General features: G+C 38.0%; 3 protein-coding genes and 1 long non-coding RNA gene across 6 annotated transcripts; 2 read left to right on the top strand and 2 right to left on the bottom strand.

Moving 5' to 3' along the window:
• The first annotated feature begins 5,563 nt into the window (after window positions 1-5,563).
• LOC109147896 lies at window positions 5,564-16,155 on the top strand. Its single transcript, XR_002048722.1, has 3 exons — window positions 5,564-5,576; window positions 7,119-7,123; window positions 15,859-16,155. It is a non-coding gene; the product is annotated as an uncharacterized LOC109147896 (long non-coding RNA).
• A 4,047-nt stretch (window positions 16,156-20,202) lies between these two features.
• Window positions 20,203-21,006, top strand: LOC109147812. Its single transcript, XM_019295469.1, has one exon. The coding sequence runs from the start codon at window positions 20,203-20,205 to the stop codon at window positions 21,004-21,006; it is 804 nt and encodes a 267-aa protein (XP_019151014.1).
• Window positions 21,007-29,444: 8,438 nt separating this feature from the next.
• On the bottom strand, window positions 29,445-33,345 carry LOC109147811 (uncharacterized mitochondrial protein AtMg00810-like). The gene is made up of 2 exons (XM_019295468.1): window positions 33,046-33,345; window positions 29,445-30,434 (listed from the first exon to the last, which is right to left on the bottom strand). Exons 1-2 carry the CDS (start codon window positions 33,343-33,345, stop codon window positions 29,445-29,447), a joined length of 1,290 nt encoding a protein of 429 aa, XP_019151013.1.
• Window positions 33,346-47,070: 13,725 nt separating this feature from the next.
• On the bottom strand, window positions 47,071-53,694 carry LOC109148204 (aspartate--tRNA ligase 2, cytoplasmic-like). 3 transcript variants are annotated; one of them, XM_019296062.1, is made up of 12 exons: window positions 53,327-53,694; window positions 52,230-52,370; window positions 50,655-51,162; window positions 50,357-50,467; window positions 50,073-50,186; window positions 49,350-49,640; window positions 48,983-49,093; window positions 48,698-48,751; window positions 48,293-48,372; window positions 48,058-48,173; window positions 47,854-47,968; window positions 47,071-47,719 (listed from the first exon to the last, which is right to left on the bottom strand). In XM_019296062.1, the coding sequence occupies exons 3-12, from the start codon at window positions 51,150-51,152 to the stop codon at window positions 47,593-47,595; spliced, it is 1,617 nt and encodes a 538-aa protein (XP_019151607.1). In that variant the 5' UTR covers window positions 51,153-51,162; window positions 52,230-52,370; window positions 53,327-53,694; the 3' UTR covers window positions 47,071-47,592. The 3 variants fall into 3 exon arrangements, with proteins under 3 accessions (XP_019151607.1, XP_019151606.1, XP_019151604.1); XM_019296061.1 differs by having other exon boundaries at window positions 52,230-52,339; window positions 53,327-53,678; XM_019296059.1 differs by lacking the exons at window positions 52,230-52,370; window positions 53,327-53,694 and having other exon boundaries at window positions 50,655-51,221.
• Between the last annotated feature and the right edge of the window lie 7,254 nt (window positions 53,695-60,948).

Raw genomic sequence — 60,948 nt, 5'->3', positions numbered from 1 at the left:
ATAGCCGGTCTCGGTCGGTACTCGATCGCGTACTGGGTCAACATTAACGCCCATTTGACTAGGCGGCCGGACGATGAAGCAGTTCGGAGGACTGGCCCGATCGGCTGATCGGTCAACACGCGAATCGCTCGACCTTGGAAGTAGGGAGCCAACTTCTTTGCGGCAATGTATAAGGCATAGACGACCTTCTCTAGCCGGGAATACCGGAGCTCGGGACCATGTAGCGCGTGGCTTACATAGTACACCGGTCGCTGGACCCCTTCCGGATCGGTTCGGCACAACACTGCGCTTACTGCGCGATCGGACACGGCGAGGTACACGTCTAGCTCTTCCCCGAGCTCAGGCTTTGAGAGCACGATCGGTGACATGAGGTATTCCTTCAGCTCATCAAAAGCCGCTCGGCATTCTTCGTCCCAGACGAATCCATTAGCCTTTCGCAATACCTTGAAGAAAGGTAAAGCGCGCTCGGCTAGCTTGGAGAGGAACCGGCTGAGGGCTGCCAACCGACCGGTCAATTGCTGGACTTCCCGAACGGTGGAAGGTGGCTGCATGTCCAGAATCGCTCTTACTTTGGCCGGGTTAGGCTCGATTCCTCTCTTGGTCATCATATAGCCGAGGAACTTGCCGGTCTGAACCGCGAATGTGCACTTGGTCGGGTTCAGCCGCAACTGGTACTTCCTCATGATCTGGAAGCACTCCCGAAGGTCCCGAGTGTGGTCGGATCGGTCCCGACTCTTGACCAACATATCGTCGATGTAAGCTTCCATCGTTCGGCCCAGTAGATCAGCAAAGAGCATGTTGACCATCCTTTGGTAGGTCGCTCCTGCATTCCGGAGGCCGAACGGCATCACTCGGTAACAATACAGCCCATCCGGGGTCACGAAGGCTGTCTTACTTTCGTCTTCATGGTGCATCATGATCTGATGGTACCCCTTGAAGGCATCCATGAAGCTCATTAACTCGGCCCCAGCCGTCTCGTCGACCATCTGATGAATGCTCGGTAGAGGATACGGGTCGAGCGGACAGGCTTTGTTGAGGTCCGTGAAGTCGATACACATCCTCCAGGCTGGGGGCTTAGGAACTAAAACGATATTTGCCACCCACTCGGGGTAGACTACCGGACGGATGTGTTCGATCGCCGCCATCTTTTTGACTTCTTCTCTTACAAACTCGCGGCGATCGGAGGAAAGGTGCCGGGTTTTTTGGACGACCGGCCTAGCTACCGGATCGACGGCCAATTTGTGACAGATGACCGACCGATCGATCCCGGGCATGTCTTCAGGCCCCCATGCAAAGATATCAGCATACTCCCGGAGCACGGTCAGAACTTCCGCTCGAATCTCGGGGGTGAGGGCTCGTCCAATCTTTATCTTCCTGTCCGGGCGGTCCTCGGACAGGGGAACTTCTTCAATTTCTTCGGAAGGTTCAGGCTGCTCCTTCCGTTCCTTAGCCTCCTCTTTGGCTATGGTGTTCACCCGGGAAGATGGACCGGAGTCACGTCTATTGACCGCTCGGGTGTAACACTTCCGGGCGGACTGGACATCGCCACGGACCACGCCGACCCCGCTGGGGGTGGGGAATTTCATGCACAGGTGGGGCATAGAAATTATCCCACCGATCTTCATAATGGCGGGTCGGCCCAAGATAATGTTGTGGACGCAATGGAGGTTGACCACAACAAATTCCAGCTCCGTTTGGATCGACTTTGGAGGCGTGCCGATCTCGACCGGGAGCGTTATTTTTCCCTCGGGGTAGATAAGAGCCCCGGTAAACCCTGACAGTGGTACACCGACCGGAGTCAGCTCCTTCCTGTCGAGGCCAAGCTTTTCAAACACGTCCAAGTATAGGACATTCACACTGCTGCCCGTGTCGACCATAACCCTCTGGACGTCTGTCCCCTTAACGTCAATCGTGACCACGAGCGCCTCCATGCCGTGATCGCTGCTGGTAGGTTGGTCCTCAAGGGTGAAGGTTATGGGTTCCATCTTCTGCCTCTTCCCGGTTCCGTGGGAATCTACTATTGCGACCGGGCAATTAGCCCGCGGTCGGGAAGCATCTTCCAGCCCACCGAAAATGACGTGGATGGTAGGCTTTCCGGACGGGCGGCTGCCGGACGGAGGGTCGGGGTCCCGTCGGTCGTCATGACGATCATCCCTTTTGTCTTGCCCAGATCGATCAGAGCGGTGATGGGAACGTCTATGATCCCTCCGATCGGTGTTCCTTTTGTTTTCCTCTCTCTTCCCCACACACTTGTCCAATTTTCCCCTGTTAAGCAGATCTTCCAACAATTGACGCAAGTGGGTACACTCCTCCGTGTCATGCCCAGCGCATCGATGGTAAGCACAGTGCTTACTCTTGTCAGGGCCGTCTCGATCGGGATGGGGGAGTTTGATGAGATTACAGGACTGGGCGTATTGCATGGCCTCCGTCGCGGATCGGTTCAAGGCCGTAAATTCTCCAGGCCTGGTGCGGGATCGGGGGTTGTCATCTCCCGACCTATGTTCCGCCCGGCCGGCCGGTTTACGGGACGAAGAGCCGACCTCCTGCAAGCGCTTGACGGCATTCGCCTCGCCGGCGTTGGCATAGTCTGTGACCCTCCGAAGGGCCTCCTCGTAAGTGGTCGGGGGGTGTAGGATGAAGTCCTGGTACAAATGTCCCGCCCGGAGAGATATGTGAAGCATGTGGGTGGCGGTCGCATCGTCCATAGGCTCGACCTCCCCGACCGCCGCTTTCCATTTGATGAGGAAATCGGTCAAGCTCTCCCCTTCCAGCTGCTTGGCCTTCTCGAGATACATGTAGGACTTCCTCACCACTTTGGAAGTGATGAACTTCCTCACAAATTTGATCGCCAGGGTCTCAAATTTATCGATCGACCCCGGTGGCAGGGTACGGAACCACTCTACTGCCCGACCGGTGAGGGTCGAGTAAAAGGCTCTGCACATCACGGCGTCCGAAACGCCCTTCAGCATCATGTTGCTGAAAAAATCATTCACGTGGGCCTCAGGATCTGCCCGTCCGTCATAACTCTTCTCTCCAGAGACCTTTAAGTCGAGCGGGTAAGGCTGGGCCATTACCGCTGCTGTGAAAGGCGTCTGGTGCAAGGTTGATTGGTTGACCGGGGGTGTTCCAGGGTACGCGTTCCTGAGCTGCGCAACTTCCGCCTGGAGGTTATAGAGTAGTCCCCGGGTTTCGTTGAGCTCGGCGGCTTGAGCGGCTTGGGCTGTATCCCGAGCGCGTCGCCGCCGGTGAGATCTCGACCCGCTATACCCGGATGAAGCCTCGTGGCTAGCTTCCTGCATTTGTATGTCTTCGTGCCGCGGTCCGGGTCTTGGGGTCCCAAACGTTGGCGCATCTCCGGTCGAAGACGGTCAAAAGCTACCGCTCGGGCAACTTCTTCAGGGTCCTCCGCTTGAACGGCCTGAGCTGGTGCCTCCATCGCATCAGCACCCCCCGACCCCAACCGCGAATGAGCCGAGCGTCGAGCCCGGGACACGGACTGACGCTGCGGCTCTACTTGGGCGGCCGGTTGTACTGGAGGGGCGGCGGCTGGAGCTGTATAAGCTGGCGTATACGGTGGATAACCGATCGGGGAAGTGTAGCACATTGGTTGGCCTGGCCAGTACCCATACGGTGGAGGTGGGACCGGGTACGGATACTGGGCGGGATACATCATCGGCTGCTGCTGGTATGGCAGACCGGGTGTTGGGTATCCTGGTTGTATGTAATTCACCGGCTGCTGGGCGGCCGGGTATGTATTTGACGGATGCGGTGGCGAGAGGTTGAGGTTGAGGTCCATCGTCTGACCCTGTTGTTGGGTAGCATAGTGGTCGGAGGAGCTCGCCGCATCCGCCTGGTCGTCAGCAAAGTTGTTGTGTGCCCACGGATACATGTCGATATGGTGATCGGGTGCTCGTCAAGACGTTGGTTTCTTGCACGGTTCCCCACAGACGGCGCCAAAATGATACTGCTAATTACACGTAAGCAATATATAACAATACGAGACCAATTAAAGCAAGTAAATATCTTTATTGATCACGGTAAAGGCCCTAAGTACAATCTACTTGGTTGCTCTGAGTACCGACTGACTGCGGTCGGGATTCTCTAACAACAACCTAACGATCGTCCAAAAGTCCCTTCCACTGTAGCTACTGTGGGTATTTATAGCCACTATGCCGGGGACAAGATTCCAGCCGTTCGGCATGCCCTCCACGTAGCTACCACGTGTCATCCTCCCGGGTGCCCTGCCTGTCGATGTAGAGAGCCGCCACGTGTCCTTCGTCAGCTCTTTCGCCAAAGGGCTATCGCTCGGTGGTCGACACCGTCGCTCGGGCAACTCCCGGTCGATCTACGACCGGGTTCTTCTCGTGGAGCCCGACCTGTTACCTGCAAAGACAAGGAGAAAGAGACAAAGGCTCCTCGGTCGTGGTGGAGCTATGTCGGTCGGGATATTCCCTACCATATATATATATATATATATATATATATATATATATATATATATATATATATATATATATATATATATTATAAAATCAGTTTTGATTTTTATTTTTCCTCCCCTCCCATATTATTATCTTTCCTACTCACTCTTACATTCTCCCCCTAATATCCCCAAGTGATAAGGATGCTCTAACATGTGTGACCACACAGGGCCCTCAATTTTTGGGGGCCCCATATTTAAAAAAAATTATATGTATGTATAGTATACATGATTTCAGGTTAAGTGCAAAAAGATTGAGCCAATTTGTGATAGGGTGAAATTGAGCTTAATTGGAAATTATTTTAAAAACCAAAAAAAAAAAAAAAAGAGTACATATATGTGTGTGTGTGTGTGTGTTTTCTAATCTCTTGATTCCCTTCCCTACTTTTGGCGGTTCCGATCCGAATTCCTAAATCTCGATTGACAAGTACCATTGTTAATCAAGAATGACAATTTTCAATTCAAAATCTCAAATAACAATTAGCATCTTCGATCGGGACCTTCTGCTAATTAGCAATTACCATTATTTGTATTTTTTAATTCAATTCCCAAATCTCAATGAGCAGTGTGATGATATTGATAAAAATGATGAGATTACGAATGATGTAAGGACATCGAACGACCGGCCAGGGCTAGATCTTCGACGATCAACTGTGCCCTCCCGAGGTATTCGGCCGGCGTACTGTCACCTTGGCGTAAGCTCTGAAACTGAGCGATGAGATTCAGGCACCGCGCTCTTGTGGATGATCCTAGTGCCGCTGTGACAGAGAGCCACACTTCACGCGACGTGTTGCGCCCCACCGCCAGGTACATCACCTCGTCTGCAAGGGAAGAGACGAGGAGCGACAAGATCGCTTGATCTTGCTGGATCCAGAACGCGTACGCCGGATTGGGGATGGTGGTGGAGACCGTGGCGTCGGAGGCTTCATCGCCGGCGGTAGTTGAAGGGAGGACGACCGGAGGACAAGGCAGCTCGCCATCCACATAACCAAGTAAACCTTGGCCACGGAGGAAGGGGATCATTTGTGTTCTCCAAAATAGAAAGTTTCTTGTGGTTAGTTTTAACGACACAAAGTGGTGTGCCGATGATAGGGAGGTGGGGGTTGCCGGCGAATTGGAGGTGACAGCGGCAGTAACGGTACGCTAGCTTGAATTCGTCGACATTTTGGGGAGAGAGAGTAACCCAGTCTGCTGATACCAGATGAGATTACGAATGATTGATTCAAACTGTTGAGACAGGATTACAACGAGGATTAGAACTCTAACTACTCCTATACATCAGGATAACAGTTGGAGACTAATTCCTGTTTACAGATAATAATAATAATAATAAACATTATTACTCACAAAAATAAATTGTATATTGAGCTAAAATTGCTTATAGAGATTTTATCGAAACAAAAGATAGGGGCAATGAGTATATCGAATTCATTAAAACAGATTGATTGTTTTCCAAATGCTACTATTGCCTCTGCAGAAAGAAGTTTTTCAAAGTTGAAATTGTTTAAATTTTACTTACGGTCAAGTATGTTACGTTGTAAGAGAGACTCAATAGAATAGTTTAATGTCCATTGAAAATGAGCTTTTGGAAGAAGTTGATATCAAAAGTTTGGTGGATGATTTTGCGTCTAAATGTGCACGCGCATGTCGCTTTTTAAATAAAATTTTAGATATATTTTTATATAATATTTATATTTTGATACAACTTTTTGAACAACTATTATTTATATATAGAAATTACTTTTTTTTTTTTTAAAAAAAAAGACCTCAAATTAAGTTATTGCACAGGACCCCAATTTTTATTGGAAAGGCCCCGACTTAAGAGTGGGACACTTGAGATGGGGCTACTCCTCAATAAATAAATAAATAAATAAATAAAGGAAAAATCACACTTTTTGTCCCTCAATTGTTTCCAAATATATAATGCAGTCCCTCGTTGTTAATTTTGTCAAATTGATCCCTCAAATGTTTTAATTGTAGCCAATATAATCCTGCAACCAAATTTATCACTAACTAATGTTAAAACCATGGACAATTTGATAATTTTACACCCCACTAAATTTTACCCTCAATTTTCTCCATCCCCCGCATTGGCTAAACTCCAACAAGAGTCCAGAACTACTGAATCCGCATTTACCAAACAAATTAGTGAAATTACTGGTATAGAATCAACAACACATATACATGATAAGCACAATCACCACAGAATCAAGGGTGAAAATCACGAACAACATAAAACCCAAAAATGGAAACTGCCAACTTTAGCTACCTCAAATTCCATATCTCAACTGAAACATCTGAAAGTAGAACTACGGAGAAACCACCAAATACAAATTAATCAGATAAAGATCACAAAAAAGTACAAAAAGAAACAAAATATCAGCAAAGCATCCACCTTTCCCCGCTTTACCCCCAATTTGATGTTGGAATTTTGGAGTAAAAATGGTGGTAATGCTGAGGAAGTTAATACTGATATGATCCAGAGACTTCAATCATCTTTTGGGAAATCATCATTTCCAGTCCTTCCTAAACAACAACCTGGTTCAATGAACCAACTTGACATACCCCAGCTGAATACTTCGCAATTTCAGAGTCAAATGCGACAGTTCTCTCTAAATTTTAGTTCCGGAAACACAAGCAAAGGTGGTGGCTTGACTGGGTTTTTCTGGTGAAGATTGCTTGGTTGGTGGCTCGACTGGGTTTTCTATGCTTATCACTTCTGGCGATGATTTTTTCTGGCGCTGCGGTTACCATGGATTCTGGTGTGAGTGACAGATCTGAAAAAGCTAATGCAGGAGGAAGGAGAAAATTGAGGTAAAACTTAGTAATTTGTGAAATTATCAAATTGTCCATGATTTTAACACTAGTTAGTGACAAATTTGACCATAGGGCTACATTGACTACAATTGAAACATTTGAGGGACTAATTTGACAAAATTGACAACAAGCGACTACAATGCATATCTGGAAACAATTGAAGGACTAAAAATGTAATTTTTCGTAAATAAATAAATAAATGCTATGATTTTTATTGTGAGAATGAGATAGATCATGAACTTCTAAATTAAAAAGTTAAAAGTTAAAACATCACTTTGGGGTTGGAATCCATATGAAGACAATCATGGGATAAAAGAACATATAATATGTTGAAAAAAAAAAGCTTAAAATGGCATAAAATGGTTGTTAAGTGGCTATGTTGTGGTACAATTATCAGTGGGATCTATTTCCGATTTGGGTCGGGTCAAAGTGGATTCGGATTCTTCGAGTGAGACGAAGAGATTGATATATTGTATGCTCAAAACGGATAATGGGTGAATGAGATATTGATTCTCAAAGTAGACCCACTAAGTTTGAAAAATGAAGGGAAAAAGTGAACTTTTGTCCCACATTGGTTTGAAAAGAGGATTTGCCCCCCCTTTTTATACAAGAGCTCTTTTTGAGCTTGTAGAATTGTATAGCATAGAGGCTCTCACATGCGCGTGCGCGGGGGGAGGGGGGGGGGGGTGCAAATCAAATTCCAACTAGAAATGAGATTGAGCTCGTGTGCGTCGGCATGGCACGAATAAGTGAGAGTTTCCTAATTCTATTACGAAAGTAGGGAAGCCTATGCCACTTTTGGGAGGTGGCAAATAATGTTTTAAGGAAATAGTGATCGCTTAACTCTTGCTAAAAACCCAACACCAAACACTAGCCAAATTCTCCATCCTTCCTTCCCTTCTTTTTCCAGAAAAAATAATAATCTTATTTTAATTGGATTATTATTTGTTTTTCACCAGCGGATATCTAACATAATAGTTTTGAAAAAAAAAAAAATTAAAACACATAATAGACAAACACAATATATAATTATAAGAGAATTTATATGATGTCAAATAGTACAAGTATGATAATGATAGAGATAGAATAATAATTTTCCTTCTTACCAAAAAAAAAAAGAATAATAATTTTCCTAATTCAGTTACGAAAGTAGGGAAGCCTAGGCCACTTTTGGGAGGTGGCAAATAATGTTTTAAGGAAATAGTGATTGCTTAACTCTTGCTAAAAACCCAACACCAAACACTAGCCAAATTCTCCATCCTTCCTTCCCTTCTTTTTCCAGAAAAAATAATAATCTTATTTTAATTGGATTATTATTTGTTTTTCACCAGCGGATATCTAACATAATAGTTTTGAAAAAAAAAAAAATTAAAACACATAATAGACAAACACAATATATAATTATAAGAGAATTTATATGATGTCAAATAGTACAAGTATGATAATGATAGAGATAGAATAATAATTTTGCTTCACTATTTTTAAATGTCAATATATTTTTTTAAATATCTAATAACCATGATACCTAACCATTTTATCTTATATTCTAATTAACTTTGATTAAAAATAGAGAATATTTCTACTATTTCAAATAACACTAATGTCATATTTTATATGTGATACAATCACAAAGGTGTAGCATTGGATATGTATGGTTAGTATCAATGTTAACAGTATCCAATATAATTTACTACGTACACTTGTGTGCTTATATATCATATAGCATGACAAAAGTATTGATTTACATCTTATAAATTTTTTAGACATATATTATACGGAGTATATAATATAAAAATATTCAAGATTCTTGTTCAATTCAAACTTCATTGCATTATATTCCGGCATGTTAGAATCCTCATACCTAACAACCAAAAAACTTTAATAAAAATGGAAAGATTATTGAGTGGGAATATATATATATATATATATATATATATATATATATATATATATATATATATATATATATATATATAGATGAGATGTTGGTCCCCTATGCAAGGCTGAATAGTACATATCCAGCATGTGATCATGTTTTGATCTTCAATTCACTAAATGCCTTCCTATCCAAAACACAGATTCCTCTGCTAATCACAAACCTCATTTTTTGTAATGATTAATGAAGCTGTCCTGGCCCTTCCTATATGCCCCATCATATCATACTTAACATCCACTCAGCCTCCATTTTCTTTGTGAGTTATAAAAAAAAAAAAAAAAAAAAAAAAAAAAAAAAACGATGCCGCCACATATTATTTAAAAATGCATTTTAAGTGAAAGTCACTTTGTGCATGATCTTAACCAACAAAAAATCATAAAAAATAAAAATCATCCTAAGTTGTCTATAATTCAATCGAGAAGGCCAAGCCAACTCCTAACCGAGTGGGGTTGTCCAAACATTTTTTTTTTTTCATGAATAGGGGTAATGTTTAATAGTTTAATTTGAGTTTTTTTTTTTAAAAAAAAAAAAAACAAATTATTATATAAATGCAAATATAAATTAAAAATGTAATATTTATTTTTAAAAATTTTGTCAAAATATAATGCATAAAATATTCAACAAATAAAAATATAATTCAAAATTTAACATAAAAGTGACATTCATTATACATATTTAATTTATATATAAAATCATTTATCAAATTTTTGATATCAAATTTTTCCAAAATTTTAATTTCAATGGCAATTAAAACTAATACATGAACTCTAGAAACATAGTTACCCAGTATAAAAAATATTAATGCTTAACAGGGAAGGCCTATTGTCTTTTTTATGTATCCCGAAAGAGAAGAGTAAAAAGACTATGGCCCTGTTTGGTAGGTTGTTAGTTGATTGAGTTAATTAGAGTGTATAACTAGTTGATAACATTAACTGATTGTAGAAATGTGTTTGATCACTTAACTGTTAGCTAATAGCTGTTTGATATGATTTCTTTTCTCAAAAAGCTAATTGAAAATTTTTTTTTGAGCAGTTTTTGAATTTTAGCATTTTAGAGTTACAAAAAGCTAATTAACCAAACATTTATATTGATTTTTTAACCAAGTCAAACAGTTAATAATAGTGATCAAATAAGTCAAAATTAATCTATAAGCTAACTATTTTACCTATCAGGGCCTATATATACACACATAACTAACTTAATTATTTCCTGTGAAGATCCATGTGTGATCCAATTTTGAAAATTTTTCATATCTTCCCTTTTTGGCCATGGCAGAATTGAAAGGGACACCTTCAATCACATTTTTAGTCATATATATATATATATATATATATATATATATATATATATATATATGACCTCACCTCAATTTGCATGCCTATGATCCCTTGAGTCAGGTCAAAAAGGCTCCACTTCAAATTCGAAAGTTTCACTTGTTACTCACTGTGAATATCTACAAGAGTAAATATCCAAAATAGTCCATCGATTATAGCTAAATTTACAAATTGCTCCTGGACTATTGATTTCAACCAATTAAGTCCTCAACTTTTCAATTTTGACCCAATTTCGTCCTCCGTAGAAATGGCCATCTACTTACTGTGATATTCGAGGACAGAGAGGTAAATTCACAGATGTAATTGAGGCCAACCAGAAGCTCGGTAATGGCGGCTTCGGTTTTCTCCTGGTTGGCAAAAAATAAGGTTTGGAGCAAGAGAACGTTGGTCTTGGGAAACAGGTTTTGGTGCTCGAAGATCCTCTCGCTCTGCCATTTGATCATGTTGTGTGCCAATGGCGATAGCCATCCCAATATCTTCTGCAGCGCCTCTCGCCACTATCCGGCCAGCGCCGAATCGGTTGCTGAGAATTCCACCCCTTTTAGCCTCGTCAGGAGCGACGACCGGATACTATTGGGTAACATTGTCTATAAATCGTCCCTGGCGTCAACTTCGACGAGTTGGGGCGATCGGATCATCTTTTCCATGACGATTATAAGATTGGCGTAGTGTAGAGCAAGAGCCAGCGTCGCCGCGCCTAGTGTGCTCGCCGGAGGCTTTAGCATGTCGGAATTCGACTGGAAGAATTTATTCGGCGGCGGGCAGTCGGGTTCTTGGACTAGCGGGCCTGAGATGAAGGGTGGTGGTGGGGGATTTTTCGACGGGTGGACCGTCGCGAAAGCAGAGAGGCTCCAGGGAGCGTGGATGGGTAAGGGAGGGTGGAATTGTTGATTTCGAACACGATCGTGACGAGCTTTCCGGCGTTGGGATATTTGATTTGTTGTTTCTGTCATTGAAGCTTTTGGTAGAGATCGATGAGCCTTTTTTCTCTAACGGAGCTCTCGATGTCCTTGGCCTGCGCCGACGTCGCTGCCGCCTTCTTGAGGCTATTCTAGACGCCGGAAAGCTCGTCGCAGTAAGTATTTATGAATTTACCTCTTTGTCCTCGGATATCACAGTAAGTGGACGGCCATTTCAATGGAGGACGAAATTAGGTCAAAATTGAAAAGTTAAAGACTTAATTGGTTGAAATCAATAGTCGAAGACCAATCTGTGAATTTAGCTATAGTCGAGGGACCATTTTAGGTATTTATTCTATCTACAATTCAATGACCTCAAACTTTTCAAAATGCTTGTACATTAATGTTTAACGAAACAAATTGATACGACTCCTCACGGTAAGATTCAAACTCACATATTGCACCTGCCAGCGAAACAAGTTTCATGTATGTGGAGGATTCATCTACCACACAAAAATGAAGGCACCATCCAGCTCAGAAATGCTTGGACTAATTGAGCTGGTACGGAAAAGTTCGTTGAAAGATGAGATGGAGTAAAGGTTTATATATATATATATATATATATATATATATATATATATATATATATATATAGAATAAAGTTCAAATGCGGCGGGGTCTTGCCGTGATGCGGAATTTCAGAATACACCAACAGTGTTAACAATATGCACCAACAGTGTAACAAAAACACACCACAATGAAATGTAATAAAACATCACAAAATACACAACAGATTCAAAAAAAATACACCATATAACTCACCACCCCCAATGGTGTATTTCTGAACAGTGTATGTGTTTTTACTCACACCTAATGGTGTGTGTTAGGTGATGCAGGGCTCTGTTTACTCTGCTTTTTGTGGTGTATTTTCCTAACGTGGTGCATATTTGTTGAACTATTAGTGTTGCCGCACCGTAAGAAATCGCCGCACCGTAAGACACTGCCGCACCTGAACTCGCATATATATATATATATAGTTTTGTGCAATGTTTGGGAGATTAGTAAAGCAGTGGAAGTCAAAAACCATGTTGCAATCCTATGATTGGTGGACCAAAAAACTCACCCATCCATCATCACTTTTAGTGCGCAAATTAGTTCAATGGGGCATGCACTAATTCCTCTGATCTTCCATTAAAGACACCACTTGGACGATCTGATAGATATGATCAATAATCTTGTGCTTTTGTGTTTATCTCCCATCCATCCATCTATATATCAACATATTGTGATTGGTGATCTGATATATATGCATGTCTCTATTATATGTTTTTTTTTTTTTTAAAAAAAATTTAATACATACATATATATATATATATATATATATATATATATATATATATATATATATATATATATATATATATATATGCAGTGGTCAATTGTCAATTTGTATACTATATTATAGTTGTAAAAGCCTTTCAATGTTGTGAACTTGAAAGGAGATGATGAGACTCGGCGCATCAGAATCTGAACAGATCGAGGAGAGAATTAATACCCTCAAGATATGGTCATATGGTACGTTCTCCATATTAGCTTATTAGATAGCAATCTTGTGACCTGAGTCTATACCAATTATAGGATCAAGTACTTACCGTTAGCACTATGTCAAAAGTTGTACTCCGTAATTACTAATTAGCAACGAATGTGCAACTGTATTTCTTTATATTTGCGTAGCAGTCGGTGTCACGATCCGATGATGCGATGTAGAATTTGACTCTTGAGATTCCATATTAGGGAGTGGAAATTAACAAGTGATTTCAATACTATTATATATATATATATATATATATATATATATATATATATATATATATATATATATATGGTAGAGTTCCAGTGAGAACATGTGCTTAGGTGAGAACATGAGACCAAACATCATGTGCATCCATCTAATATTTTTTAATGGTCTAGATAAGATTAAGTGTGTGCGAAGTGCGAAAGCGCATTAAATGTGTGCAAACGCGATTTAGTGTGTTTGCACACATTTAATGCGCTTTTGCACACACTTAATCTAATCTAGACCATTAAAAAATATTAGATGGATGCACATGATGTGTTCTCACGTTCTCACCTAAGTACATGTTCTTATATGATCATATATATATATATATATATATATATATATATATATATATATATATATATATATATATATATATATATATATATATATATATATATATATGGTGCGGTTAGGGTGCCCAGGTGCGGTTGTGCGGTTTAATCTGGGCCATTCATCTCGCTTAAATCAACGTCCAGGATTGTCAAAATTTTTTAAAAAAATGCGGTGGTAATTTTGTAATTTTTGCATCTAGGTCAAAATTAAGGTGAGCGGATCTGTGATTAATGTGCATGAGTTTTGTATATAAGATGCGTGAGGTTTGTGCGTAAGGTGCGTGAGGTTTGTGCTTAATGTGCGTGGGGTTGTGTGCTTAACGTGAATAGTTGTTAAAACTTAAAGTGTGGACTTTTGTGCTTAAGGTGCGTGAGATTTGTTCTTAATGTGAGTGGAGTTTGTGCTTAATGTGCGTAGAGTTTGTGCTTAATGTGTGTGAGGTTAGTGATTAATGTCAGTAGTTGAAACTTAAGGTCTGTGAGTTAATACTTAAAGTGCATGTGGTTTGTGCTTAATGTGCGTGATGTTGTGTTTAATGTGCGTGAATTTGTGCTTAATGTCAGTAGTTGTTGAAACTTAAAGTCTGTGAGTTAATATTTAAAGTGCGTGTGTTTTGTGCTTAATGTGCGTGATGTTGTGCTTAATGTGTGTGAGTGTTGTACTTAATGTGCGTGAGTTTGTGTTTAAGATCTAACACTTAAGGTGCGTGTTTCTATCCCTTAAGGTGCGCCATTTTTAGCTTACACTTCTTTCTTCCAGACACGCGGGCGTCTTTTTTTTTTTTTTTTTTTTTTTTTTTTTTTTTTTTTTTTTAATTTTCATTGATTTGAGCCGTTGATCTAAATTTGATCAACGGCTCAAATCTAACCGCACAATCGCACGGGAAGCTATACCCGCACCTGAACTCTTCCTATATATATATATATATATATATATATATATATATATATATATATATATATATATATATATATATATATATAAATTGTATATGCTGCATTATTACCTTTTTCATAATCACATAGGTTTGTGTGGGAGACCATCTTATTGCATGAGATAAATTTAAAATATGTAATACTTTTCGTATAAAATCTAATTTTTATTTTTTGGGTCAACAAAGCATTATATTTTTACTAAAAACTATTACTTGTTGACCCATATTATAAAAGTATTACAATTTTGTCAAAAAAAAAAATTTACACATTTAAAATTTGTCTCATGTAGGATGATTTCACATAACACTAACCGATACATAATAGTATAATAATTTTAGATGACGAGGGAAGCTCATAACTACAACTCAAAAGTGTGCACTAAATAAATCGCACTTTATGACCCTAACTGGAAAAAGACCAACTGTAATATAATATTTGATACTAGCCTATATTCTATTAAGGAAATTCGGTGGAAAAAGGATGTGATTTTGTGGGGGACTTGTATTGGCAAGATGCCAACACAGATTTACATTATATAACACAATAATTTGGAATTTCATTACTATTGCTTATGCAACTTTTGTTTGTAAACAAGTATTTGACTGTCATTTTGTTGATAAACTAAGGTGGATTTTGTCACATGCCACATCACCATACCACCAGCCTATATATTTCGACACCCATATGAATTTAATTTGTTTTGTTAGAAAATTAAGTATAAATTCACATCCATCATTTTGAGGTATTAATTTGAGTGAACTTCACTTTCAATTTGGATCACTAGATTCAGATTATTCTAAGTTAAAATGATAAATTTGATATATTACACGCTTAAAATGAATAATAAGTGAATAAGATCAGAACTTATTAATATTCGAAATGTATCCATTGAGTAGGGAAAAAAGAAATTTGGGAAGTCTTTTAAGTAGTTTTTGACCCACGTTGGAAATGTTTGCATGTTTGCATGCACTAATATAACTACAATTCAACTTTTTAAAGAGTTTGAATGGTGTAGCATATAGATTTTAATTTGTGTGCGAGTAAATTTCAATTTTGGTCCACTGACTATTTTGGTATTGTTAATTGCAATCCACGACTTTCAAAACTGTTAATTTAGTACCTTAACTATTCAATTTTATTTTATCAATTTTGGTCACGCCGGTCAAATGCGACCGAAAAATTTTAACTCACCAATTAATCTTAAATGGAAGGGGTAAAAGCGTCTTTAATGTATGGTCCGATCTGAACACCTCCGACGAGTGAAACACGTCCGGATGCAAGCCGACGACCGTCTCCCACCCGCCCAGCGGCGCAACTACAAGAGCGTCGTGGACGCCATAACCCAAATGACCAAGAACGAGAGCGTCACCGTACCAGCCTATGGCGCGACTCCTCTATCACCGTCAATCGGGCCATGCTAGTCATGGCCAACCATTTGACATCTTACGACCAGTTCAAGGAAACGATCCTGGAAAAAGGAATCATGAAGGACGGGCTCGGGACCCAAGTGACGGTGAGCTTCACTGCCGGGTTCGTGGCGGCGGTGGCATCGAATCTGGTGGACGTGCTGAAGACGAGGGAGGTAGGTGAAGGAGACTAGGGTAAAAGACGCTTTTGCCCTTATCATTTAAGATTAATTGGTGAGTTAAAAATTTTCGGTCACATTTGACCAGCGTTCCCAAAATTGATAAAAATTAAATAGTTAAGGTATTAAATTAACAGTTTTAAAAGTGTTAATTCCATAATAATTCGAAGTGTTTGAGAAATACGAAATTTATAAAAAAAAAAAAATGTGTTCGTCACATGCTTTGAATTGATTTTGTGAATAACGTAACTAAATTTTTGGAAATATTTCATATTAAAAATTCCCTACCGACCTACATGTTAAAGGTGTATATATATATATATATATATATATATATATATATATATATATATATATATATATTGTGAATAATGTATAGAAGCATGATCATTTGAGAATGTAATTCACTTTTATATCATGATTAAATTGTATTATTTGATCCAAGAGAATAGAAGTCTATTTGTTGAAGTGAAATGTATAGAAGTTGCCTATATGCAAATCGAGCATGACATTATATTTTGAATACTTCATGATATTTTTATACATGATTTAGAAGCATGTTATAGAGCATTTTGGCATTTCACATATGTCATATTTCAAAAATGCATAAGGGGCCAACGTGAGCCCGAGTATTATTTTCAAAGACCATGAGCATGTGTATAGCATTCTTTGATGCATTTGAGAAGTAGTAAAGTTGTTGCATGCATAAGATTGATGCATGAGAGATATAGTTATGTATTATCTATATCGGTGAGGTTTTGGAGGACTCGTTTGGACTATGTCCTCTCAGATGATTGTTATGGACATTGCGGTCCCAGTACATGTAACGCGGCGTATTCCCACGTTACGAGGTTCAAAACTACCCGCCAAGCTTGGAATCCTGGTAGGGGGTGTGCACACTGAAAGTTCGATACCTGATTCCACAGCGCGTGAACCACGAGATTGGTTCGGTAGATGGTAGGAGATATTGAGTCGGACTTACGCTGTTCCCGATGGGGCAATTCACGCTACGGTGAAATCCTGAGCCGTCTACGAGTGAAAAGAGAAAGAAATCGAGTCAATAGAGACTCAAGAGAAAGAAAGCGAGTGAAGAGAGAATCAAGAGAAAGAAAGCGAGTGAAGAGAGACTCAAGAGAAAGAAAGCGAGTCAAGAGAGACTCAATAGACCTCCACAGAAAGTACTCTATTTTTACGACGAGTGTACATGAGTATATATATATATATATATATATATATATATATATATATATATTATGGCACGAGATTGCATATAAGTATGATTATATTGTTGCATGAGATTGCTTATAAGTATGACTATAGTATTGCACGAGATTGCATATGAGTATGATTATAGTATTGCACGAGATTGCATATGAGTATGATTTATAGTGTCGCACAAGATTGCATTTGAATAGAGTATCGCATGAGATTTCATAATGAGAATGTTGATTTAAGATTGTCCATCGACAGGGGCGGAGCCAGGATTGAACAGTGCGGGGGCCAACTATTATAGTTAAAGTACTAAATTAAATATATTGATACCCAGTTAACATATTTCAAAATAATCATTACATTACAAATTAAATAAAGTTTAGAATAAATCATTTATAATTGAATCTATATTAAATTATTTTGTAATATGTTTTTCAATGTACATTACTTTGTATGGTTGAAATAATGAAAACATTCGGGAATGTTTTAAAAGACTATTGATTATTTCTTGAAAATTACCCTACTCACAACATAACATAATAGCAAATTATTTTCTCAAATACATATACTATTCAATTTTTACATTATAATAAATGTTAAATTAAATACAAAATTTATCACATAACTACAAATTTGCATAATTAACCAAACATATTCACCCTGACATCCATTATTTAGAATCAAACAAAACAACTATTTAAAATAAACAATAGAATATGAAACAAAAATTAACCAAACAAGTAGTTAAAAACAAAATAATAATAATAATAATAATAATAATAATAATAATAATAATAATAATAATAATAATAATAATAATAATAATAATAATAACTTGAAAAATATGCATAGATTTTAATAACAAATTATCTTGTTATAGTATATATGCCGCATATATGTATGGTTCTAGAGAGAGAAACTAGTAGGTAAGTTAAATGAGGTTTAATTTGAATGTGAGTTGTGAGCATATATCCGTTAATGTGTATCCAACTATCAGCTTAAGCTTTTAGTTGAGATGGAGCACATGCTTCAATTTGGTATCAGAGCCAGACCAAAGGTCATGGGTTCGAATCTCAACGCTACTCGTAAGCGATTACGGTTTATCGATCCACGTGTTGGTTGGAATCCACCGTACACGTGAGGGGGCGTGTGAGCATATATCCGTTAATGTGTTGGGAGGGGAGTGGGGTGGGGTGGGGGGGGGGGGGGGGCAAGGCTTGCCCCCCCTTAACCCACACTTGCATCCGCCCCTGTCCATCGAGCATGATTATTTTTGTTATATTTGAAGCCTTGTTATTTTTGTTATATTTGAAGCCTTGTATATCAAGCTTATGTGATGAGAATGTGAGAACATGAGAATATTTGTTATATGGTTTATCAGTATGATCCTACCTACAAGTATGAGTTGTTTGTTAAGTTAATTGAAGTGTTTATATGTTAAAGTATCTAAGTGTTTAGCCTTATATATATGCATGCCTGTTGATATTATAGGTTGCAAGCATCTAGAAAGTATGTAATAGATCTAAAGATGATTTGAGATGAGTTTATTGTTTACAAAAGAAATCAAATGTTTTCAAAGTATACTCTATAGTACTTTACAGGGTTGAGTGTGGTTATACTTAGCTTCGTTCTAACGAGTGTTTTCCTATTTGTATATGTGTTGCTTGCAAAACCCCTTTCAGGTGGACCCAGCAGTGTGAAGAAGTCGAGTTAGATTAGTCTCGTAGATAGAGATATCTAAACTCTAGTTTGATTGAAGTTTAAGTTATGGATTTAGACTTATTAACTTTATGGTTTTGAGGATGTTGTAGACTTTCGGGGTGACGTTATTTCCCCCTTATGTTTTCAGTTTTTATGATGGATGCCAGACTTTTACTTTATTTCTAGTTTTACCCCTTTGCCTGTGCAATCACCACGGAGTGGTGGTTGTGGCGGTGACACTCCCACTATTTATTTATTAATTATTTCCGCTGCTTAGTGATGTTAATGACTGTTTAGAGTTATAATTAAGAGTTAGAAAAGTGGGGTGTTACAAATTGGTATCAGAGCAGTACGAACCGCGGGAGACTTAGGAAGTTGACCCTTAAGATTGAGTATAAAAACTCTAAGTAAAAGTCCTAGGAAGGATGAGTTAAAGAAAGACCTCTAAGTTGAAGTCTTAAGAAACACAAGATAAGAAGGGAACTTTAAGTGGAAATCCTAAGAAGGATAAGATTAGGGAAAGAACCCTAAGTTATGAAGATTTAGATAAGAAAGACTCTAAGTCCAGTGATTAAGTATGAGAATCAGAGTTAAGAGAAACTCTAAGTATCAGTTAGGAACACGGTGAGGTCGTGAGTTCATTTGTGTTTGCTTATATGTTTTGTGCTTTATCAATGTGTTAAAGTGCTTTTATATATCTTTTGAAAGTGAAGCAGAGAAGTTTTCAGTGAAAAGTTAAAGTGAAAGTTAAAAGTTGAGATATTTGAAAGTTAAAGTTTGAAAGTGGAAGCTTTGTAAAAGTGCTAAAGTAAAAGTATAAGAGTTTATACTTGTGCCTTGCTTATGTGATTTATCAATGTGCTTGTTATGCCTTGTTATCTGTTTCGAGTAAAGTAGAGAAGTCAAGAGAGAAGTTGAAAGAGAAAAACCAAGAGTTTGAGAGTTAAAGTTTAGAAGAGAATTTGTTCTTGATAAGTTGTTAAAGTAGATGAGAAGAGATGCCTTTGTTGCTTTGCGTGATTTTCTTGTTGCAAGTTTGTCTTAAGAATCGAGAAGCTAGAATCAGTTAACTTACTAGTCATGCTAACAAGAATGATCTGTTCTGGTCACGTACGAAGGGTTTCGCGATGCCGCCGCGAAGAGTCAGAGAGGAATCTCCTCGCTCCTCAGGACCTGGAGCGTTGTCATCTACAAATTTGACTGAGAGCCTGCGCCAGCTCACCCAGTTGACTCAGACCATAGGAGCTGCCGTACTCAATGGGAATAACAGTGGTTGTGATGTGTCTAGGAAGATCACGGGACGTAATCCACCGTGTTACTTGGGTCAGGAGGACCCGGAAGTTCTCGAGAGTTGGATCCGCATGTTTGATAAGCTGTTTGATGTGGTAGGATGCCTAGAGAATCAGCGAGTAGAGGTTACTGTGTACTATCTACAGGGAGAGGCCGATCACTGGTGGATCATGGAGGGACCGACTGTTCGGGCAAGAGAAGGGTTTGACTGGGAGATGTTCAAGATGGTATTGAGGGAGAGGTTCTACCCGGAGCATGTCAAGGCTGCTAAGTATGAGGAGTTCGTACATCTCGAGCAGGGAAGCTCGACTGTTCCGGAGTATCATGCCCGCTTTGTGGCACTAGCTCGATTCGCTCCTACCTTGGCACCTGATGAGGCGAGTAGGGCTCGCAAGTTTATCCGGGGTTTGCATTATGATGCTCAGAAGTCTTTCTCAACGGTGAGATTTGCTACTTTGACTGAAGCCTACGATGCAGCTGCTGGGTACTCTAGGCTCCAACCGTTGCAGCGAGATGCCACACAGGGAATGAAGAAAAGGAATGAGGGTGTGGATTCGCAGTCGAACAAGGGGAACAGGTTCAATCCGATGAGCAGGTTTGACAATCGAGGCGGGGAAAGGAGAAACATGACTATGAGATAGGGAGTTGGATCTGGAGGACCACCAAGAGAGGGGACTTCGGTATGTCTGAGATGTGGCAAGGATAATCCTAAGACCACTTGTGGAGGATCGCCTATAGTTTACTTTCGGTGTAGGAAGCCGGGTCATAGAGCCGCTATTTGTCGTTCCCCAAGGATGGAGGGATACCATGGTACGATCCCGAGCCAGCCACCCAGATGTCCGATCAACCAGGCGCCAAATCAAGCTATGGGACATGGCTATCCACCGAGAGGAGGCCCGCACATAAATGGGAATCACGGACGGGGCGAAGCGCAGCAAGGACGTACCGGAGGAGCTGGACCAGGAAGGATTATGGTCATGGGACAGACTCAGGCCGGAGATCGCAATCTCGAGAAAGGTAACAATCTAACTTGGAATGAGTGTGTTGATTTTGCTTGAATGCTTAATTATATGTGCATGCTTGAGAAGTTGTTACAAGTTGTTGCAAGATGTTAAAAGATGTGTCAATCTAGGAATTTTGGGAATTTAGAAGTTAAATGAGTTAGTTTTGGGGAAAAGCTTAGATTTGAATGCTATGAATTAACGAACAAGAGAATTAGAAGAATGAAAGTAGATATGAGTAAGAATGAGAAATCGTTAGGAAACGATTGAGGTTTAAATAAGAGAAATGTTTACCGAACTAGAAGTGAAAACGAGAAAAGAAGGAAATGACGGGGAAAGAAAGTGGATAAGAATTTAAGCAATTCCTGGAAGGAATTTGAAAGTCAAAGGATTGACAACGAAATCGGGATTTATTAAAGTTGAGGATTACGTTCAATTTTGACCCGATTTGAAGATTTGACAAAGTTGGAGGACCGATTTCAATTTGGGGTCGAACCGGATCCGACCCGGTTACCCGACCCAGTGGCGGGTCTAGGCCACGGGTCGGAACGGATTCCGTTCCATGAGATGGAAAGTGGTCACGGACCACGTAAGGGTACGTGACCTGGGGGCCGTGTCAGCTACGCTGATAACGGACCATGGCACGACCCATTGGGAGGGCCGCTGCCAAGCCCCACCCCCCTAAAACCCTTGTGCTGATTCTTCCAAGGCAGAGACCAAATTCACATCATCTTTTTCTTCTCTTCATCGCTACACACTGCCTCAACGTCAACCAAAAATCTATCTCTTCCAAATCAACATCTTTCATCAAGAAAACTTCAATAGTGTCTTCCCCAAGTCATTTTGAGTACGAGAAAAATGCTAGTTGGATCATCCACTGCTATTTTAACGAGATCAAGACAACAATTTTGAACAAAATGGTGAAGGGAAAACAACAAGTAGAAGGAACAAGTCAGGAAACACCTACCTACTCAGTAATAGGAGGTAAAACCTATTTTCCCGAATTCTTTTATGAAGATTTTAATGGCATATAGGAAAATCAAGGTTTGTTGAGGAAATTCCTAAGAATTCAAGAAGAAATTTATCCTGATTTAGTGATTGAATTTTATGAGAATTTGTCCATGAAACATAAGGGAGTGACTTCGATTGTCTCTAACGTGAGAGGTATGAAAGTAGAATTGACACCACAAAAATTGTCAAATTGGTTTGACTTGCCGTTAGATGGATTGGATATGTATGACAGGGATGATTGGGTTGCCCACGCGTGGTTGACACATCAAGAGTATTTGAGATACATGACCGGGAGTATGGAAGAATTCCCTAAGGAATATCGTCCCGAGAGACCTACCTTGACTGGAGAGAAGAAATTGTTAGTTCTGTTGATAGAAGAGTGTTTGTTTCCGTGTAGGAACAACTCTACAGAGATTGGTAGTTGGATGTGTACCATTGCCTTTATGTTGAGATTTGGTCATGCTATTAATTTTCTAGTTTTGATCCTTAAGCACATGGCTTACTTTAAGGCAAAGAATAGGAAGAATCTGCCCTATGGCATGATGTTAAGTTGGGTTTTCAAAAAGATGAATTTACCTGAGTTGGGAGAAAGAAACTGTAACACCCCCCCAAAACACTTGCTATAAAAAGCCTTAACACATGTAGATAACACAACTAAACAACTAGCATGGCGGAAGATTAAAAGATAACTGGATAAACATAAATCCAAGTCATGGGGTGTTATGCCACGTCCATCAACAAAGATGAACGCTACGGCCAAATCTGCATGGTATACAACTATCCCAAATCTCACAAGTCTACAACTAGATAGGCACACAGGCCATAAAACAAACGGAAGGAGCTATGCTATCGGGTACTAGATTGCGCTCTCGTCTAGACATCACCTGAAAGATCACAAATAAACATGGGACGACGCCCGATCAGCGAATAATGCTGGTAACCCACCAATACATGTGAAATAACATACATAAGTAAGGTATAAGTTGTAAAACCATTTTTGAAACGGAATACATATATATAAATGTAAAACCAAGAGTAAAAGCCAACGCAAGACTCAACACTCTCAACAACCACACACGGGAACACATCCCAAGACCACAAGAGCAACACGACTCATAAAAGAGTCAAGGCATGGTCTATCATCACTCAATAGATCAAAACCCGACAAGCACAACGCCAAGGAAATAAGTCTCACACAACCGGCAACACATGCCTTTGTGACTACACACGTCACAAGAGAAGAACTCACCACAGTGGCTACAATAGTCCTCGTGACATCACCCATCACGAGTTGATATGCCTGCCTTATACCCGGTTCCAACCTTATGGCTACCCCCAACCTTGTATCTTCTTCCAACCATTACCTCCAGGACCCCTGTACTTCTTAGTCCAACCTTTTCATTCCTGGGACCGTCGTCCTGCACCAACAAACCACCAACAAATCCACCAATTTCATAGTACACAAGGTACCGTACACACACACACGGCGACACACGCCTTCCCAAGAAAATACGTGAACCTGACACACAGGTCACAACTCCATAATCACATCACGGCCACCACGAGGACCGCTGCAATACCTTGGTGACTAGTGTCCCATACCACTAATCGTGCAATCCAGGTAAAGCCACACACACATCACACCTCAACAGGAATCAATCAACGGATCACAACAAAGGTATGAAACATACCCAATCAAGGAATGGGTCACAGCCTAACAACACAACGATGAATAACACAAGTTATCATCAACCCATCGGAAGGTACAAATAACACACACACGCTAGCATTTAGACACCAAACTAGCATGCTTATCAAACGAATAAACCAAAGGTAGTTCCGAGGAACACACAAGACACATCACGGTTCAACGAAACACAATGTTAAACACTTAGCACGATTCAAGACACCAAAGACCTACATGGATACCTACCACATAGTTGTAGACATACGAAACATCAAGAAGACACTCAAATAGTTCCACAAAAGAATATCGGGAAGTCCAAAGACCAAATACCGAGTCAAAAGAATCACGGGGAACAAATCCCCGCCATCACCACAATACGTACCCGCGGGTAGGCCCCTACCCGCGGTTCCGCCCGCGGGTACAGGCCTCCCACCTTGTGTACCCCGCGGGTGGGCCTCCTACCCGTCGTTCCGCCCGCAGGTATAACCTGTACCACAACATCACACTTCGCGAAATTCATCTCCAAACACAAATTCAAGTCCAAAACATGTCAAATCTCACCCAATACAACAAAATGACTTGAATCATAGGAAATGCCAAGCAATGGCACAAATGAACCCTAAACACAAGCTCTAGATATGCATTTTCACAAGATCATGCATCAACACTCACATTTCATAGCAAAACACATGTAGAATCCAAGAAATCACATATAGGTAAGCAAAATAGGTTTTGTAGAGCATGGGTTACCTCTTGTAGACTAAAAGACTTCACTTTACACCTTAACAAGCTCTTCTCAAGGCTCACCTTCCAAACCCACTTCAAACACAAACCAAAAAGATCATAAAGATCCTACTTTTAAGAAAAGACACCTAAGATGGAACCAAAAACACAAGATGGACTTAGATCTTACCCTCCTAGATGCCCAAATATAAGAAAGGTTGAATCTTGGAAGAAATTCTTGAAGTCTTGGCAAGGTCTCAACTTGGCTTGGAAGAAAAGCTACTCACCTTTTTAGAGAGAAGGTAGAGCTTAATTTTTAGAAAGTGTAAGGGATAGAATGAAGATGTCTACTAGGTTAGGTTACAATACTAACACTAGGTGAAAGGTCAAGAATGCCCTTACTAACATTAGGAAATGTAAGGAACAAGGGAACTCCCTTCAAAGCTCAAGGTACAACTTTGACTTTGGAATTGACTAGTCAAATACTAGTCCTCAAGTATTAAATTTCAGGATTTTAGGAATTAATTCCTCAATTGAAATAGGATTAATTACTCAATTAACCCATTAACTGAATTTGGATTTTGGGGTGTCACAGAATCCAAAGAACCACTAGGTCGGCTTTGAATGCCGCAAATCTGAAATATTATGAACTGTATTAGGTTGTTGAGAACAAGTATCTGTCCCTAGCTAACATTGCTAAGAAGCCCTTGGATGAGAGAACTACTTTGGTGATTAGTTTGACTATACCCCAAAGGAAGTGGTCGAATGTTGGAATTGAAGCCGGACACATAGCTGAGGCTAGTAGAGAAGGGGTTGCAATGGGAACTGATCTAGGAGTTGGTATGAGTCATGAGGGAGCACCAGTTACGGCTACTCAGCCGAGAGTATCACAGGGTTACATGAGTGGGCCTCAAGGACCTACTTATGAGGATTTATATGCTATGATCAACAACCGTTTTGACAATTTGAGTGCCCGAGTGAGCTACGGGTTTTCCAACTTTGACCAACGGGCATCGGTCATAGAGCGAAGGATGGGGATCGAGAATGTGCAAAGATGGACTCCCTATGGTTGGGAACCGAGCTACATGCCACCAGGTGTTTCATCAGGAGGTTTTGATCAAGGTAACTAGTTAAGCTTTTGAGTTCAGTTAGTAGTTTTGTTTGAGTAGTTGTTTAGAGGTTTGTAGAACTAGATAAGAACTCAAAGATTCCTAAATCTTTCCCAAGTGTTCCAACAGAAAATTTCAACCTTTTGATTATATCACCCTTTCTTTTTGAGAACTTGATTCACCCGTTTTTTATAAGTTTCGGGACGAAACTTTTTTTAAGGGGGATAGAGTGTAACAACCCAAAATTTCATTTTATAAATCCGATATTTAGAAATCCCAAAATAGCCTTTTTCACTCCATTAAAAATTTTTTGCGATCAATTGGTGTTTGAATAAAATATTTTCGTTACATTTTAAATTAATTCGACACCAAAACTGATTCTATTTCGAAAATTCCTAAATTTTCGGGTACTTCGCGTACCAAGATTTTAATCGAGAAATTTATTTGAGTGAGACCGGGAGTGTCCAAAAAGATTTTAAACAAGGATTCATCTAAATAGCTTTTTGAGAAAATTCATTTTCAACCCCAAAATATTTAAAATAGCATTTCTAGTCTATGATTCATGTTGCAAGGTGGACCACAAAGAACTTTATCCTTGTCTGATCTTTGCTAAAACCACTCCAAATTACCATTTTGCCCTCAACCAATCATGGCCTTCTACCTAGGGTTTTGAACCCTATATAAACTCCATTATTCCATCTTGATTCCATGATCTCTTTCTTTGCCTCTCCACACAAATTGTCTGCCAAGAGAAAGGGAGAAAACAACATCATAGTAAGCTCTTTTCCCTCTTCAAACCTAGCCTTCATTTCTCTTCTAGTTTCTTATAATCTTTGAGGTTCTAGGCTAAGGTTGTAGGGTGTTTGGGATGTATAGGTGGTGAAGGAGGCACAAGCTAGATAGAGAAGAAGAAGAGATCCAAGCTAGAAGAAGGTCTACAAGAGGTATAACCCCATGGATTCCTCTTTAAAATTTGGCTCTGTGAAGCCTTAGCTTTAAGTAGAAATGAGTAGAAACTATGAGATTTTGTTGTGTTTATGCTTAGAAGTGATTTAGTATTTGTTTGTGAGTTGTTGATATTGTTTTGGACTTGTTTGGATTGGATTTTGCAGATGAAAAACCTTCTGGTGCACAACATAGTGTGCACCAGATCAGAGTCACGGCCCTAGCCACGACCTATCAGGAGTGCCGCCGGCTAGAGCCGTGCTTGCACGGGACTAGGGTACGGCCCTAGAGGAGGGCCGCCGCCTAGTCCCGGTGAAGTGACGGGATATAAGGGGCGGACCATGAGGAGTCCCGCCCCAGGTCTTTGACTTTGATTCTGAGAAGAATTTGTGCAGTGGCCGGGCCCTTGTGGCTCAGCTACGTGCCGTTTCGGGCCGTGTGTTACGGTCCCTTGTGGATCGGCTCTTCGGTACCGTCTCGACGCACGTTTTGGCTTTGATTTTGTTGAATTTGGATTTAAAATGAGTATGTTATGAAGGAAATTGTGATGAAATACTACACAGAGTATATATTTTGCTATGCACTGTATATGAGGAATTGTTATCTTTGTGTACTGTTTGATGATTTTATTTAAGTATAGAAGCATGATCATTTGAGAATGTGATTCACTTTTATAGCGTGATTAAATTGTATTATTTGATCCAAGAGAATAGAAGTCTATTTGTTGAAGTGAAATGTATAGAAGTTGCCTGTTTGCAAATCGAGAATGGCATTATATTTTGAGTACTTCATGATATTTTTATACATGATTTAGAAGCATGTTATAGAGCATTATGGCATTTCACATATGTCATATTTCAAAAATGCATAAGGGGCCAACGTGAGCCCGAGTATTATTTTCAAAGACCATGACCATGTGTATAGCATTCTTTGATGCATTTGAGAAGTAGTAAAGTTGTTGCATGCATAAGATTGATGAATGAGAGATATAGTTATGTATTATCTATATCGGTGAGGTTTTGGAGGACTCGCTTGGACTATGTCCTCTCAGATGATTGTTATGGACATTGCGGTCCCAGTACATGTAACGCGGCGTATTCCCACGTTACGAGGTTCAAAACTACCCGCCAAGCTTGGAATCCTGGTAGGGGGTGTGCACACTGAAAGTTCGATACCTGATTCCACAGCGTGTGAACCACGAGATTGGTTCGGTAGACGGTAGGAGATATTGAGTCGGACTTACGCTGTTCCCGATGGGGCAATTCCCGCTACAGTGAAACCCTGAGCCGTCTACGAGCGAAAAGAGAAAGAAATCGAGTCAATAGAGACTCAAGAGAAAGAAAGCGAGTCAAGAGAGGCTCAAGAGAAAGAAAGCGAGTGAAGAGAGACTCAAGAGAAGGAAAGCGAGTCAAGAGAGACTCAATAGACCTCCACAGAAAGTACTCTATTTTTACGACGAGTGTACATGAGTGTATATATATATATATATATATATATATATATATATATATATATATATATATATATATATATATATATATATATATATATATATATATATATATATATATATATATATATATATTATGGCACGAGATTGCATATAAGTATGAGTATATTGTTGCATGAGATTGCATATAAGTATGCCTATAGTATTGCACAAGATTGCATATGAGTATGATTGTAGTATTGCACGAGATTGCATATGAGTATGATGTATAGTGTCGCATAAGATTGCATTTGAATACAGTATCGCATGAGATTTCATAATGAGAATGTTGATTTAAGGTTGTCCATCGAGCATGATTATTTTTGTTATATTTGAAGCCTTGTATATCAAGCTTATGTGATGAGAGTGTGAGAACATGAGAATATTTGTTATATGGTTTATCAGTATGATCCTACCTACAAGTATGAGTTGTTTTTTAAGTTAATTGAAGTGTTTATATGTTAAAGTATCTAAGTGTTTAGCCTTATATATATGCATGCCAGTTGATATTATATGTTGCAAGCATCTAGAAAGTACGTAATAGATCTAAAGATGATTTGAGATGAGTTTATTGTTTACAAAAGAAATCAAATGTTTTCAAAGTATACTCTATAGTACTTTACAGGGTTGAGTGTAGTTATACTTAGCTTCGTGCTAACGGGTGTTTTCATATTTGTCTATGTGTTTCTTGCAAAACCTCTTTCAGGTGGACCCAGCAGTGTGAAGAAGTCGAGTTAGATTAGTCTCGTAGTTAGAGATATCTAAACTCTAGTTTGATTGATGTTTATGTTATGGATTTAGATTTATTAACTTTATGGTTTTGAGGATGTTGTAGACTATCGGGGTGACGTTATTTCCCCCTTATGTTTTCAATTTTTATGATGGATGCCAGGCTTTTACTTTATTTCTAGTTTTACCCCTTTGCCTGTGCAATCACCACGGAGTGGTGGTTGTGGCGGTGACACTCCCACTATTTATTTATTAGTTATTTCCGCTGCTTAGTGATGTTAATGACTGTTTAGAGTTATAATTAAGAGTTAGAAAAGTGGGGTGTTACAGAAGGGATAGTCGATTTCAACATGTTTAGTGCGAGCTTGGAAAACCGGATTAGCAGCTAAATAAGTAGCCCCGAGGTTGTCAAACCAGAGTGTAGACCAAGTTCCCGAAGCAATGATACAACCCAAGTAACCTCTGCAGAAACATCGGCAAGACCCTTGTACTCTGCCTCAATCGAAGAGTGAGCCACTGTACGCTGCTTGCGGGATAACCAGGATACAAGGTTGGTTCCCAGAAACACTGCGTAACCACTAGTTGACTTCCTGTCAATAGGGCAACCAGCCCAGTCGGAATCGGAAAAGGCATGGATGTCGGAGGAGGCCGAGGCTGTCAGGCGTAACCCATAGTCCTGTGTGCCCTTTATGTACCGCAACACCTGCTTGAGGATGCACCAATGCTCTTCGGTCGGAGAGTGCATGAACCTGTTTACAGCATACGACATATCAAGCCGAGTGATAGTCAAGTACTGAAGAGCCCCAACGATGCGACGATACTGTGTCGGATTGTCCATAGGATCCATGGATGGTGTAGCAGGCTGAGTCACCGCAGCCGGGGTTGCCAGTGGTTTGCAGTCAGACATACCTGCTCGGGTTAAGATATCTTTCATATACCGCTGTTGAGATAGAACAAGACCACTACCAGTGTGCAGCGTTTCAATACCCAGGAAAAAACTTGGTGTGCCAAGATCCCAAATCTTGAATGTGGTATATAGCTTGTGTAGCAGCGTGGTTACCAAAGACGAGTCATTGCCCATCATAAGGATGTCGTCGACGTAGACCAGGAGAAATACATGGGAGTTCCCAATAGTGTAGTGAAAAAGTGAGACATCCGTTTTCGAGGCAACGAACCCAGCTGATAGTAAGAACTCATGCAGCCGTTTGAACCAAGCCCTGGGTGCTTGTTTGAGCCTGTAGAGCGACCGTTGTAGGTGACAGACATGATCTGGGCGGGTTGGATCTTCGTACCCAGGTGGTTGTTTCATATAAACTGTTTCAGACAAGTGCCCATTGAGAAATGCATTGTTAACATCTAGCTGGCATAGAGCCCACTGTTTGGATACTGCAAGAGAAAATAGGATTCGAACTGTAGTCGGCTTGACAACGGGGCTGAAAGTGTAGAAAAAGTCCTCCCCGGCAACCTGGTTAAACCCCCTTTGCAACTAGGCGGGCCTTGTGGCGTTCAATTGAACCATCTGCTTTGCGCTTGGTGCAGTAAACCCATTTGCAGCCAATTACATTCATATTAGGTGTTGCAAACTGGCTGAAACAGTTTATATGAAGCAACCCTTTGGTTATATTGATGCTAACTTCCCGAATCACGTTTGTTTGTTAAAAAGATCTCTGTATGTGTTAAAACAAGCTTCTAGAGCTTGGTTTAATCGGCTACATACGTTCTTACTATCAGTGGGCTTTCAAGCATCCAAGATAGATGTCTCTCTGTTCTATTACTCTAAAGACTCTACTTTGATTTATCTATTGGTGTACGTGGATGATATTCTTGTAATGGGAAGTGATAAGGGTATTATGTCTCAGCTCTTGTCCAAACTGTCTGCTACATTCAAAATCAGAGATCTTGGTGAACCAAATTTATTTTTGGGTATTGAAACAGTCAAGAGTGACAATGAGATTATTTTATCTCAACAACGGTATATGAATGACATTTTAAAACGGGCTGGAATGTCTGAATGCAAACCCCTTTCTACACCCATATCTGTCTCGAAAACTGTCCCGTTTAATGCAGATCTATATGATGATCCCACACAGTACATGAGTTTAGTTGGAGCACTGCAATATCTCACTGTCACACGACCTGACCTATCATTTGCAGTTAATTAGTTATGCCAGCACATGCATGCTCCCACCATGTCACACTGGGAGCAGCTCAAACGGGTCCTCAGGTATGTCAAGGGAACAGTTGATCGTGGTTTACGCATACGACGGTGCTCATCAAGATACATTCATGCATTCTCTGATTCTGATTGGGCTGGTTGTTCTGAAAATCGAAAATCCACGAGTGGTTTCGCTATTTTCTTGGGGAGTAATCTTATATCCTGAGTTTGCAAGAAACAGAGAACTATTGCCAGGTCATCCACTGAGGCTGAATACAAAGCTCTTGCAGATGTTTGTGCTGAGGTTCTATGGATTATGTCATTACTGCGTGAGATACAGATTCCGGGCATTTCCATTCCAAAATTATAGTATGATAATCTATGAGCTACATATATGAGTGTCAACCCAATCTTTCATGCACGCACCAAGCATGTGGAGATTGATTATCATTTTGTTCGTGATCGAGTAGCTTCGGGCGATATCCAAGTCAACTTCATCTCCACGAAAGATCAACTTGCTGATATCTTCACCAAAGCTCTGCCTGGACCTAGATTTTCTTCCCTAAGGGACAAGCTACAGGTTACTAGTATACGTTGTGCTTGAGGGGGAGTATTAGGACTCTATGTATCTGAGTCTGTTTAGAACTTCTTATCCCTGTCACATTGTGACTCTCTAATGTATATATTCACATCATCTGATCTCATTGTAATTAAGTTCAGTAAATACAATACAATAAGTTCTCATCGTTTACACTGTTGTGTAATGTGTAGGGGCTGTGTAGTAATTTCGCATTGTAATTAATTTATTACCAATTTGAATAGAGATATTTTAGTCTTCCGTATGCATGTAATCTTCAGCGTATCAAGAACTGCATCAGCAACGTAATTCTTCATGCACGCCCTCTCTGTCGCCGATTCTCCTATCGCCCTCACTCCCCATCGCGTTGACGAAGAAACTGCATTCTAGAATCATATTGATTTCCTGTCATCTTTGAAGGGAAGGTCTGTTAAATTTATCCATTCCCTTTCTTTATTTGGTTAATGAAAATGTCTGCAAGCATGTTTCTTTAATTAATCTATATTGCTTTTGAAACAACTGCCTTGAGGCAATAGAATCTCATGTTGTAGCTACACAATAGTGTTTAATGCATTCGTGGCGCTTCTATCTGAAGATGAAGCAGATGAGTTATCAAGTAAGTTGAATTCTTGTACGTACAGTTTGGGAATCTCTGCAACTTTTGAGGCTAACAAAGTTATTGAGTGGAATCTCTGCAGCTTCTGCTGATTTGTTTATTATGTGTGTTTATGCTTTGAATTGGGATAATGCAATCAAAGCTTTGTCTAACATTATAGCATCATATGGGGTTTAATCTGTTATAAATATATTCAATGGACATTTATTTGTAACGGACATAACGGATGATTTTATGGCTCATTATGTTTATTTATGTCCTTTTGTATTAGTTATATATGGAAGTGTATTTCATGTATAATAGCGCAGATGATGAACACACGGATGAATGAAAGATCATCCTTTCTCCCTCATCTCTCTATTCACTATTCTATTTTTCCTTTTAACACGTTATCAGCCCTTGCTCTACATCTCCCATCATGGGAACGAAACAGTGTTTAGAGATTGCCCGCCGCGAATGAATGGTTAACTTCAGCCGAACACCCTTTTTCGATTTTCCGGCACTGGCGGTTAGTTTTCCAACGATCCGAATCGTTCAAAAGGTCCGCCTCGTTGAGGCGATCATGGATTGTGGTCCACCGCCTCTATCCACGGTGGAAAACGATCTCAATCGTGTCCGGAGTATTCTGGCTGAGTTACGTCAAAGATGGGGTAGAGAACTAGGATTTTGCGGAAACCTCCGCTATTTGCGATCGCACATCCGACGAGGATCGACGATGATCGCCAGCCATCAATGAGGTCCCGGACACAAATGGAAAGGCAGCAGCAACCTCCGATTGCTCTGGAACCGCTGCCATCATTGGAGAAGAAATCGGCGTAGAGGCTGTCGCGATTGGAGAAATCGCAAACAACGGCTGATGATCCAGTTGATGATCGCGATCCAGAGTGCCGATCTTCTGTCGGGCATAGGAGATGGAGTTGGGGAAAGTTCACCGCCATTTTTCATTGATTGAATCCTTGATCGAACACCAATCGCACTTTCTGATATTCTCGATGGTTCTTCAATTCGTCTCAGTGGTGGCATCGATGGTTGACTGGTCTGGTTAATTTGGTACCGGTGATGGGGAGTTTGGCTGCTCCCATCGCTGCTTTGGATGGTGGCGGAGTCACCGTCGTTACAAGTCACAGTGAACTTCGGACGGTTGGAAATTGTTCTCCACGACAATAGCGATACTGCTGCATCAATCCCTTCCCTAGATAATTGAAGGGAATCAGCCTCTTATATTTTACCGTATAGATTTGATTATGGAAAAACTTTAAAGCCAGTTAGCCAGTGATGCCATTGCTAATGGGAAATTCCATGTATGTGTACTCCTCAAGGGAATTCCGTGGAGACTGGTTCCACAAGTTACAGAATGGAGTTCTCGCATCTTCAATGGCGGTCTCCTCGGCTTTATCCGTGTCTTCGGTGAACGGTACTTTTTCATCGTATTCTTTTATATTATAATCTATGGTTTAATGAGATACCCTATCTTGCTATATTCTATTATTCTGTGATACTGAATATAGAGAGTATCTAGTAACTTTGAACATAATAAGTGTCTTTAACGGGACTTTCATAAAGGTGTTTTTATTCAAATTTTCAACTGTAAGACATGCTTAGGGAAGGTTTTCCTTTATACATTTTTGACTTATTGCTATGGGCTAAGAGATATTAGCATTATTGCATCCAAATAGTCTCCTCTCTTCTCTGCTTAGCGATCACATTTCAAGGTTTAACAAATTTACAGCTTTGCATAGTAAAAAGAGGATGCTCAGTTGAGTGTTTCTATTCATCATTTGTCTTTCCAGCTTTGAGCTTGCAGCTGGCTTCTGTTTTTCAAATGTTAGGTGGAATTCATATAGAGGTTTCATTATTGGGCCTTCTAACGTTGGGAATAGGAATTCTTTTTTGCATATACTAGGAAGAAATGAAAATCAAGTTTTTTTTTCTGATATTTAGTAGGGAGAATGGCATCAGTTTGACATCTGTTTCCAATCATAATAGTTCAAGTATGATTAAACCCAAAAGCAATGATTCTCTCTTTTTCTCCCTATTCTGGTTTTATACAAAGGCAATTGTGATGCTTTGGATTATCTCCCGATTTGGGCCGGGTCATCTCGCCGGTTAATATGCCCTTAAATGTGATTATTTTTCTATGAGGGTTTTATACCCCTATGAATGATTATTTGAAATAGGTCATAACTGTTGAGATTCATTTATAACCCGAATTCTCAACTTGACTTCAATTGTTAGGTTACACCTGTCGTTGTTAAACCACTTAACTTCTAAACATATCTTTGTCCAGAAGACAAATTCATAGCATTAATTTAAGATAAAAGCACCACGACAATTCCTTCAATGTAAATAATTGACTTTGTATTGTTTTAAAAGTCAATTAATGGTGCTAATTTTTATTTCACATGAGTCTTTGGCATTGAAATAAATCTCAAAAATGAGAATTTAAATATTAGTGCCTCATTTTAATATAATGCCCAAAAAGTAAATCAAGAGCACTAATTTTATCTCGTTATCTTGCCCCAAGCCCTCGATTACAGAAATTTGATCTAAAAAGTCAATCCCTGAAGGATATTTGGTGTAAGCGGGTCTCATTGTCAACTATGATGGTCATATTGTACTACAATACATAAAATATTATACTAAGTATTTTGAATGTTTTTTATAAGAAACCAAAAACTTAATTTTTTTTGGGGAATATACTCTTTGAGTTTTTAAATCTTCCCTACTTGATAATGTATTTGACCATTATTGGGCTACTTTCTAATATGGTCTGGAAGACCTCAAATGGCATTGTTCTTTAAAGTGACTAATGACTTATGAATGAAGTTTTGCAACTTCTATTTCTAATGCTATGATACTCTCCGAAAGTCAAAATTGACTTACATCATGTTGGTTTGCCTGAAGCAAACAAGTTGTGATTTTTTTTTTCTCACATAGTAATCACTGCCTGAAAATTCTGACCGGCACAGTTTGAAAATTAAATTCGTGAAAAATACTTCTTGAACTCCTTTTGGCATGAAATTGTTTTTCTGGAGAACCTAGACTCGTGGTATTTGATGTCTGTAAAAAGATTTTGTTAAAAATATGTTTTGGTGATTCCAGAAAAATTAAAGTTTTGGCACTGTGGTGTCAATTATTTTTCTGCTGGAGCAATGTTGGGAAATTTTTTAGAAAAAATACTTCTAGACCTTGGATTGGCATGAAAATTTTCGTGTATGTTCTAGACTTGCTGAACTACATATCTGCAAAATTTTGTGTCAAAATGTGTTACCGTTTTGTCCCAGAAAATTCAACAATCCAGGTCAAAATTCTGAAAAATTCTGCCATTTTCAGCTTGTATATCTTGTTGTTTTGTGATATTTTCATACTTGTATGAAACTATGAGATAAAATGAGAGCTTGCTTGGAAAAGTACTGTTTTTTATTCCCCAAAATAGGAATGAATGGGCCCGGCAGCAAACATGTGCTCATTATTCTTCGGCGAATGGTACTTCTCTCATTTTTTCTAATTTATGAATTAATAAGAATATCTCTTGTCATGTCATGCCTTGTGTGTACCAAATATGATGTGCATGACTAAATTGAGTTTTTAGTGTCCAAGACATAAGATCATATCACATATTGCATGTGCTTCTCTTTAATTGATATCATTTAGCATATAATCTCTTAATTATGTCCATATAAGAGATTTTGTTATTTCTCTTGTTGGGAATTTATGATTTGCTATAGGCCATAGCTATTGAGATTTATCACCCAACTTATAAGTGGGAAAATAGCATGAATTCTCAATATGGTTAGGTTGCACCTATCGTTGCTAAACCTTAGCTTGCATATGATAACAATTAAAGGCTATGACATGTTACAGTGCTAGTTTCTGCTATAGAAACTCTTTGACATGAGATTTGGGCATATGATATTTAAGTTTATAGCCCTCATTTTTCTATATTTATTTGTCCAGAAGGTAGATTAAGGACTTTAATTCTATGAGTCACCCTTTAGGGATGAACCTTGACGATAAATTCTTGACCAAAAATGGTCCACCTATCCCATCAATCCCTGAAGGATTGCTATAACGTTATTATGAGTCAAGTTCTTTTTACCCAAGTCTAACTCAATGCATATCACAAATCAATCCCTCAAAGGATTGCTATACCCCCCTTTTCACCTAGTACGTGGTTTCAGAAGTAACATTTCCCTATCTGCGTTATTTTATTTGCGCAGTCTATTTTATATCATCACCACAACGTACCTCTAAAATGGCTATCAAAGAAACCCCCGTCTATTGATTAAATACCGAAAGCCCATGATAGGGGATCAATACATATAATTGGGTATGTTGACTGCATTCCTAATGAAGATTGTTTCTCGGCATTAGGGGGAGATAATATACTACTCCGTAGCTTTTTGGAATGCCAAGAAATTTCATAAGAATAAAAACATCTTCATTATTTAAATCCATGTACTAGTTAGATTGAACTGGAAGTTCAAAAGATAATCTATTTGCGATTTTAGCAAATAATCTGCCAAATACATCTATTGATCATAATGATCATAAAAGAAGTGACTAGGTCCTATATCCTTGGACCAAACATATCTATCGATACTCCTTGACACTAGAAGTGTAGGAGATCTATCGGTGAAAGAGATATGGATCATAATACTAGATCTAGTAAAGAAATATTGTCACTCTTGAAATAGCTTGAATAATTATGTCCTGAAGACATTCGTCCAGATGACGAAAAACCCTGGTAAGACTTATAGGTGCACCAAACAAACGTAATACTAGGGATGCGGAACGACCAGATCAAAATATCTTTGGGAAATGTCTAGAATCTGGTTGTTTTAGAAATTGCCATTACATTTACAAATATGGGAGTTTTACAAAAAAGGTTATAGTTGTCGACAACACAATTGCCATTACAAATTGCTCGTTATATGATAATCTGGATCCAGAGTTAGGCACCAGAAGTGCCATAACTATTTAATATATAAAGGAGCAATTAAGGGATAGCTCAACTTGCTAAAATGGATAATTCTCTTTATAACAATACACCATTTGAGCATTAACCCTGGAGGTTACAAATGGGTGTGTGCATGAAAGAGAAATAAGAATAATGAGGTGATGAAGCGAGTTTGTAGCCTACGGGTTCACGCAGAGACCCTTAATTGATTTTAATCAAGTATACTCTCCCACGGTAAATGGCATTAAGTTCCGCTACATAGTACAATTGGCAGAATAACAAATTTAGATATGCAGTTAAATTTATTTTGAGAAATCCTGGATGGATTCATAATTCTCGAAATAAGGATTTATTTAAGTATTATTATGTGTCATTATTTACTCTTTAAAGGGTTGCGAATGGAGTTAATATCCTCATTGAAGGAATAATATGTACCATTGTGTGCTCGATAAAGGGTTGATAATGAACTTATTATCTCAGTCAAGATTGATGGTGTAAACATCAATGAAATATATAAAGAACTCGATAATGTCAGTTCATGTTTAAAGACTGAGACTTTTGAAATAAAAAGCTTGTGAAAGCTATAAGTATTATCTCGACTTGAAGATCGAGTTTTTCTTTGAAGTTTCTTTTATATATACACCAATCAGCCTACATCTAAAAATGTTTTTTCACATATCTATATGCATATAAGTGTCATGTTTTTATCAAAATAAAGGTTGCCTAATAATCTCTTGAAGCAGATAAGGAACCTTTTTGGACTCGAAGTCCCTTACTTCATTATCGTTGGAGCACCGTACCATTATAGAACCAGAAGTTCTATAATCGCAACATATTTGCGATGAAATTGCTAGCAAAATCTAGTGCTCCCCCCACAAATGAAGTACTTGAATAATGATTAACATATCCTCCGGTATCTTCGAGATACAAAGACATGACATTTATGTAAGAAACCATGATACGGTTTTAATAGGCTACTTGGGTACTGGCTGTTTTGTTTGATCCCCTCAATGCCAAGTCCAAACTGGTTATACAATGAATTTCCCTAAATGTTCAAAATGAGGACAATAACACTTGTGTTGCACAAATGTTATATGAGCTCTAGAAGAGCCATAAGATTATTGTACACTACTCTAGTGACAATCCAGAAGATTTGTCCAATCCATCTCTTCAAATTTTGAAATATATGTATAACTTGAAGATTGTTATCTTCAAGGGGAGATGGGAAGTACATTTACTCGATTCAATCAGGAAGATTTAACATAAAATCCTGAAGATTAAGTCATAAAAGACTAACAGTTGCGCACTATTTGCAACACAACGGGAAGTACATTTACTTGAATCAATCCGGAAGATTGAATGTAAAATTCTGAAGATTAAGTCATAAAAGACTAACAGTTGCGCACTATTTGCAACACATAAATACATAAATATCATGTACTCTTTTCCTCACTAGTTTTCTCCCATTGGGTTTTCTAGTGTGGTTTTTAACGAGGCATGAGTATGATATAGTGATGACAATGGGGAAAAGTTGCAAAATAATTGCTTAAACGGACAAACCCTAAAATCCTGAAGATTATGTAGTTTACGCCCTGAAGGCTTATGGTTGTACTCTTTTTCCCTTAACTAAGTTTTTCCCACAGGGTTTTCTTAAGTTAAGGTTTTTAATGAGGCGACCAATACAATATATGTTTTTACATATATCATGTACTCTTTTCTTCAACTAGGTTTTTTCCCACGTGGTTTTCCTAGTGAAGTTTTTAATGAGGCATGAATATATATTTTATTGTACTCTTTTCTTGTCTAGGTTTTTCCCACAGGGTTTTCCTAGCAAGTTTTTAACGAGGCAAGATCATGGTCAAATAATGTCCAAGGGGGAGTGTTATAAATATATTCAATGGACATTTATTTGTAACGGACATAACGGATGATTTTATGGCTCATTATGTTTATTTATGTCCTTTTGTATTAGTTATATATGGAAGTGTATTTCATGTATAATAGCGCAGATGATGAACACACGGATGAATGAAAGATCATCCTTTCTCCCTCATCTCTCTATTCACTATTCTATTTTTCCTTTTAACATAATCTTATTGATTGTGCAAAACCAATTCTTGCAGTCTATCTTTTACTGCTTTAGCAATGGAGCCCAATGTTGATCCTGAAAATACTCTGATGATTGAAGAAAGTAAGATCCAAGAAGAGCACGTTTTCCCTTCTGCACATGTCATACCACATAAATGCACACACCACCGTTAAAAAAAAAAAAAAAAGGAAGACATTATGTTATTAGTTTGTATGTTGTAGGTATGTGCATGTGTGTTGTGTGGTGGGTGCATTGTTCAATTAGGTGTTAACATATGATTTTTTAAATAAAAGCTTAGTAATGATAGTTGATTTGACTGATAGATCTAGTTGCGTTGCATTCTTGATTTTTAATTGTGTTCGATAATCTAGGTGTTGGTTGCATATGCTTTAATTTTATTTTTTGGTTCTGCAAATTGTGTGGTTACTACTTTAATTTTAATTTTAATTTTAAATTTTTTCCTGTAAACTATGGTATACAGAGCTTATATGAAGTATATTTATTTTTTCTATTATTGACTTTGTTTTTCATTTTCATCCTTTTGTTTTAGAATGATTTGCTTTCTGTCTATTTTGAGGACGTCGGTTTCCAACGTTAGATTTGAAAGTCAAAAGGTTAATCCCTAGGAGGCTTCACATGTCATGGCGCAATGCAAAAAAACAAATTGGATTGTGGCGTGTTTGTAATGCGTCACATGGAGACATATATTGGCCACTCCGACGCTTCTTGGGATGGTGGGCTTCGTAGAGGTGATGTCCGTTCCTTGCTTGCCGTACGTGTGCACTTTTTGTATGAAATTATAATGTTTCACGGCAACACACATCGGCAATCGAACGTCAACTGTGTGGTGGGTTTTGGAGATTCTACACGCTGAAGATCATGATTTTGTTACAAATTCTTGGCATTTGCATTGTCAATTTTTATTATTTCACTACCTTTTTTGTTGGCTAGTTTTTTTTTAGACTTTCAATCATGCTTTTTTTTTTTTTTTAAATATTATGAACATATATCAAATAATATTATACGTTGGGAAACAGACGACATGTGGTGTATAATTTTGCCTGGTAGGTTGCACACACCGACCTCCACCTATGCACGGTAATGTGGTATATCCTTAGTACTAATGTAGATGTGTTGGGAAAAACTTCATACTCAGCTGTTTGCACACGCCGTAACACTCGGATGCACACAATATATATATATATATATATATATATATATATATATATATATATATATATATATATATATATATATATATATATATATATATATATATATATATATATATATATATTGAATCCAGTGCAACCCCCCCAATCCGGTGTGTTCGTGAGCACTCATCTACACCATTTTTTTTGGTTTTTTTTTTAACGTGCGAGATTGAGGGATTTAATTCCATTCAACCGCATGCATCCATGTGCTTTATGTAATTAGGGGCTATTTTGTCTTTTTAGGGTATTTATTATGTCAAGGATATTGGATGGTGGATATTTTGGGGCGATATATTAGGAATCTGCATCAACTTCTCTCTCATTGTCGTATCTTCATTTCCCTCTGCGTCATTCAATTCTCTGTGCAAACGTTCCTCGCCCGGGTTGTTCTCTCCATCCAGTGTGTTCTCTTAGGGTTCCTCATGGCCGGTTCTTCTACAAGGGCTTCTAAACGTGTGAGAGGCAACTCTTCCGGTTCAACGCCAGGTATGCCGTTCTTCGGAGAATTTTCTTTGATTTTTTTTTTTTTGTTTTCAAAATCCCAGTTTGTTATTGTGCATGTGTGTTTTTCGGACGGATGTGGGGTTTTCGGTGGGGGTTTTGAGTGGATTTTGTGTTCGGAGGTCAGGGGGGCGATAGGTTGACTGTTTATCGGCGGTGTGGTGGCTATTGTAGGTTTTTTTTTTTTTAATTTATTTGTATGTGTGTTTTTCAGAAGGCTGTGAGGTTTTTGGTGGGGGTTTTGTGTGGATGTTGTGTTCGGAGGTCAGGGGGCGGTAGGGTTGACTGTTTATCGGCGGTGTGGTGGCTGTTTTTTTTTTTTTTTTGATTTGTTTAGCGCTTCAATTTTGTTGGTGCGATTTTTTGTTTCAAATTTCTTGTTCGCTGTACGTGCATGTGTAGTTGTCGGTAGTTTTTTCTCCGGGGGATGGGATCTCCGCATGGTGGGAATGGTGGTCGTAGTGTTCGGCGTTGGGGGCGGATCATAAAGATGTGAAATTTCTCAGTGCCGTTGGAAATTTTTCTTACTTGGGATAATGCTGTAAGATACATCTTCGTGGCTCTAGAACTTAACTACTGTAATCTTAATTGGAGACAGTGACATGTTGAAAAGTGCTAAAATGATTGTGGTGAGAATCCTTGTTGAGGTTCATTCAACTTTAAATAGGTAATGTTAAGCCATTCATCTATTGATTGAGTGTGCAAAAAGAATAGAAGTAGGAAAATGCAGGCATGGATTGATTTAGTCTGGAAATTGGATAATAGAGAGAAAAAAAAAAAGTGACATCTTTGTGTTTTACAGTGCATCTATTTTATTCTTATGTTTGAAATTCATTTTGGGAAGGTTCTAGGACTGAAGAAAGTAGTTCAGTCAACAATGTCATGAAAGAACTCAACATTTTCATTTTCCCACTTGCCATTTATATTTTAGATGGTGAGCAAACATCATGCAAAAGTATTTGAATTTTGAGAGTTCATTCTGGGTTCATATTTATTAACTCATGGAGGATATGATGACTATGATCGGATAAATGAGGGGCATTTGGCTCTAATCAATTCTATGGCATCATGCAAAAGTATTTGAATTTTTGGGACTTCATTATGGATTCTTTTTTTTCTTTTTTTTTTTTTTTGTGTGTGTTTTTGTTCTAGACAGGGGTACTGATGTTTCTGTGCTTTTGATTTGTGTGCTACTTTGGTGTGTTGAATAATGTTTACGTGTGTGCGTCATGGGTCTAGAATCTGTGCGTAGGTATTTCCTATTACATTTATGATGTCCTGAATGTAATTTTTTTTGTTGTTGTTGTGGTGTTATTCTTAATCCTTCTATTATTTTTTGTCGTAAAACGTGCGTATTTGTTTATTTTGTTTTTTTTTTGTTGAGATGGGGTACCTACGTTTGTGTTCTTTGGACTTGTGAGCGGGGGTGATTAGAATTTATGTGTGTGCATCATGGGTTGAGAGTCTGTGCGTAAGACTCTTTTAGTATATTTTTGCTGCCCTGGAATTGAATTATTTGTGTTGTGGTGGTTTTGTGATTCGTACTATTATTTTTAGTCGTTTTAAGATTTTTTTTTTCATTTTTTTTGTGATTAGATTTTGTGAATTTCATTGGTGTGTTGTATAAAGTTTATGTGTGTGCGTCTTGGATTTGGCTATGTGCGTACGAATTTTATAATAGTTTATATTGTACTGCGTTTTAATTATTTGTGTTGTGGTGTTTTTTGTTCCTTGTGTTAATGGTTGTTGTTGTCAGGGACATTGTTGGTGTGTCCGTACTGGTTGAAGATGTGGTAGTCCCCTTGCCACCACCACCCGTTGATGTGGAATATCTGCTCGCCCTGACCAACAGGGGTGCGATTCTGATGAATCGGATGATGGCGTTGGCGCAGTTGACGATGCACTATTTCCCGCCCTTAAGATTCGTGCGTCCCCTAAGCATCTGGTGAATCCAATTAAGCGATTTAACGCGTGCCAAAAGAAAGCCGTCATTGATTTGGGGTTAGGGGTACTCTTGAATTTACGGACCCATGACATTCCCAAGCGAATGGCGAGGTGGTTGTTATCTAATTTCGACCTCGTGAACATGTGTTTGCGGGTAGAAAATGAGTCGGTGATCGATGTTCGAGAGGCTGATGTCACTCGTATTTTACTTATAAACACATGCATGGGTCTTTTTTTTTTTGGCGCCTTTACTTAAGCATCTGTGTGAGCAGGTGCATTGCTATTGGGTGGTATGTGCGTAGTACTTTGTGTGCATGTGCGTGGGTAGTCTGGTGTGTGCGTTAACATCATGGGTATGTCATGGTCTTTTTTATGTCTTCTGCTTGAGGAAACGGTCTGCCAAGAGTATTGCATTCCTATGCTATTTTGTCAATCCATGCACGATTTTTCTAGGACGTAGGAAATTACATACGGTCATGTGCGCGTCCTAGGCCCGAAGTCTGTGCACACTGCAATACATATTTGCTACGTGCTATAGATGTACGCCATTTATGGTTATTTTTGTAACTTTAGTCCAGATGCAACAATTTTCACGCGTGAATATAACCATCAATTTATTGGATGAAAATGTAGCAAAACCACACCACTTAGTCATGGTAACATAAAATAATTTATTTAAAGCAGCTATGCACACCCCATCATGTAGAATGAACGTCTTTTGGTAAGTGTGCTGTTACATTAATGCAATCATTTCTACTTCTGCGGGCAGCTTTGGCTGTTGGGCCCTGTTGCCAATCCACATGTTTTGCAAGTACGTTTTTTCTTACATTGCTCTTTCATTGCCAACTCCTTAGCAGACCGCATTCGTTTGCCCAAGCCTTTGTTGTTCGAAATTGGGGTGGGGGGTGCACTGTTACTAAAACGCACACACACCCACCCATACGCACACGCTTCCATTACTAAAACGCACACACACCAACCCATACGCACACGTTGTTTTACTTTTACACACATGCCTAAGTTCATCCTTTCATCCAACTTCATAAAAGCAAACAGTTTCGTACGCACACCAACACAAACGTATTCACGTAAACAACACCCAAATGATTAATGTAAATACGCCCTTTTAATAATATTATACATGAGCACTCTCAATCATCAAGCCTGGAAATTCACGCACAGTCCGGTAAACTTATACGCACAAACGTCCTTCATAATATGCATCCTATTTCAAAAACCCTAACACCCCTTACTCCTACACTGGCTATCCCATACCTTTCATTCCTCCACAATCACGTTTACGCACCTACCATAACCAATCAATCCAAAACCGTTAACCCAACATCACAATCTATAATTTACGCTACCACTAACTCTTTAATCATTTCCTGTCATAGCGCACTCTAACAAATAGGTTACTCATGCACACACACCCCATTTTACGGTGGTATTCTTACGATGCATTCTAAACAACACCTAAAACAATGATACCAGAAAAACGCACAGACCAAAACAAAGTTTCGCACATACCAGAGTTGCTAGAAGTCATTATAGTTTCTTGATCTGCGCTCCTGCTTCCAGGTTTACTCATACAATCCCAACGATGCGTTTTGTTTTGGTGGCCTTATTCAAGCACATTTAAGGTTCAACACAGGTCGTCAAATATTTGTTAATATCCCCTTCCATTCATTTTCTCCTTAAAATAATCCCAAAGATTCCAATTCAAATCTAACCATAATTAAACAAATATCTACAATTACTAATTAACCCTTTTGATTTCAATATATCCTTATTTACTAGAATATTCTCTTCTAATCTCCACCATTCATGAAATATGAATCAATGGTTATTAGGAGATCTCATGATTTCATCTATAATAGGGGTTGCACCGGATTCGAAGCTATATATATATATATATATATATATATATATATATATATATATATATATATATATTGAATCCGGTGCACACCCCCTAGTCAGCCGAGCCCGTGAGCACATTCCTGATCGTTGATTTTAATTTTTTGATGATTCAGATTGATTACCACTTGGATCCCATGTTATACTGATTTTAGATGAAGCATTGGTCTTTTTGTCCTTAAGCACTATATTTATAACTTTCCATTTCATTTATTTCCATGTTTATAAAGATTTGTAGCGTTATTTCAGCTCTCTTTAATCAATATTTCTCTCTCTCTCTTAGTAATTTTCTTTGGAATTTTACGGCGGTGTGCGCGTGGATGTGGAATGGTGTGTGCGTTTTACTGTAACAGGGCTCGTACACCATGGCATGCTGGTTTTTTTCATAAAATTATGCGTTTTGATATGTGCGTTTCATGATACATGCATGTACATTTTGATTTGTGTTTTACTAGTTTCGGACGTGTGCGAAACGTAGATATAGTATTGGGCTTGTTGTGTGTTTTTTTTTTTTTTAATTGTGGAGAATTTTACGATGGTGTGTGCACGGGTGTGGAATGGCGTGTGCGATTTTCTGTAACAGGAGGTGTACACCATGGCAAACTATAAAACACACATACCATTCCACACCCACGCACACACCGCCGTAAAATTTTCCATAATTTAAAATTTCAGATGTACAAAATATAATTAAGTATTACCATTGATAGGGTCCCTAATAATTTAAAATATCAATTTCCATTCATAATCTCCCTAATATAATGCTTAAGATTCCAATTGAATTATATCTATAATTTAATATATATCTACAATTACTATTTAATCCTTTTGATTTAAATATATTCTTAATTACTTTCACAATCTCTTATAATCTCAACCATTTATGGAAAATGAATCAATGGATATCATGAGATCTAGTATAGGGATTGCACCAGATTCGAAGCCTATATATATATATATATATATATATATATATATATATATAATACACACAGAGTATAAGATAGTCTTGATTAATAAAAGCCTTAGACACAATAATTATACATGGCTTGGCAACATTTATAAACTTTGCTTTAATAGTTGGCATCCATTAATTAACCAAAATAATATATAATGATCCTTCTTCTCCCAATAAATAATAATCCTAATTAGGGAGTATGATGGTGATGAGTATAAATAGCAAGTCTACCCAATCATGTTTGCGCAATAGCTAAGCAAACTAATAAACTATCAAACTCAAGTTCCTATTTCTGGCAACTTTTCTTATCCTTTTAATGTTCTTTATTTGTAGTCTAAACCCAAAATCATAGAGCTGAGGACAAAGAGATCAGCGATGGTTGGGAAAAAAAAAAAGAGCAAAATTATTAAAAGTATTAATTTACTGCCACTGTTCATCACTTTACAACCATGTATTATATAATTAAAGGCCTACGTACATAGCTACTAGGTACGAGTTGGTCGGTTAAAAAAAACACAGTATATATAGAAAGACAAACCAGGATTACGATAGACATGATGTGTAAACCATGATTATTATAAATGTTTATTAAATCTCAACCACCCTTTAGGAAATGGGTTTTGATTTGTCGTCCCAAAATTTTAACCTTTTTCTTGTACCAGTGAAGGGTTGTGATTTGGTATCTGTACTGAAAACACTTTAACAAGATGCTTCCATTTTTCTTCAGACAAAAGCTAAGCACCTTAAACCCGAAAGGGTAATTGAGTGGATAAAGTATGATTCTCGTACTTGAAAGTTACGAGTTTGGTTCTTGTCAATGTGTTCTTGGTCGAGCCCGTCTCACAGGGTCTTGAAGACCCAACTTGAGGATTGGTTCTATTTGACACTCAGGCCTTCATTTATGTAAGAAACATTAGTAAAGATCAAAATGTTTTATTGAAGAGTTGTAATCACAAAAGATGAATTGAAGTAGATGATCAGTCAAGACTCAAGAGTGTTATAAATATACACTGCAGAGATCAGATCGATCACTTAGAATATATACATTGGAACACAGAAAAAACATTACAAAACTCAAAAACCAAATCCTTGAAGACCTTGACAGCATACATTGATTGGTTAATTACCCTATAATTACAAAACACACTATATGCGAGTTTAGAACAATATACCACTATATGTGAGTTTTCATTCTAATTATATGGTCAATTAAACATCAATATTGATAATCATTTTAATTCCACCCTACCACAAAACATGCAAAATACTTTCACCAAAACTCATTCTAATTAAGTATTGTTGGTTTGTTGCAGATATTTCCAGTAAACATCAAGGGAACAGGTGGAAGTCTTCTAAGATTGAGCAACTGGTTTAGTTCATGGATTAACTTCCTATTTCAGTAGAGCTCAGTAGGTACTCTCTCTTCTCCTTCCTATATTGGTTAAAAACCAATACACGTAGGGAGAGATGTATATTTTATGATGAAATGTATCATTTGTCTGCCTTGCTATATGGGAGGGGAGAGAATTCAAAACAAATATTCAACTCAAAAATGATTTTGATTTTGCGAGTCTGTCAGCCAGCGGCAAGGCAAGGCAATCATGGAGCGATCCTTTGTGGGTCTCGTGGGAAGAGCGATGTTTTACGGATGTTGTTAAGTGCGCAGAAAAGCATTACCACACGCTCCAATCCCACTCCAAATCCACCATGTGGAGGTGCACCGTACCTTTCACACAACAAACAAATAAATCATCAACTCTCTTACTCACCTTCTATTTTTTTAATTTTAAAATAAACATTTTCAGTTCAAACCAACAATAATTTTGGTAAAAAGCTATACTAGTATATTATTCGTGTTACCTGAATGAATCAATATATGTTGATATTGTTTTAACATCAATTCCACATTCCTCAGCACGCTTAGTCAATAATTCAGGTACATGGACACGTTGAGCTCCTGAAATAATTTCTTCCCCTGAAAATAACACATCAAACAAATTTCAACACTTCTTTTAATATAAAAGAACGTGCAAGTCCAGAGTTTTTTTGTTTTTTTTTTTTTACCTCGAATAAAGACATCAAAAGAATTACTGTAAGCAGAATTATCGTAACAAGGCATGGTATAGAATGGCCGAACAGCCAAGGGATAACGGTGAAGTATATAGAATTCTGTTCCATACCTACACAAGGACAACAGTGCATAACAAATTCATCATCAAATTTGTCATATAATCATGACTTGAAATAAAACACATGCATCAAAATAAAAATAAAAAAAAAAATTAAGGGGTTTCAGTACTTCTCCAAAACAAGCTGCCCCAGCTTTCTCTCTGATTCAGTATTTAGGTCTCCAAGCGGATCAACATCAATGCCAGCTTCCTGACAAAGCAGATTTTCATCATTAAGTAGAATAATAAGTTTTAGTTCATAACATAATAACTCAGGATGTCCTTAAAACATTGGCAACTTGCCCTCAAAGAGAAGTGCAACCATGAAAGGAGATTTCCACATTTTATAAATCTTTTACTTCCTTTTTAAAAATCCAGCTTCATTTATTTTACTTTTATTACCAAAAGAAAGCAAAATTGGTTTGCAAAAACAGATATGTTCCCTACATCTTCAGCAGGTTATCCTTTTTCTGCATTTCAACATATTGAAGTCTCACTCAACAAGAAGTATTTATTGTTTAATCAGGAATTCTCACCTTAAGCATTTGAATCCCTTCTTCAAATGTAAGCCGCAAAGTCTCTCGCAAATACTGCAGTGTCATTCACTTCTAATAATTATAGTCCGCACAAAATAAAATATGAAATTTTCAGTAGCAGTCAAAGTTACTCAAGTATACGAGTCATTCATAACTCCATGGTGCTAATATATTTAGTTCGCAAGCCATATCAGCTCCTTATTTTTCAAGGATAGCCACAGATGTTGTGTAGGAAAAATTGAAATACAGAAGACCATTAAGGTCAAAGGACTAATCAGATATTACCTTTAAAGGTTCAAAGGGATACTGCCTCCCAATCGCTTCAAGTTCCTTCTGGCAATTTTCATTCAAACTATCAAACATAGCTACAAATAGGCGATCAACAACATCCATCACCTGCACAATAAGCTCAACGCATCAATTTTTTTCTATATATAATCTTGCAGATTTAGGAGGCTAAGGCCTTAGCTGTCCATATCCATAGTAATTACTTTGGTACTCCTTCATTAAAAACTCTGATAAAGGTCTTAACTTACGTCCAGCCAAGACAATGTTTTTTCATTGAAGCATAAAGCAAAAAAAAATAAAATAAAAAGGCTTAACAAGCAAATCATAGCATCATAAATTTGAAGTTAGACGATTAAAATTATACCTCAGAGTAGTGTTCATTGATCTCCATTTCAACATCAAGCCCAGTAAACTCACATAGATGTCTGTGTGTAAAAGAATCTTCAGCTCTAAAAACAGGCCCAATTTCAAATACACGGTTAAAATCACCACAAATAGCCATTTGTTTGTGTAGCTGAGGTGACTGCGCCAAACAAGCAGGTTGACCCTTGTACTCCAATCTAAAAACAGCCGAACCGCCTTCACTAGAGCCTGCAATCAACTTTGGAGTGTGGATTTCGAAAAAACTTTCTGACAGCAAAAACTGCCTGAATGCCTGTATCATAACAGAAGAGTTTTACCATAAGTTGTCCAATATAAATCAAGTTTGTTTTCATGTGTGAGAATACAGGTAATCACGAAGCACACAATAAGGGGTGGAACTCCAAAACTGATAGATACACTTGTACATTGGAGTTAATGTGTGTGTGTGTGTGTGTGTGTGTGTGTGTGTATGTGTGTAGGTATCAACGTAGTGGTATCAAAGTCTATCTTCCTGAACAAAGTTTTTTGCTGCAGAACTTTAATCTCAAGGATCCTTGAGAAGTTAAAAAAGGGTCACTAATCTAATGTTTGATGAAGAGTTACAGGCCACTATTGTGCAATAAGTTTAAATTAAGGCATCAAATAAGCTTGAACAACAAATTCATGAACAAATTTTGAAAGAACAGCATAAAATGATATGCAAGACAGAGAGATTAGGACAAACATTTGCAACTTGGGATTGAACACGAAATATGCCTTGGTTAGCAGCAGTACGGATATCAAGAACTCTGTGGTTCAAGCGAGTGTCCTGATTTACACGAACAAGCTGCTCTCCCTCCTGCACATGAAAACCATTGCATACATAAATGCGTGAATAACTGTGAAATAAATTCATTCAAGTAACTGTCGAAAGCTTATTCTAGGGAAAGACATACCAAACAAGCCTGTTAATGTAGTTTTGCAAATCAAATTTAGAGTAGCCTACACTTCATGGAAATAGGGTTTCACCTGCAAGGCTTTTTCTATTTCAGCTTCACTTCTTGATGCATCTTCAATACTAATCGGAAGTGTTGGTGCAGCCTTGCTGATGCAATAAAGTTTCCGTATTTGGACTTCCACCTGCAGTTAAGAGAGAGAAGTAATCATAATAATCCTGAGAACTTCCACAAAGACAAATCATGCATCCAGATCCTATCCAACCATGGAAAGAAAGACTTGATGTTCCACCTTGAAAAGTTCAGGTTGCCACTAAAAAAAATTTCAGAGTTTGCACTCTAGTGAGAAAATATGTACTCTCAATTTGTACCTGCTGAGTAGCGCCCTTGATTTGAACATTGGGAACAGAGACCACTCCTTCGACATCAACAATGGACTCTTTGCTCAAGCTGGTGGCATATTTGACCATCTGCCCACTGACGAGATCAGGTGCGACAGTCAACACGCATTGCACGGTGAATCCACGCTTTCTCACCACAATAAACGCAATCTTCTTCCCGACAGCCCGGATAGTCTGCGCCCTGCCGCGGATGAGGACCTCCTGGTCCTTCAGCTCGGCGGTCAGCGCGCCAATATCCGTCCACTTGCGGCCGGAGACTGCCTTGGACTTGAGATCGTCGAGCGGAAAGTCGCCGTAGTTAGCAGCAAGGGGGTCGGGGGAGTCATCGATGGAGACGGCGGATACCGCAGCCGACGCAGCAGCTGCCTCCTGGCGGCGGCGCTGGCGCTCCAGCTTAGAGGCCTCTTTCTTCGACAGTTTCTTGCCGCCATCGCCTTCATTTGGAGGGTTTGAGGGCTCAGAAGACATACTTTGGAGTCTAGGGTTTTAGAGAAGTTGAACAATGGGGAAAAGACGAGAAGTCACAACCTTATAAATTGTACAAAATTTGAATCCAATACTAACAAAGCACACAATATAATTATATAAATTTAGTACGTGGTTTAAGAATATATGCTGCCAAAACAGAGTTATAGGGGTCGTTTACTTCGTTTCTCTGTTTTTCCATTTCCAATTTTCTATTTCTCCATTTTTCCAGTTTTCCTTCTCAATTTCTCCAGTTTTCAATTCTCCATTTCTCCAATTTTCTATTTCTCCAAAATTTTTAAATTTCATTTTACAAATTCAATTTTGAAATAAAAAATTCAATAAATTAATACTAAATGTGTAAAACTAACGAAAGTTAATAAAAGTATATTACTAAATAAATTGTAATTATTTCAATCATTACACATAGTTTAGCTACAAAACAAGAACATCATTGATTACAATCCCCCCATATAGCATTTGCTATGTCTTCTCGAACTTCATGCATAACATGTTGTTGAGACATATCTAATTCTATGGGATCATTTCCACCACTACTTCCACTACTACAGTACTACTAGGCATTTCCATGTCTACAACTTTTCCTCATTTCCATGTCTTCGTCATGCGTATTCCATAAATTACTCATCTACAATTTTCATTAATTTTTCAACAAATATTCACAAAAAATTAAACATACAAAACAGTTTGAAGTTCTAATTGCAAACTTTCTTTGAAATTCTGCAATTAAAACCATAGAACATTAATTTGAGGTTCTACAATAAGAACCTCATTTTGAGGTTCTATAATCAGAACCTCAAAATTAAGTTCTGCTGGAACCTCAAAATGAGACCAGAACCTTATTTTGAGGTTCTGACATTCAAAACCTCATTTTGAGGTTCTGCAATTTGAACCTCAAAATGAGGGTTAACATTCAGAATCTCATTTTAAAGTGGTATTGTGCTAAATGTGGTTCTACAATTGAAATTCTACTGGAACATTCATTAATTATCAATTATAATAGCAAAAGAGAAATAGATATCATTCATCAAAATAAATAAAATAGATTTAGATAATTACTTGTGGATTTGGACAAGATCCTTCGGAGATTTTGGAGAGTCCGTGTTGAGTTGCCGAGGTTCACCGGGGTGATTGTGCGGCTTGACGGAGTGTTGCTATGCTCCTCTTTGCTGTACGCAAAGAAAGAAGGCGATGGGACCTCTGTAATGTTAAATCCATCAAGCTACCATGAACCATGGACCCATATTTATGTTATTTCGGCCATGGACCCATATTTATGTTATTTCGGTTACAAGCACCTTAAGGATATACAGTAAATAGCAGAATTGGATATTAAGATATGCATCAGGGGTCATTTGGTTCGAAACATGATACAGGGCGAAATTGTTAGCCTAGAGTTGAGTGAGATTAAGATTGGATAAAAGATGGAATTGGAGGGTTCTTAAAAACATAGTTCTTAATAAATCAATAATAACAAGCATGACAAAATGAACAGAGAAAGCAATCAATAACATCAAAGACATTCATTAATTGAAGAGGAAAATAGGCATAGTCACTTAAATCAATTATTTTGGTAGAACATCTACATTTTGACTCTTTAAGAAAAATAGAAAATGAGTTCCAAAGTGCTTTTAGCCACAATTAATGGTCACTGTACAAATTGCAAATGTTACTTAATTTTATGATGTATCTCTAACAGAATTACATTTTTATGCCAAGCTATAATTATAATTTAAGAATTAATGCAGGTGAAAATAACAGAAAACCTTGAAACATAAAAGATATGATTATGTGTTGATCCAAAAATATACTTGGTCTACTGCATAAATCTTTATAAGTAAAGAGGCATCTAAAAAACATTATACATCAAAAAAAAAAACAAAGAAAAATACTTACGGGTTATATATATACCACAGAAAAGTAAATACATAAAAATGTATGTATCAATATGAGTAGATAGAAAAGAAGCCATTTTCCCCAATTCAATGTGAAGGCCAATGCCCTAACTCAAATCAGATCCAGAGCATCGCTCTTTTATACTTCCCTGATTATGTTAAAAATTAAAAATAACTAAATAACAATAGATTAGAAATAAAGAACCCTAACAATAGATTAAGAAATAACAAAACCCTAAATCTATGTAACAAACTGTTGACCTGTTGTTGCTGCTTGCTGAGGGAGTGAGGGGCAAACGGCGAGAGTCCGAGTCTCCGAGAGGGACGAACGTCGCCCGGTGACCTGGTGCGACTGCTGCAACTGTGAAGGCGGCGGGCTGCTGCGACTGCCAGACTGGACTGGTGACCTTGTGTCTGGGCAGTCTGGCGAGTTAGAGGCGGCAGTGGCGGAATAGGCGACTGGCGGTGGCAGTGGCGGAATAGGCGACTGGCGGTGGCAGTGGCGGAATAGGCGACTGGCGGTGGCGGTGGCGGTGGCAGTGGCGGAATAGCCGACTGGCGGTGGCGGAATGGCGAAGGCGAAGTCGCGACTAGCGAAGAGAACTCTAGGGTTAGTGTTGGCTGTTGTCTGAATGTCTGATGCTATTAACCACGTCTCTATGTGAGACTACAAGACAATAATATTCTAATATTCTAATATTATATATATATATATATATATATATATATATATATATATATATATATATATATATATATATATATATATATACTATACTATACTGATTTTGAATCCGGTGCACCCCCCTTAGTTAGATGTGTTTGTGAGCCTTAATCCTAGTCGTTTGATTTCATCTTTTAACGGTGCAGATTTTATCCTTTGTATAGTCAAGTGCCTGATTTTTTTATTAAGTTTGGGGTTAGTTTTGTCTTTTAGGACAGTATTAATTATGTTAAGTCATTAATGCGCGTGGTTTTGGGTCTTGTCCAGAGTTAAATTAGGACTCTTGCTTGTTCTTTCTCTTTGCAACGTTTCATTAGGTCTTGTGTGTGTGTCCTCTGTCTGAACGTCGTATTCATTCGCGTGATTTTGGGCTTCCAGGCTCTGTGGTCGATTTTGCGGTGCTTGGATCGTTGTTGTTCATGGCTGGGTCGAGCTCGAGGAGATCTAAGCGGCTTAGGGGGTGTGCGCCCGATCCCATTCCAGGTTTTAAAATTTTGTGTCCTCTTTTTTGGTTTGATCGTATGGTTTTTAATCTTTTTGCAGTTATCTTTTGTGTTTCTGGGTTGTATAGTAGTTTCATGTCTGGTGTGGGCTTGTGGGTTATTGACTTGGGTTTTGTATGGGATTCTTGTTTGGGGGTTTTTCTACCAGTATGGGAGGGTTTGGGGCAGTTGTGATCAGTGGCGGGTGTTCTCTAGGGGGAATGGCGGCAGTGGGTATGTAAATTTTTGGGGTTTTTGCGGTGGCTTTTGGTGGCCGGAGTTTTGATGTTCATGGCTGGGGGTGGGGGTTGCGGTGTTGTTAATTTCTGGCCGGAGTTAGGGTTGCTCGTTTTTTTTTTTTTTTTTTGTTAATTTCTGGCAGTGCGGTGGTGCTATACTGCTTGTTTTTGCAGGTTCATTGTGTGGTGGATTGAAAAGTGTTTTTTTGTCCATGTGTGTTTTTGTCTTGCTGTTTGTTGCTGCTCTTGAAAAGGTAATTTGTTCTTTTATTAAACAATATACTGGGAGGTGGCTTTATTTTGTTTGTATGTGTATACACTGTATTTGGGTGGTGCGTAGTGCAATTTGTTTCTGTTTGTGAGCTGGTTTGTGCATACAGAGCCTGTAATTAGTGCATACTGCTAATTTGTGGAGGGGGGGGGGGGGTGGTCATGCTAGTGCTGTTTTAACGGGTCCGGGTTTGTTTTTGATTCATAATGGAGTTTTTATTTTTATTTTTTTTTTCCAATGAGGTTGGATTTTTGCCAGTGATGTGGTTTAATTATTTTTTACAAGTATGCTATGTGCATAGGGGTTAGGAGGTGAATGCAGTATAGTATAAACATGTTGTAGCTTTAACTACTATGGGTTTGGTGGCAGTGCATGTAGGGTTGCCTCGTGTTCTATTGTGTTTTTTTTTTTTTGGTTCGTCTGTTGGTTGTTTTTGTTATATGCTTGGTTTTTTTCCTGTTGGGGTTTTTTTTTTGGGGGGGCGGGGTGGGGGGTGGGTGGCACCTTTGCACTGTTTTTTTGGGTGGTCTGTGCGTATATGTTTGCAGATTTGTGCAAGTTAGGGATAGTTGTTACCCTGTGCAAGTTAGGGTAAATTGTAGATGCTGTTTTTTTTGGGTGGTTTGTGCGTTTATGTTTGCAGGTTTGTGCAATTTAGGGATAATTGTGGAAGGTTTGTGCATAGTACTACATCACCTTGTGCAAGTTAGGGTGAATTGTAGATGCTAATTGGCACTAGTTTTTTTTGGGTGGTTTGTGCGTATATGTTTGCAGGTTTGTGCAAGTTAGAGATAAAGTGTTGTTGGAAATTGCTTCTGCTTATTTTTTTTTTCTTTTTTGGTTGGTGCGCACTGTTAGTGTGTTGGTGCGCCACTATTATTGTGTTGCTGCTAATGGGCACTACAGGTTTTTGGATTGCTTGTGTTGTTTTTGTTCCTTAGTTTTATGCATTATAATGTTTTTTTTTTTTTTTTTTGGTAAAAAGTCAGACATATCCACAGTATGGGGATGCAGTTTTGGGTTTGAGTATGTGTTTTTTATTTTTCGTTTTTTTTATTACTCTAAATACTTCTTGTCATTCCCAATTGATGTTCCGTTTGAGCCGGTTGTTGTTGTAGCCGTTGAGCCAGTGTGTGCTGGCAATGTTGTTGAATCTATGCCACAGGCTGATGCTGCCGAAGTTGGACGGAGATGTGGAGGGACCCCGAGATTTTGAATGCCGTTGATGCATGTGTCGTTGCTGCACAACAGAAAAACGTTGGTGAAGTTATTCCTCCGTCCAGCTCAGTTCAGGATCAGCAGCAGTCGACTTTAGGAGGGGCAGATGCGGGAGTTGAGATGGGACATGCTGATGGGGTGGCTGCGGATGCACCGCAGGATGAGCAGACTGTTGTGGATAGCCCCGTTGCAGTAAGTAAGGTTGTACGCCGGCGCAGAAAAGACAGGCGTATTTAGGATTTTTGTGGTGTTTATCTATGTACTTTTTTTTTTTGATGTCTTTTGCCACTAACCCGTTTTTATAATTTTTGGTCGATGTGTTGTTATGGCATGCACGGGGGTGGTTGAATATTTACCTAGTTGGTAATCTGTATATGTTTGGTATGTATATTTTGTATGCACAGTCGTTGAAGCAGGTGAAAGATGGCCATGATTAGTATTTCCCAGTTTGCACATGCTTAAAAGCCCATGCATTCACCATTACGTCCTTACTACAACCATTCAGAGTACCATCAACTGCAAAAAAATAATGAAACATGCCTACTGGATTTGTAAAATTAAACTATTAATTTAAACTAATTAATTGAAAACTAAACAAAATAGACACCCAGAATGCACAGACTGTTGTTAGTAGACGCACACGTGAACGCACAAACGAATGTCTGTCTGTGCACCAACCCCATGAGGTCACCTGTAATGTTGACGGATTAGTATTTCCCAGTTTGCACATGCTAACAACCCCCATGCATTCACCATTACGTCCTTACTACAACCATTGAGACTACCAGCGTCTACCATTGTGGCCGTGTCGTTACACGCGTGGTGCACAAGGAACCATAATGCCGTGCACCATCTCCCAGATTCGACTTCGGCCTTTCCGGATATAATACCATGCATCAACCAAAACACGGATGCCATTGAGGCAATACGTACAAGTTTATACACCATGAAACCACATGCCTGCCATTAGACTACACACTCGCGCACAAACATTCATATGCACACGCACCCACTACATTTAGTTCATTAGGTGCTAACTGGCAGCTTTTTTTTTTTATTCTGGGCTTTTGTCATTTTGCAAATTAAATGTCAGGGGGTAATCAACAACTGTCCATAACAGATAGCCAAATTCACAAATGTCAACAAAATAAAAGTGAGTACACAAATTCGGGGGACAAAAAAAAAAAAAAATTATCGCTTTCATACGCATATGTACTGCGTGTTCTAATATTCATACACACCAGCTCAAGTTCGCGTTTGCCACTTTATACCCATTTTTTTAATCAATATATTATACTTCCATGCACTAACTGGTACATACCCAATTATCCTTAAATGGCCTCCGTAATCAAAAGTATGTGGTGTGTATGTTGGTTCCCAGACTAGTCGCATTCTCATATATACACACAGACACACATACAGTTTGTTGGGTTTTTAGTGCTCAAACCTTTAAACTCGTATCCCAGTTACATATAAATTTCAGAAACTGGCCACGCACAAACTGTGAATCTAATATGCACAAACCTGGAATGGTAGCTTCTTGAGCGTCCAACCTCACCGTCCGGCTTCCAACATGAAATGTATCGACCTTTGCTTTTTATTTATTCCCATGTGATGTATCACACCATATATATTTACTGTGTTAGTATCCCTTGATTCATGCATAACTTCCCATATTAATTTTAACCATAATTAAGCCATTAGGTACAATTACTGATAACACCCCTTATTAAAGACAAATCTTTATTTTATTCTAGGAAGATCACATGATCTCAACCATTGATGGGGAATCAATCTATGGATATCAACAAATCTCACAGGATCATCTAATTAGGGGGGTGCACCAGATTTGAATATATATATACTAATAAGAGCCCAAGAGAGTTAGGCCTATAATGGGTAGAAAAAATGGCGGTCAATTTTTTAAATCAAATAAATGGCTCAGATTGATCAAATTTTAAAAATTCTGATTATATTCGCTACATTGTCCCTACAATGTCTTTATTAAAAAAATTATTCATTATCAATAAATTAATTAAGAGAAATAATTCCATTAGTTATATTGTCTTTATTTTTCTCCAATGTAAAAATTCTTTACATTCAGATTCATCAATTGATTATATTCACTACATTATATATATTTTTTTGTGCACTATTTTCTAATTAAATATCAAGATTATAATACAAAATAATGATATGTATTTATTTACCAAGTATTTTATTAATACCATTTAAAAAATTTAAATTAATAAAGTCAATCATATTAACTACTTGAGGGATTTGTTGACAAAGAGAGTATTCAAATCACACAACAAATTGAAGTGAGAAACTACCTCGCAATGTTCTTGTTTGACAATCCGCAGTTAGCGGTTAGCGTTAGCGGATTTGACCAGCGAATTATATCAACGGTTGGTAAAAAGATATTTTAAAAAATTAGCTGTTTAAATTAACATTTAAAATGACCTAAAGGTATACATATTATTATTATTATTATTATTATTATTATAATAATAATAATAATAATAATAATAATAATAATAATAATAATTTTTTAAAAAATATAGATGTGTTTTGGGAAAATCATTTTCAAAAACGCTAATGAAAATATTGTAAATTGCAATGTTTGTATTTTCAGTGGTTTGGAACAAATTATTACTTCAAACTGTTGAATAACCAAAACATTTTCTTTAGCATTTTGATCTTTGGGTTACATCATATTTATCAATCGTCTAATATCTTTGGGTTACATTATAATTAAAAATTTTAAATTTTTACTACATCTAAATTCCTTAAATTAGAAACTTCTTTATCCATAATTATTTATTCAACAATAATGGTTGAACTAAATGAACACTGATGTAGAAAAAATAGCTTGAATTTACTACGTAGGTAAAAGGTATGAACAATAGAGTAGACCCAAGAGAATAGAGCAAAGTGAGCCTCTTTTATTCATAATTGTTGTTGTGTGTTAAAGAGAGAAGGGAGAGAGTTGTCCTTCTAGAGAGAGATAGTGTGTAGAGAGGAAGGGAAAGAACCCCCTAAAAAGGAGGGTCAATGGCCCTTATATAGGCCCAAGGACTGACCCGCTAATGACAAGGAAAGTAGAATGATATTCTGAATTTGTATAGAAATAAATCTGACTGTTGAAAGAAAAGTAACTAAAAACACGTGAGCTTTGATAATGAAATCGGTCATTCCAAGACAGAATGACAAGGTCTTTTATAGTGCCGAACACCGGCTGCTCACATATAGATTATACACTCCATCATCGTCTATGATTACCAATTCTATAGATGTCTCCTGAACCAATAATGCCTACCATATATCAGTTATCATCATCAGCTAGCACTAAGAAGCAAGGACTACAATCAAGATAATATGGCATCCAAACCTCAGCTCTATTCACACATTCACTATACTAAAGCTAATGAATTTGTGTACCCTACACAGAAGCAGTTAGCCTCACCTCTGTAGATACTTTTTATGCCTAAAACTATTCACCACATAGGATGGAGATCCTCTTCTCAGTCATTCCAATTTGTTATATGCTATTTCTATTTTCCTTCTCACATTTTCACCTTTAATTCACATTTCTTACACATTTTTTTTCGCACTGCAACAAGCCCCACTTTTGAGATGATTTCATCACTAGTGTTTTAATCTTTTCGGACACTGGTTTACCTAAATAACTAAACAACATACGAGAATTAAACAAATGCTGAGGCAAGTTTGGAAAATGAATAACCACTAGACATAAGGATGAAAGAAAAATAACCAAAGATAACATTCCTACTAGACACCAGTTTAAAAGAAGGAAAACATAATAAATATCTTTAATTTTACTTAAGATCATTAAAGATAGATGACTTTGAACAAATAATATAGAGTGATTATGCTTTCCCGTAAATTGTAAATTCTCAAATGACATATCACCCCATCTAAAGAAAGCAAAAGACAGAAGAAGTTACCTTAAAAGCTGCTTCTGGACATATATGTATATATATGTATATGTATATCTATGTATGTATATATATATATACATATATATATATATATACATATATATATATATATATGTATATGTGTATATATATATATATACACATATACATATATATATATATATATATATATATATATATATATATATATATGTATATGTATATATATATACATATATATATATATATATATATATATATATATATATATATATATGTATATATATATATACATATATAGATATATATATACATATATATATATATATATGTATATATATATATACACATATACCTATATATATACATATATATATATACACATATACACACACATATATATATATATATATATATATATATATATATATATATATATGTATATGTATATATATATATGTATGTGCATATATATATGTATGTATATATATATATATATATATATATATATATATGTATATATACATACAATGTATCTAAACTGACACTGGCTCACGTATTATTTTTATATTATCTAGTGAAACTGCAATTGAAATGAAATGAAACTGTAGTTGTGTTGAAATGAAACTGCAGTGTATACAAAATGAAACTTAATAACAATTTCACATATTTGAGTGTATATTACCCAGTGAAACTGTAGTTATATCAAAACGATACTGTAGTTATGTTGCAATTAAACTGCAGTGTATATAAAATGAAACTGAATAGCATTTCACATATTTGAGTGTATATTGTGCAATGAAGCTGTAGTTATATCGAAATGATCATGTAGTTGTGTTTTAATTAAACTATAGTGTATATAAAATAAAATTAAATAACATTTCATATATTTGAGTGTATAAATATCGAATGAAACTGTAGTAATAGATACCCCAAATCAGACAGTCGATCGGGGGTACAAAGCAAGCCAGTCAAATTCAAGCACGACCTAATACGTATACCCATGAG

The sequence above is a fragment of the Ipomoea nil genome, unplaced genomic scaffold (genome assembly GCF_001879475.1).
Source record: "Ipomoea nil cultivar Tokyo-kokei standard unplaced genomic scaffold, Asagao_1.1 scaffold2036, whole genome shotgun sequence".
In the NCBI taxonomy this organism is placed as follows: Eukaryota; Viridiplantae; Streptophyta; class Magnoliopsida; order Solanales; family Convolvulaceae; genus Ipomoea; species Ipomoea nil.
This window is presented reverse-complemented; position numbering and strand designations above follow the sequence as displayed.

Coding starts and splice junctions, on each gene's coding strand:
- LOC109148204 (XM_019296062.1), bottom strand. CDS start 51,152: ATGTCTTCTGAGCCCTCAAACCCTCCAAATGAAGGCGATGGCGGCAAG. Junction 48,373..48,697: donor AAGGGATTCAAATGCTTAAG/GTGAGAATTCCT, acceptor CTGCTTTGTCAG/GAAGCTGGCATTGATGTTGA. Junction 47,720..47,853: donor ACATATATTGATTCATTCAG/GTAACACGAATA, acceptor GTTGTGTGAAAG/GTACGGTGCACCTCCACATG.
- LOC109147811 (XM_019295468.1), bottom strand. CDS start 33,345: ATGGCGGTGAACTTTCCCCAACTCCATCTCCTATGCCCGACAGAAGAT. Junction 30,435..33,045: donor TTCTCTACCCCATCTTTGAC/GTAACTCAGCCA, acceptor GTATCCAAACAG/TGGGCTCTATGCCAGCTAGA.
- LOC109147812 (XM_019295469.1), top strand. CDS start 20,203: ATGCCGCCGCGAAGAGTCAGAGAGGAATCTCCTCGCTCCTCAGGACCT.